The 72,089-nt window shown below is 35.6% G+C and overlaps 1 protein-coding gene and 1 long non-coding RNA gene across 2 annotated transcripts; one reads left to right on the top strand and one right to left on the bottom strand.

The window, feature by feature from the left end:
* Window positions 1-27,635: 27,635 nt before the first annotated feature.
* Window positions 27,636-31,452, bottom strand: LOC124979240 (uncharacterized). Its single transcript, XR_007107642.1, has 2 exons — window positions 31,318-31,452; window positions 27,636-27,868 (listed from the first exon to the last, which is right to left on the bottom strand). It is a non-coding gene; the product is annotated as an uncharacterized LOC124979240 (long non-coding RNA).
* Window positions 31,453-31,717: 265 nt separating this feature from the next.
* On the top strand, window positions 31,718-71,111 carry Galnt3 (polypeptide N-acetylgalactosaminyltransferase 3). Its single transcript, XM_047546992.1, is given in 15 exon segments — window positions 31,718-32,364; window positions 41,396-41,490; window positions 47,029-47,156; window positions 47,159-47,213; window positions 47,215-47,396; window positions 47,399-47,648; window positions 51,677-51,849; window positions 55,972-56,121; window positions 58,075-58,309; window positions 58,757-58,874; window positions 60,392-60,592; window positions 62,466-62,597; window positions 62,932-63,033; window positions 67,140-67,292; window positions 68,138-71,111. Coding segments are annotated over 13 exon segments (1,893 nt in total). The 5' UTR covers window positions 31,718-32,364; window positions 41,396-41,490; window positions 47,029-47,137; the 3' UTR covers window positions 68,261-71,111.
* The last annotated feature ends 978 nt before the right edge of the window (window positions 71,112-72,089 follow it).

Below are 72,089 nucleotides of genomic sequence, written 5' to 3'. Positions count from 1 at the left end.
AAGAGTTGATTACAAATGAGAAAGGACAGGAATACACAGGATACAGGCCAAAGAAATTTCCTGACCCATAGTAATGCAGCAGGCCCAAACAGCTGGACAGCCTCAGAAAGACTGTCTCTGTGAATAAGGTCTCACCAAATGTGCCTGGTTTTACTGAGAATTTAACAACAGTGTCAGTAAATTTGAAGGTGCTTGAAAGATAGGTACATAATAAACTAAGGAAACAGTGCAGAGCTAAAGTCCAGGAAAAACAATTAATGCAAGAGAACAAATGTAAATTATAAAACACGGACTGGCTTAAGTGTGAGTGATATGCAATTATAGCAATTGTAAACATTAATATTGATTTAACTCCCAAGTGTGCTATAAATAGGATGTATTTGTGGTGTGTGGTGGGAAGGGGAGTTAGACCCCTTAATCAACATTTTCCATAAAGGGAAATCATTCAATAATGATATCTAAAATTGGAAAATCAGAACGTTAAATAGGTAGCTTAGAAATTTGGAGATACATACCAACAAACCAAGGGCTAAAAGTCCTGCTTTGAAGTAGGGCACTGGAGAAGGGAAACTATTTTTTTAAAAATCCTTTGATACCTATTTTAATTTTTTAAAGTACCTAAATGTGTATGACTCAGATAAAGTTAAAGATTAAGTCAAACTGAAGCTCCATTAAAATAATATTTTTCAGTGTCTATTAGTATCTACAATTATGAATGGAAACCAAGAGTTATTGCCCCACTTGTGATTGTGGGTTTAACTGAAAACATCTTGTCCTAAGAAGCCTGGATCCCTTTTAGTGAGCAGACTTCTTCCCTTGGCTGTAGAGAAGGAGCTATATCTGGTCCTTGGGTCCTACCTGGAAGTTCTGTCTACAGGGGCAGAGCTAGACTGGAGAAGTTGACCTGCAAAGCTCACAGGTATCAGGGAGGTCGAGAATGTGAGAAAGCATGAAAGATCTGAAAATAGTGTGCATCCAGGTGGATACATTTCCCACCCGCCATGGGTTTATTAAGGACTCATTTACAAAAACACATGACCTCTGTGGTTTTAGCCATTGAACAAACTTCTGCATTTGAATATCTGTAGAAGTACAAGAATTACCTATATACACTTTGGAAATATTTGAAAACAGTAAGTTCTATTTCTGAATGTATTTTGTTCCAGAGGATGTTCATTAACCAGATCTAACCTAGCAGCTCATAGTCTACAAAAAGATGTTTGAGGGAAGAAGAGAGAAGACAAACAGTTTTTTGTTTTGTTTGTTTTGTTTTTTTAACTGTAGTAGGAAAAGGAGGACTTATCATTTTTCAGGCCATTGAAAAATTAGTAACATTGGAAAAAGTTGTAAGCAGGATCTTTTGTTATCTTGTCCAATTTCCTGAGCAAAACAGTTTCACTGAAGTTCACTCATAAAACCCTACAGGGTTTTCTCCTGCAGGTGACTCACACTGATGTGACTTGGCAAGGTCTTAGAATTGGTGTCTGACTTCGTGTCACATGTACCTTTTTCATTATTGATGTTTTTTACAATCCATGAGCTTTACTATATTTCTACATTCTCACTGATCCTTTTCTTAAGAAATATATCTAGTATCATCTTCTCTTTATCCTTCATCTTCACTTCTTCCTTCACTCAAAAGATATTTACAAGTAACTTTTTTTTTCTTTTCTTTTCTTTTTTTTTTTGGTACTGAGGATTGAATTCAAGGGTTCTTTACTGTGAGTTACATCCCCAACTCTTTTTAATTTTTATTTTGAGACAGGTTCTCACTAAGTTACTTAGGGCCTCACTAAATTGCTGAGGCTGGCCTCAAACTTTTAATCCTCCTGCCTCAGCCTCCAGAGTTCCTAGGATTATGGGCATGCACCACTGTGCCTGGCTTCCAAGTACTTTTGTAGATATATAACCATTCTTCAACAGCATTAAAACTGTGCTATGATTTTAGCGTTTGTGGCTAGCAGATTGAGAATACATTTCTAACATTTTAAATATGTATAGTAAGTAACTTTTAGGAAAGAAACCTAAAGGAAGAATGAGACAAATGCACATGGTTGTTTGCTATAGTGTTATTTAAAATTGAATTAAGATTACTTAAATGTTTATCCTTAGTAAATTGCTGAAATTCATACAATAGAATTATGGTACCATGCAGCATTATCATTGATGAGGGGGAGATCAATTGATCAAGAGATTAATCTATCTATCTATCTTTAATTCTCTTAGGGAGCTCAAGGATTTAACCTTAACTGGAAAAGAGTATGGTGTTGTAGGGTAGGAAAAACGTTCTAAATGGTAGGGGAGTGACTAAGAGATATATTGGGGGAAATTAATGGACCATAGGGTCATTTTAGTAAATGCACATAGAATGATTTCAGTGTTGATTTCCAACCTCTGGTCATCAGGATTTTTTTCTTTTTGGTAGAGGAAGTGCAGTTTTCTCATCAGAAATTTTACAGTTTGTTTTTAGATAAAAAAAACAAGTGGTCAAAAAACCCTTCCTGTACCTGCTCTTTCTCAAGCGCCCTCAGTTCAAAATAACCAATATATAAAAGGACATATTTTGGGTTGTCTTGTCTTGAATGCCTCAGTCTTAAAATGTGTGTGGTTATGTTTTCCTAATGTCTACCCATGTGAATGTCTGAAGGAGTATATGTGAAATTTTTCATAATGTTTTTCATTTAGGAATATAGGTGGGTTTTATTTTCTTTAATTTTAATGAATTGTCTTCTTTTGTTTTTCCACAAGTCAAATTATTTATTGATCAGAAAGAAGGAATAAACTAGTTTCATTTAAAAACGTATTTTATGGGAAATTACTCCTTGAATTGAACCCTTTATAAATTCTTCCAAAGAAAGAGTTTTTTCCAGTATCACTGTATTTGAAATAACTATTAGGGAAAATAACTAAACCATTTTTGAATCATAAACAATAGTCCCAGAGGCAACTCCAAGCAATTATCCGTATCTTTGAGCCTGATAATAATTAGGTTAAATACTTTTATATATTTTCCATGAGAATAAACTTAGGGGTGGTATTGGGAGGATGCTAAAAAGGCCAACAATGAATCTTAAATGTGAACAGCGAAGTCCTTTGGTCATAGGAGCCTCTGCCCTCCTCAGTTGAGGAAGGAAAGACCACTGACGAGAACATTTTATTACCCAATAGAAGTCAAAAATCTCCTTGCCCATGAACAATGTGTGAAACAAAGCACACAACCTGTCAGGAACCCTGGGAGTACAAATGTGAGTTTTTAAAGTTTCTTAAGTAACACAGAGGTCTGTGCAAAAGTTGTGACTGTACCACTCAGATGCTTTCTGCTCATCAGCAGGAGGCAGCATAGCTTGATTAGGATTGTTGACCAGGGTGAAATGGGAGCATCTAGAACATGAAGAAAGAGTCCACTGATCTGCAGGGCTCAGACTCCTTGACACAGACACGTGGAAGATCTTCTCATAACTTGCAAAGCCCTCAATGTCAGCAACTAGTTTTAACCACATTTCCTTTCCTGGCAGCAAATACGCCTTACCTTTGTAGAAAATGTTTACTTCTATACTTTGGGTTAATCGTTATTGCTCTTATTATTAGCGAGGACAAGGAGCTTGGTGTAGGTCCAATTTAAGGACTGTGGAAATTAGTTTGGTTTCCTTCCAGAATAAGCCAATGAAAATAACTGGTTCCATTCATTTATTAGTCCAGATGAACAAAGCCAGTTTTATTCTGGGTATAATGCTTATCTGTGTGACTGACCTGCACTGAAGCAGAGGGGAAGATAGAAACCCAGCAAAGGCAGAAACTGAGAAGTCAGCCACATTCCCCAAGGGCTGACCGTGTTCCAGAGCAAAGAGAAATATTACCCCAATGAGCTGAAATCAAGAGTCAGAGGTTCTCTGGTGTTTTTGACCTTTGAATATAGGGAAATTAAAGCAATTTTACAGTGTACTTTATAAGAAAAGCTTTTCTATTTTCTATTAAGCTTAAGGATACACAGAAATGCAAATGCAATTGTTCATCAGGGCACAGCTTGCTTTCTGAAAACACCTCTCTTTTTCCCAAAGTACTTAAAACACGATTCCTTTTAAACTAAATCACCTTTGAATTTTATTTAGAAATCTTTAGATATTCTTAAGGTATTAAAAAATGTCCTTGTAATAAAGCCAGACTGGAAAACAGGCTTATTAATATAGGAATCGAAACAAAAAATGTGTGTTACTGAGTCTCCCATTGGCCACTGTGGAGTTAACCAAAATGACTTTACTCCTTTGGCTATTTTCTATCTTGAATTAAATAATTTTTAATAAAAGTATACAAACATGGCAAAACCTACAGAAAATAAAGGATTATGCAAAGAAACGTGTCTACTGCCTTGCCTACATGCCATCCAGAAGTCATCATTATTTGTACTTTTTTGCTTATCTTTTCAGAAATTTTCTGTGCATACACAATAAATGGATGTATAAAACAAAAAAAAATTTATACATCTCACAAATGAGAATTTTCTCCCTGATGCTCTTTCTTCTTTTGTGCATAATTTTAAGTTAAGAACCTGTCCTAAAGTTCATTTCAAACAAACCTATGTAGTTCTACATCATTCTTCTGAGTGACTGTGTAGTATTTGGTTATATGGATATACCATCTTATTAATTCAATTTTTTATTGAAGGATAGTTGGATTGTTACCATCTTCTTTTTCTATAGTAGTGAATAATCAGTAAACATTATGAAATATGCGTGCATGGATGTGCAAATAAGTGTAAATAGGATAAAGTTCTAGAAGTGAGATTACTTGGTTGAAGTCTCTATTACATTTTTAAAGTACCCTGGTTGATAGATTTGACAAAAAAAAATTTTGGGGGGGGTGCTGGGGATTGTACCCAGGGCCTTGTGCTTGTGATTCTACCGACTGAGCTATCTCCCCAGCCCCAAAATTTTGTTTTTTAACTTGAACAACTTCACAATAAAAATATGAAAAATTAATGAGTACACTATGAAATAGTAACAATGATGGGTATTGATTCAGGGCTAAAAGAACACATCTCAGTACTTGAAAGAAAATTCTCATTGTTTAATGTTGGGTACATTAAAAAAACAACAAAAACAAACAAACAACAACAACAACAAAACAGCACATAGATTCAATTAAGCCAAAGAAATGATCTCTGCAAGCTTATGCTCCTCTAGAAAACATTCTACTTTCAGTTTCTGAAGGAATTTGCCATCAAGTTGTAAAATTTTGCCACCAAGTTGTGACACCTTCTAGGCATTTAAAATCTCACAGCAATTCAGGCCAGTGCTGCAAGTGTCTGTTGTCTGATTACCATTTACCAAACCCACTTGACCTAAAAGGAAGAATTCTCCACTGTCCAGGGACATGGGAGGGATGGCAACCACACTAACAGTGTTTAATGAAAACCCCCATTTGGAGCCTCATTGCATCTTGAAAAAAATATTCATCATATTTCTTCTCATATGACAAAGTTATATCATGTGAGACATGATATGAAGGAATTTCTATTTTATCACTTCCCTGGTGGCAAAGCTCTGCCATGTAAGAAATGACAAAAGAGAAAGCACATTTCTCTGGGTCATTGTAGCTAACAATACATATATTTTACAGGAAGAAAGGAAGGAGGCAGACAAGGAAAAATGCACATAAAAAATAAAAACCAGTGTCCATCATGCACCATTCAAAAAGGCTTCTTTCATGTTTTATTCATCTTTGTATCACTATCTCTCATGTGATGGTCCCAAGTACACATCTTGTGATCCATCTATCTTGAATGATTCCCTTTTCTCTGCAACACACACACACACACACACACACACACACACACGCACATGCACATGGCCTTCTCATGCTTCAGTGACTTCCAACCCATTATTGGTTTTGTCAGGAATGCCTTTCCTGTCTTAGTCCACCCAGCTCTAGCCCTGCATTGCTGACTCAAGGATCATTACCTCTCCTTCCCTCCAAGGCACAACCAATCCTCCAGTAGAATCCCATACTCCTTTGGCATATCTCCACTATAATTTTTTTTCCTTTTTTTCCTCTGATCTCTTATTTTTCTGAACTGTTGCTAGGACCTTATCTGTTCTTTCTTGCATATTTATTACATACCATCTTATTATGGTTGCTGGTGAATACTATGTACAACTAGACTACATTTTTTCATTATCTTCCCTAAAAATACAGTGTTTCGCATAGTTTACCACAGTTAAAAAAATTTGCTGGAAATATATTACCCAGGCAATTTACTAATTTAATGGCACATATTGCATTATTAAGTACTTAAGTGATACTTGCAAATGGCTAGAGAACTTACTATGAGTAGACACTCTTTTAAGTATTGTAGGAAGTCATTTAATTCTCACAGCCAAAGGAGGTCAGTTAGTTATTATTATAATTTTCATTTTCAGATGTGGAAACTAAGGCACTGAATAGTCCAGTAACTTGCCAAACTTTAATAGCTAAGTGTTGGCACCATACTCCAAACTCAGGCAGTCTGTCTTCAGAGTCCATGCTCTGGGTCACTATGGGACATACAGCAACACTTCAAGATAAGTATTCCTATTCTTGTTGTACAGATGAGGCTCAAGGAGGCAAAATAACCTGTTCAAGGTCTCACAACTCATTGGAAAAGATTGGTTCAAAATTATATTTAACTCCAAAATCCATATATTTTCTATTGCCTAAGCTTCAATTAAAAAAAAATCCTATTTCTTCTTAGGGCATGATTATAGTCTCAGTTTGCATTTTTCAGCATTAGTTTTGCCTTCCAAAATCTATTTCTCCCTAGCACACTGTTATTCCTGCAGATATCTACTTAACTCAACCTTAGTCTTAGTGCAACATGAGAAATGTATTAGTTTTATTTTTCTCTGTCTTCTCCCCAAAACACTTGAAGCTCCTGAGAACAGAAATTCTCCTCCTCCTTCTTCTTTTCCCCCTAGTTAAATCTCTTATGCATGATGAATAGTGGAGTTTGAGACTATTCATTGAGTGAATCCCTTACACATGGTACTTGTTTGGTCAATATTTGTGCAATGAACTGTTTGTGGAATTGCATAGCAAATAAAATAGGACCTCGACAAAGTTTTAGAATGCCTGTAGATGGAGAAAGGTCAAGTACATGCCCCAAGAACACACTTCCTGGTACCATTCAAAGACAAAAGTATTTGAGCCACTGTATGTGTCTAAGGTACTTTATGCTAGGATCCACATAGAATATCTGAGCATAATCTGACCTGTTAGTCATAAAAGAGTGATGATACTGAAAAATAACACTTCCTAATATGGGGGATATCAGTTTTCTCTAAATAGAGGATAAAACGTTTATGATATCTCTCTCAATGGCAAAAGTCAAGTAATCCTATGGAGTATTGGACTACATTTGATTGAAACATTTAGAGCTTCTAAAAAGTGAGGGATTACAATGTCTACCCATCCTTCCAAATATAGTTCAAACAGACAAACAAACGAACTCTAAGCCAGAAATAAATGTAACAAAGTCCTGTGAAAATTTCAATTTTTCCACTTATGAAAACTTTTTTTAAAAAATCAAATAAGTAGTTCCACAAAAAATGTTTGTAGGCTCTTACTTTGTGTTGTCCTAAGAATATCCTTAGTGCTTCTTTTGTGTATTTGTGTGCTGCTCTTAAGAAAAAAGGCAACAGTGATGCAAAAGTTGACACAGTCATGAAACAAGAACCTCTGTTTGTATTTCCTCTGGCACTGCACATTGACCTCAACTTGAGACGTACTGGTCCAGATAGCTTCTATTGTTCTCATTCAGTACTTTGACATTCTTTTGTGTCTGTATGTGTGTGTGCAAAAACCACCATTTATTTCCCATTACTCATAGAAACATTGTCCTGAGGGTTCTCTGAAGAAAATATTCCAGCTAGACCCAATACAAAAATGTGCTTTTATGTTGCTCATGCACAGGCCACTGTACCTAATCCATTGGAAATATCATAACACACTGCCCATTATCATATAAAAACCATAATGAAAAGATGATGAATATAGTGGCAATATTATAGTCCCAGACAGTTGGCACTGGGATGCCATAATTACCATAGTACCAAGGAAAAATGAAGAAGGATAGTATAAATGGGGAAGTTAGACAAGATGCGAATAATTACCACCTTTCTTAGTAGTACACTCCAGTTCTTGCTTTTAACAAAGATGCTAATATTTCAATGAGTTAATCTCAAGACTGCTGAGTCTTTTTTTTTTTTTTTTGGATAAATGTATTCTTCACTATGCATGGAAATAACATTGCAAGAGTGAGGACCAAGAGTTCAGGGATGTGGGCAGTAAGATAAAGGAAGTATTTGCCAAGAGAAAATGCACAGAGATCTGCACTACCTCACTGCACAGCCATTGATACTTCTTCCTTTGCTGGTTTTGATTTAAATTTCCCCACTTTTTGTACCTACTGATTAGAAAATAACATGAGGGGAATTGAACCTTAAAAAGAACTAGCCCAAATGGTAGTTAATTTAATAATGGCTAATATTTTCTGAGTACTCACAGAGTTGGAATTAGGGTGCAAAGACTTAGATTATCTCATTAAATTGAGTGCACCATAAATGTAGATAACATTGTTAAACTAATTTTACAAATGGGAAATAGAGGTATAAATTGGTTTCAAAAACACTTGATGAGGGAAATGATTGAAGTCAAATTCTTTGCATGCATTATTTTGTCAAAACAAACCCAAATACTATGTGTAATTATAATGCTCTAATAAAAAATAAAACAACTCTTGCCCAAGGTCACACACCTGTGGCATAATTAGTACTCTAAAATGACAAATGAACAATGTGAATGTAATAACCTGAAAGGAGGGAAATGGCTGAATGAAAAGGGTGTTCATCTAGGAATAAAATTCTCTAGACTGAAATCTCAGCTTCCATTAAAACGTATGAACCTCAGTTTTTCATCTGGCCTAGATATGGAGTTATTGTGAATATTAACTAAAATACAAACCACATGAACCCAATGTATTCTTTTACTACTGATAAAGAAGGGGCTGAGATCTGGAAGTTCCCATCAGAGAATGGCAGTTGAGGAATCCAGATAGAATATTGGGGGAAGAGAGGTTATGTGATGAGGCATTCTGGTATTTGTGAACTTAGGGCAGACAGAGGAGGATGGATCCACGATTCTTCTAGGAAAGCAAGAGAAGAAATATCAAATGAAAGAAAAGCAGGTAATAGTGGGCATGGCATGGGGATGTTGAGACCAAAAGAGAGGAGGCTGGGAGAAAGGGGGAAGAGGAGGAAGAACAGAAGACAGTTAAAGCCCAACCCAAAACTGGAGTACTATGTGGAAAATAAGGAAGAGGATTTTTCTCTGCTTGATTGTCAATTTTTGTTGTTGTGACTGCTGGAAACAAAAGCTTACCTATTCTGAAGAGAGGAAAACTGCACCCTTGCTTTGTGGAATATTTCTTTTGAAGACTCAGGGGATATCTAAGTTATTTCCATGCACTTTCCTTGCTTGCTTTTTATCTTGTTTTCTTTCTTTCCCTTTTTGTTTTCTCTCTTGAGAGGAAGATCATGAAGTTGAATTTGAGGCTTTATTAAATATTTAGACCAGTGGTTTTTAAATTTAGTAAGCATCAGAATCCTGGGATGGGTTTATCAGATTTAGCAATTAAATATACAGGATACTCAGTTCAATTTAAATTTCAGATAAACAATGCATAAAGTTTTGGTATAAGTATGTTCCAAATATTGCATGGAACATACTAAAAATATTTTTTGTTTATTGAAATTTAGATTTATCTGAATGCCCTTGATTTTATCTGCAAGTACTATCTAGGGAGCTTGTTAAAATCCAGAGTTACCAGTTCCATATTTGAATTCTGTCTATTAGTCTAAAATGGAACTCATGATCCTCCAAGTGATTTCAGCAGATATTGTTTTTAGGCAACATATGGAGAGATACTAGTCAAGTTTGGTAATTTTTACTTGAGAATAAAAGATTTCAGGAGGACAGGAAGGCACTTGCAGGAAAGGTGGGAGGTATACATATTGTGGTGAGCCTAAGAGATGCTAGAGAACTTAATCCTGGACTGGCAAGGGATAACTGAGTGCTGGACCCCTTTGTGTTAACAAGGAAAGACGTTCATTGAGTCCAATTGTTATGTCATTTAGTCCTCTCAACCACCAAATGAGGAAGATAACTCTTAACAATTCCATCTTGTTAGGTAAGAAAATACAAGCTCAGAATTAATCAACTTACTTAAGGTCATGCAGGCAATAATTCAGGGAATTAAAGGTTGATCCCAGACTAATTTTTCCAAAGTCCGCATTCTGAACCAATCCTGTACAATATTGGGTTTGAAAAATTTTGCCATTTCAGTTTTTCTTCCATTCAATGTCTTCTTCAAATTGCTAAGTTAACTAAGAGATCTGACATATGCTCTCTGGAATATTCAAAGAACTCCACATACTGATGTATATATAATGGGCAAAGGGCCTGGGAGTTTTTGAAAAACTATTGATCTGATTGGCTAAAAAATTGGGTGACCTAATAGATAAGGTATTGTTTTAGGAAAACTTTTTTGTCAAGAAGACTTGACCTTGGCCAAAACCATTGTCCTAAAGGGGAGTATGTCAAGAGAATCCACTTTTGAAGAACAGACTAACAATTTTATCAGCAGCTGACCCAAGACAACTGAATATTCTCAACTAAGACCTCTAAATAGAGAGAACAGGTCAACATAGGAAATGGGGTCTATTAGACTCAGAAGAAGAAAGCTCAAAGAAAACATGGACATTGAGATTTTATAATATTTGAAGAGCTGGTATAAAGAAAAAATAATGAGTAAGAACAATAGTTTGAATATCAGTCAGGCAAGTATTTTGACTCAATTAATATGTGGTAGAGTGTGTTGCCATTCAAAATAATCCCATGCCTTTCTGTAGATTGTCCTGCTCCCTACCTTGTCCTCCTCTGTAGGAGGATTCTGTGTAACTTGTGTTGGTCAATCAAAGGTGGAAACTCAAATAGCCAGCATGTGATGCCCTAGGATTTCTTTCCCTCTTCCCTGAGACTAGGAATGTCCCAGAGAGAGTCTTTTTTACTCAGACAGGGTACAGAAATGAATGTACAACAGAGCCAAGCTGGTCTGTGATAAGCACAGAATGTAAGCAATTCAGTAAACTTCTATTATTCTAAGTCGCCAATGTCTTAGGACCTTTTGTCACTAGAAAATGCCTTGGCTATCCTGACTGGTAAATAAGAAAACACTCTATAAATATCAGAGTTGTCCAAGGATGGAGAGAAATACCTGCAAAAGTGGCGAGTCCCTGTACTGGGAGATTATAAGAGCTATGAGACTACTTGGACTATGTTTAAAAAATAAAAATATGTGGAGGAGAGGTGGATTGAAATCTTGACTAAGTGGTTGGACCTTAATCTCTTTTGTATATCTTAGATTCTATTCTATATTAATAGGAGGTAGAAGTATGTATAAAATGAACAAGGCCAATTTTGTACATCGGTGCTTTCAACTCTTTAGAAGAAGACGAACATAATGATATTAGGGTAGATTAATATCAATTTTTGATTACTGAAACTATTAACTTACTCTTGTTTGAAAACAGGCTTCTGGAATGTAACTAAAAGCAGAGTTAAGTTTTTACATAGTGTGAGACTAACCACCAAAGCCTTTAGAAGATTACAACACAAGAATAACTGAGGGAAATCACTATAATAAGCCTCTCCCCAGATCACCACTAACTGTTAAAGAGACAGTGCCAAGCTCTGTGCTTGACCCCCAGGTCAGAGATGCAGAGATCAGGGTCACAGAGTGGGATGCTAGCTCGCCATCAGATCCACCATGCCCAGAGAAATACCCAGTCAGTGTTCACTCCCTTCTTTTCTCTCCCCTTTCTGGTTCATTCATTTCATAATCCTGAACTTCCCAACCCCCTTCTATTCTCCTACCCTTTTGTTTATCTCCCACTCTTTTTTTTTATTTTTTATTTTTTATTTTTTTTATTGTAAACAAATGGGATACATGTTGTTTCTCTGTACTTGGCGTAAAGGCATACCATTTGTGTAATCATAAATTTACATAGGGTAATGATGTTTGATTCATTCTGTTATTTTTTCCCTCCCCCCCACCCCTCTTTTCCCTCTATACAGTCCTTCCTTCCTCCATTCTTGCCTCCCTCCCTAACCCTAACTCTAACCCTAACACTAACCCCTCCCACCCCCCATTATGTGTCATCATCCACTTATTAGTGATATCATTCAATCCTTTGGTTTTTTTGAGATTGGCTTATCTCACTTAGCATGATATTCTCCAATTTCATCCATTTGCCTGCAAATGCCATAATTTTATCATTCTTTATGGCTGAGTAATATTCCATTGTATATATATACCACAGTTTCTTTATCCATTCATCAATTGAAGGACATCTAGGTTGGTTCCACAATCTGGTTATTGTGAACTGAGCAGCTATGAACATTGATGTGGCTGTATCTCTGTAATATGCTGATTTTAAGTCCTTTGGGTATAGGCCAAGGAGTGGGATAACTGGGTCAAATGGTGGTTCCATTCCAAGTTTTCTAAGGAGTCTCCACACTGCTTTCCAGAGTGGCTGCACCAATTTGCAGCCCCACCAGCAATGTATGAGTGTACCTTTCTCCCCACATCCTCACCAACATATCTCCCACTCTTAACTTTATCTCTCTTCATAATCTGATCTGAGCTGGAGGTATAGCTCAGTGGTAGAGTGTGTGCTCAGTGTGTGTGAGGCCCTGGGTTCAATCCCAAGCATAGAAGAAAGAAAAAGAGAGAGAGAGAGAGAGAGAGAGAGAGAGAGAGAGAGAGAGAGAGAGAGAGAGAGAGAGAGAGAAAGAAAGGAAGAAAGAAAGAAAAAGAGAAGAACCGAACAAAACTGTTCTCTCATCATTTTATCATCTCTTAGTAATCAGATCTTGTTTCCATCTGTTTACCAAAGTCAACAACAAAAAAACTAAAAATGAAAAAGGATAAAAGTAAAGCAGAATTTTAAAATAAGTGGAGCTTTTTCCTCTCACAAAATAAATTAATCAACATGTAGTAGTGCAAGCATGGCTTGTGAAAAATGAGAACTAGCCCAAACTTTGGTCACCTTGGTGACCTTTAACAAGTTACTTAATCTCTTAGTATTCTCAGTTCCTAATTCTATTTTTCCACATTTTTTATTGATGTATTATAGTGGTACGTAATGAAGGGATTTGTTGTTGCAAATTTGTACATGCATGCAATATAATAATTGGTCCAATGTCACTCCTTAGCAGCTCCCCTCACCCCTTGGTCCCTTTCCTCTACTGAACTCCCTTTTATTTCCATGAGATCTGCCCTCACCTTTCTTTTTCTCTTTCCTCTCTAGCTTCTGAATATGGGAGAAAACATATAGCCCTTGACCTTCTGAGTTGGACTTATTTCACTTAACATGATGTTCTCTAGTTTCATCAATTTTCTTGTAAATGACATAATTTCATTTTTCTTTATGACTGAATAGAACTCCATTGTGTATGTATACCACATTTTTTATTCATTCTTCTGTTGATGGACACCTAGATTGGTACCATAGTTTGGCTATTGTGAATTGTGTTGCTATAAACATGGATATGCATGTATCACTGTAGTATGATGACTTTAATTCTTCAGGATTAATACTGAGGAGTAGTATAGCTGAATCCTATGGTGATTCCATACCTAGTCTTTTGAGGAAATTCCTTACTGATTTCCATAGTAGTTGTACTCATTTACAATCACACTAGCAGTGTAAAAATAGTTGTTTTCTCCACATCCTCTCCAGCATTTATTATTATTTGTATTCTTGGTGACTGCTATTCTGACTGGTATGAGATGATATCTCAGTGTAGTTTTGATTTTCCTAATTACTAATGATGTTGAAAATTTTTTTCATTTATTTGTTGGCCATTTGTATTTCTTCTTTTAAGAAATGTCTGTTTAATTCATTTTCCTATTTATTGAGTAATTTGATTTTTGGTATAAAGTTTTTTAAGTTTTTATATATTCTAGGTATTAACCCTCTGTCGGAAGAGTAACCAGCAAAAATTTTCCTCCATTCCATATGTTCTTTCTTTCCTGACTTTAAAACAAAGCTAATAACAACCTTGCAGGTTTATTGTAAAGATTAAATAAATTAAAATAGGTTATGTTGCTAATACATACTAAGTACTAGGTAAAGAGAAATATTACAGATTTTATATAACATTTTAATTTGGCTTGGATTTGTGTTTACAAATTCTTCATTTTGGCATAAAATGTGTTAAAAGCTAGGACTCTTTTCTGTTGAGAGTTTTCAATATCTAAAATACAGGGAGGTATAATAAGTACAAAACCTACTCCCAGATATATTCTATTCTATTTTATTTATTTTATTTAATTTCTGTAATTGTAAATAGACAGCATGCCTTTATTTTATTTGCTTCTTTTTGTATGCAGTGCTAAAGATTGAACCCAGTGCTTCACATGTGCTAGGCAAGCACTCTGCCACTGAGCCACAGCCCCTTTATTTTATTTTTAAGATATACTATATATTTAAAATTAAATGTGTGTGTTCCTCCAAAGTTCATGTTGACTCTCTGAGCCCCAATATGGTGCTATTTTGATGTGGGGGCTTTGAGAGATGATTAGGTCTAGATTAGGCCATAAGGACAGGGTCCCTATCATGGGATTAGTGTCTTTATAAGAAGGGAAAAGAGACCAGCACATGCTCTTTCCATGAGAGAACACAACAAGAAGGCCATTGCAAGTAAAGAAGAGAGCTATTACCAGAAACTGAATCTATTGCCACCTTGATCTTGGAATTCACAGTCCCCAGAACTGTGAAAAAATAATTTTTGTTGTTCAAGCCACCTGGTCAATGATATTTTGTTATAGGATCCTGAGATGACTGAGAATATGTATGTTTATGGTAATTCTCTGGTTTTGTATAGCCCTTCTCATATTAGTACAGCTGAGTGAATTTGGGGGATACTGTCATGGTATGGATTTGTAGTGTTAATATTTTTTCTGACCCGAGTCCTATAAACAAGGAAGAAAATAGACAAAAATTTCAGTCTTTAAAAATTTTGCATTCCAAATAAACTAAGGAATTTGGACAGATTTTTTTCTTTTCCCTACCAAATAGTCATTCCTCTATCTTTGCTAACAGAATTTGAGTTTGTTTGAACTGTCAATGTACCCAGTCCTAGGCAGTGTTACATGATAATCTAAGTCAATCTCAAGAATTTTGTGTTTTGCTTTTCCAGTCTCCTTTGAAGTTTGTGGGGGCCTTGGGAGTGAGAAGTTGCTAAGGAAGCTCCTGGGAAAACTTTTGCATTTTTGACAAAAATAGACAGCTATTTGACAATAACTGGCAGCTCCTCCCTCCATCCTTTCCTTGTTTGAGCATGCAAGCCTTATCTGCATTTCTGATTCTAAATATGTCGGCCATGAGGTAGGAAAACTAACACACTAAAGACAATGAAGCAGAAATATGGAAAGAACAGTAAGTTATTGGTCACGTTGCTGACAAACTGAACCAGAGGTAGGAACCACCTACTTCCGGACTTGTTATAAGAGAAAAATAAGCCTCTATTTAAGTCACTATTAGTCTTTTTTTAAATATAAATTTCAGCCAAATACATTCTTAACAAATACCAAATAAAAGGATAATGCATAGCAGAATTGCTACTCCTCTGAAATTTTATGGTAAGTAAACAGGAGACGAAATATCATGGGCATAGAAACAATGGAAAAGGTGAAGTTTTTCCTGAAAAGATCTTTATCTTGTAAGAACAAAATTTAGTTTAGCAAATAAAATCCTTACATAAGAAATGATAAGCATAAACAGCTGACAGTGGTATTTTATAGGAAATCCTTTTGAATTTCAATATTTGGAATATTCTTAAAGTAGACATATTAGGGAACATTTAATTTCAAAAGGGCAAGGAAAATATAATAGATACACTTAAAAACATAAACAGAACTCTGTGTACATATGGCTATCTGATGAAAGTTATTTGGGGAAAATTTATATAGTAAATATTGGTTATGTGATGTTGGCAGTTAAAAAGACATTTACCAACTGCCTCCACATTTGTCAATATCATGTGTTAAAAGGCTTTAAACAAAAAGTAAGAATCAGTATATCCCATTTTAATTTTGAAAATATTTGACTGAAGTCTGATTTCAGATTTCTTATTTCTAGCTAATCATCCCCCGTCTCCCTTTGTGAACTTGTGTACCCATGCTAATTTGATTGTTTTGGAGTGCTTTCCTTACTATTAATTTCTACTGAGACATTATTTTTCAGAATTAGTTCAGTAATCTTTACTTTTTAAATTTTACAAAACTCTAAGTTTTGCATTAACAACCTTTGAAAAAGCTTCAAATCTTACAGTTTTTTTTTTTTTCCATGTAGGTATTTGATCATAGCTGGGCAGTTTATATACATTTCCTGTTGACTGCTTTTGAAACAAGCCTTCCTATATTTTAATAATTGTATGGTCATTGATTTCCAATTAATTTTCCAATTCAAATAAGATTTTGTGATCTGCTGTATTCAGAGGATTTAGAGCTACTTTCAGATATACCAAAGACATCCTTTATATACTTAGTAAACAGTTTGGATTGTGCAACTAATTAATATGCAGAAGTGTTTGTCTATATGAAATTTGTTAGACAGAATTCTGACTTGTCTTAAATAAACAGACAACAATTTTATGTATTTATTTTTATTGGTGGTGAGGTTTCAACCTAAGGCTGCATGCATGCAAAGCACACACTCTAGAAATGAGCTCCATATTCAGACCCCAAATAGCAATTTTAATATTGACATAGATATATTTTCTGAACCACCTTTATCAGAAATCTGTCAAGAAAATGTTTTGCACATCTGTGAAAATACCCTACTAAGTATAGAGAATATAAATTCTGTTTTAAAAAACAAATATTATATATAACACTAAAGTAAGTTTAAAATGGTAATAAAATCTAAAATTATCCTTAAATAAAAAATATTCTAAATTTATTCTAAAATTATTCCATAATAAAATGCTTATTTTAAAGAAATAAGCTGGATATGCTTTTGCATGCCTGTAATTCCTACTACTCAGGAAGCTGAGGCAGGAGGATTGCAAGTTCAAGGCTAGCCTGAGCAACTTAGCAAGAATCAGGAGCAAGACAAAAATGTCCACTCTCACCACTACTATGCAATATAGTTCTTGAAACTCTAGCCATAGCAGTCAGGAGAGAGAAGGAAATGAAAGAGATATAGAGGCTATGGTTGTGGCTCAGTGGTAGAGTGCTTGCCTAGCACATGTGAAGCACAGGGTTTGGTTCTCAGAACCACATAAAAAATTAAACAAATAAAATAAGGGTATTGTGTTCATCTATAACTAAAAATATTTTTTAAAGAAAGAGATACAAATAGGAAAAGAAAAAGTCAAATTATCTCTGGTGATGACATGATCCTATATATAGAAAACCATAAAACTCCACCAGAAGACTTTTAGAACGGATAAATTCAGTAAATCAAGATACAAGATCAACATACAAAATCAGTAGCTTTCCTGTACTCCAGTAATGAATCTGCTGAAAAGAAATGAGGAAAACTATACCATTCACAATAACCTCAGAAAAAAAAAAATTGGGGAATCAATTTAATAAGGAAGTGAAAGACCTTTGCAAAGAAAATTATGGAAAACTTAGGAAAGAAATTGAAGAAGACCCTAGAAAATGAAAAGACCTCCATGTTTTTGGATATTCAGAATTAATACTGTCAAAATGAATATATTACCAAGAACATTGTACAAACTAAATGCAATTCCTATCAAAATACCAATGCCATTTTTCACAGAAGTAGAAAATAAATCAATCTTAAAATTCATTTGGAATAATAAGACCCAGAATTACCAAAGCAATATTGAGCAAGAAGAGTGATGCAGGAGGCATCATAATATTTGATCTCAAATTATTTTACAGAGCTATTGAAACAAAAATATCATGGTATTGGCATAAAAAAGGTGAAGATCAGTAGAAAAGAAGACACAGGGTCAAACCCACTTAGATAGAGTCTTCTGATACTTGACAAAGGTGCCAAAAACGTATGTTGGAGAAAAGGTAGACTTTTTAACAAACAGTGCTGGGAAAACTGGATATCTATATTTAGAAGAATGAAACTAGATCCTTATCTCACAATCTGCAGAAAGTCAAATCACAGTGGACCAAAGACATAGGAATTAGACTAGAAGCTCTGCAACTACTAGAAGGAAACATAGGATCAACACTTTAATATATGGTTGCAGAAACCATCTTCCTTAACAAGACCACTAAAACTCAAAATATTAAACCAAGAATCAATAAGTCAGATGGCATCAAGTTAAAAGTCTTCTGCACAGCAAAGGAAATAATTAAGAGTGTGAAGAGAGAACCTTCAGAATGAAAGAAAATCTTTGCCAGCTGCCCAATGACAGGGGATGAATATCCAGAATGTACAAAGAATTTTAAAAATTAACACCAAAAAACAATAAATGGGCAAAAGAACTAAGCAAACATTTCTAAAAAGAAATACAAACGACCAACAATTACATGAAAAAATTGTCAACATCTCTAGCAATCAGGGAAACGTAAATTAGAGCAACATTGAGATTTCATCCCACTCCATTCAGAATGGCAATAATCAAGAATACAAATAATAACCGATGCTGGCCAGAATGTGGGGAAAAAGGTATACTCATACATTATTGGAGTGATTACAAGGTAGTACAACCACTTTGGAAAGCAGTATGGAAATTCCTCAAAAGACCACAAATGGAACCATCCTCTAACCCAGCTATCCTAGTCCTTAGTATTTATCAAAAAGAACTGAAATCTGCATACTATAGCGATACAGCCACATCAGTATTTATAGAGGTGCAATTCACAACAGCCAAGTGTGGAACAAGTCCTGGTTGAATGGATAAAGAAAATGTGGTACACAGACACAATGGAGTTTTACTCCTCCATAAAAAAGAACAAAAGTATGACATTTTCTGGTAAATAGATGGAACTGGAGACCATCATGCCAAGTGAAATAAGCCTGACTCAGAAAGTCAAAGGTCAAATGATTACTCTCATATGTGGAAGCAAGAGCAAAGTAAGAGTGAAAAAAGGGGGTGGGGGATTCCATGAAAGTAGAGGAAGTAGCAGAGTAGAGGAAGGGGATAGAAAGGGATAGAACAGGGATGGGAAAAGGGAAGATCTGCAGAATGGAATGAACCAAATTATGCTATTTATATATATGAATATACTACGTGAATTTCACATTTATATATATATTTATAAGTACCAACTTAAGAAGCAATAAATAAATGAAAAATCAGTAGAGTGGAGTAAAGGAAACATGGAGTGGGAAGAAAGGAGGGAAAGAAGAAGTGCTTGGACTGAAGTGGAATGAGTTATAGTCCATGCATGTATGATTATGTCAAAATGAACCCCATTGTAAAGTATAACTGTAATGTGATAATAAAAATATTTAAAAATTTTAAAAAAATGAAAAGAGTTGGGGCTGTAGCTCAGTGGTAGAGTGCTTACCTAGCATGTGTGAGGCCCTTGTTCACAATCCCTGTGATACACACACTCAAAAAGTAATAGAGGAAATATAAACTAAAGCACTGAAATTCCTTTCTACCCAGTTTTTGCTCTTGCTTCATATATAACCATGACTTTCTCATTCATATAGAAAATTAACTTCCTTTCCCCCCATCAGTTGGTAAGAGAAATGAGGAAAGGAAATACACTACTGTTCACTTAAATATTTCTAGCATCTATCACATTTCTGGGCACACACTGATACCCCAAAAATATTTGTTAAATAAATGATACCACTCCCTACTTCCAAACCTATGGTGGTTCCCCACTGTCTAATGAAATGGCAGGATTCTTGTCTCCAGCATCTAGGTTTTCATTATTCAAACCCTGTCCCAACCCAACTAGAACAAAACAGGTCATGCCTGCAATATTTTATGTTTTCTGGCTGCAGATCATGGCCTCTGCAACATCCTGACCTTCCACTTTGCCTTTTCTCCAAAGATTTATATCACGTTCTTTACAAAGATTCTTCTTGTTTCTCTAGACAACAGGACTTCTTTCCTTGGTACAGTGATACAGTATGTCTCTGATGGCACTTGCCACATTTTGCTTTTAATTCTATGTGTTTGTGTTCATGTATTATTCCCCACTCCACATTGTAAGTTCTGTGGGACAAAGGATAGAGACCAACTCCTGATATTACTTCCTATAGTACAGTGCACAGAGTAGACATTTTATTTAAAGTAATAGGTATATATATCTGATGCTTAGTGCTTGGACTACCAAACTTCATAGATGTGAGAAGGAAAGTACTAATGGAAGACACATTCCATTATAGTTGCAATGTGTGGTTAAGGACACAATCTTTTACATCAGTCTGCAGGGATTGACTCTGCTGTTCAATAGTTTTGCAAACTTGAGTAACTCACATAATTCTCTAAGTCTCAATCTCCTCATTTGTAACATGTTAGTAAGATTACCTAACTCAAAGAACTTTTGTGCACATTAAATAAGATGAGGATATAAAATACTTAGGACTCATTAAAAGTGTTCATTAGTATTCACTCAACATCATTATTATTTGAGCTTAAGATGTTTGATTTTGTTTTTAATGGCTGATATATTTGCTTTGCAATACTGGGTTGTAGATTAGAAAGTATCTCTGTTCTGAGTAGTTCTCCAACAGCAAAGTGAAAACAGTAACCAAATAATTTAAGGCCCAATATACTTGGCTTGGAAAACTGAGAAAATTTCTGTGATTCTCCATTTAATTTGCAGCAGAGTCTGCAATACGTTCTTATCATATTATTTAATATCCAATAGATATATTACTATATACTTAGAATACAGTAATAAGTACCTCTGGTTACATAGTACTTATAAAGTATATTAGTAAAAGCACTGTCCACTGAAATGAACATCTGAAGAAACAGCTAAGCCACCGTATCTTAAGTGCAAGATAGGATTTTGCAGTTTTCTGTTCTTAGTGCAGTAAAACATCAGGGCACACACATCAATTAGCACAGCACAAGATCTGAGGGCACCACTCAAGAAATTTTCAAGATAATATTAACATTTGCCTGATTCTAATTTAAGTAATTTGGAGTTCTTATAACATTGAGAAGCTTTGAAAAGTAGCATGTTTACACAAAGGGAGTATAATAAAATTCTTTTTTTAGTTTGCCTTATGCAAAATGTTCCTTTAAAAGAATGACACATTCTTATATACCTGCACTGATTTAAAACACTTTATTATATAAAAATGAGAAACATGAGAGTCTGGTGGTATTGTACTCAGAGGATTTCAGTTAAGTCTAAACCTTTAGAGAATTTAAAATATGCTCAGTTGGGTAGTTAAGAGGTCTCCCTCAACTTAAAATGTGTAATTTTTACAAGAAAAAATTGAACCAAAAAAGTTATGGAGGAGATAAAAATATATTAAACTTTTCCAGTGTTCCCATTCTGATGATTTTTAGAAGTTATAGCTGACAAAATAGCTGAAATTGGATTCTTGTACAACATATTATTTTGAATGTCACCCATCAACCCTTGGACGTCTTTAGAAGCCCAACAACCAGTATTGAAACTGGAGTGAATGCCAATTTCAGGCCCTAGAATAAAGACACCAGACATGTAATAGAAGGCAAGTGAAAGATAAATACATTTGTTTTTCCGTCTGTTAAGACACATCTAAAACATTCTTCCCATTTTTTCCTTATTATTTTGTTTCTTGGCAACAAATGACATAAATTCCCAATCAACCACAACTCCCACAATCCTTGGATCTTTGAAAAAGTAGCACTAATAATGTTATTTAGATTTCTGGTATACTAAATTCTTTTCAGAAAAGGAAATATCTCTCTCTCTCTCTCTCTCTCTCTCTCTCTCTCTCTCTCTCTCCTTCACACACACACACACACACACACACACACACACACACACACAAAATCTCCCTTACTAATTGGTATATGCAATCGACTAGTAAAGAAATATGCCATAAAGATCATGAGAAAGTGTTATATAACCACACTGGAAACCAACTGGGCATTATCTGGTAAATTTGCTATCTCTCTTCAATTTCATACCTAGGAAGTCACCCAAGAAAACTCTTTTCATGTACACTTTCATCAGAAGACAAGTTTAAGACATTTATTTATTTATTTATTTATTGATTGATTGATTGATTGATTGATTTTTGTGGTACTGGGATTAAGCCAGGGCTGCTTCCCCATTAAGCTGCATCCCTGTTCTTTCTGTTTCTTATTTTGAGATAGGGCCTCACTAAGTTGCTGAGGCTGGCCTTGAACTTGCTATCTTCCTGCCTCAGCCTCCCAAGCCGCTGGAATTGTAGGCATGTACAACTAACTATACCAGGATGAAGTATGAAAAGGTTCTTAACAGCACTGTTGGTAATCTCTCTCTCACACATTGCACTTTGAAATTTTAAAGGCTCATGAAGAACAGAATGGATAAGTCCAGTGTGCAAATTAATTAACACAGCTACATGTAACAAGATGTGTAAATCATATGTACAAAATGTTGAGCAAAATATCAAATAGCAAAATATTACATATATGATATATTTATTATATCATATATATATTCAAAATTTTACAAAATTATCTGGTATTTTCTTTAGACATATAAATGTATATGGCAAAATTCTAAAGAAAAGCAAGGTAATGATTAACACAAGATTCAGAATTTGGAGTTTGGTAGGGCTGAGAGTGTCTCACACTAGATAACAAAGTAATATTCTTTTCTTTAAGTAAGTTGTAGGTTCTTAGTGTTTCATTGCATTATGATTCCTTGTATATTGCATTTATTTAACAAATATTTGAAACTGTTGGATATTTCATCAAAAACAATTTTAAAAGAGTTCTAAACAATCACTGTCACTATTATGTCTAAGCAAAATATTTTAAAAGTACTATAACCTTTTAATAACCTGCGAGGTCATTTCCTGATTATGAGATTATGGCAGTATTTACTTACTGTTAAGAAAAAAAAAATGAGAAGATGGCAAAACTGGTAAGTCCAGTTTATCCTGGTGTATGAAGCTGCAAAAGATCAAGTTCCATAAAACAAATTGACAGGTTGTCCCAAGTCTCTTGTTTTTGAAATTTTTAGAAATGAAATATTATTTTTAAATATCTCTCTCAAAAATATTGCAAAATATATTTATGAGGATACTTTTCTTAATTTTGTCAAGGGATAATTTTCATATTATATACTTCAAGAATCATTCCTTGAATGCAATCTAGTCTCTGAAATTATACATATTTATAATTATATATACACAGTGTTTTTTTATGTGCTCCAATGTGATTAAATTATAAACCTCAAAATTCCATTTTTATGTAATATACTTTACAGTTTATTCTTTCACATTTTTGTTCCTGTCAAGAAATTAGTTAAGAATAATTAGTCCCAAAGTCATTCACTCTCAATTATAGTTTATGTATTATTTAAAAGCAAACCCTTATTTTTACATCAAAATATCAATTTGAAGGTATTTTATTTATATTTTTCTAATTATAACTAAGTGTACAAAACCATACCTTTAAATATTCTAAAGTTTACTATGAAGAATTTTGATATTTGAAAATAGTATTATAAAACTATATCAAAGTTGAAGCAATCCATTTTTAAATCCTTTTAATACTTAAGTTATATTTACTTTATTTTATTTTATTTTATTTTTCAGTGCTGGGAATCAAACCCAGGGTCTTGCACATGATAGGCAAGTATTCCTTCACTGAGCTACATCTTCAGCCCTAAATTATATTTAAAGTAACCAAATGAACAAACATGTTTTTATTGTTAAATGGAGCATGGAATTGATAGTTTTGTACTCCCTTTTATCTCCTTAAGTTTTCTGTACATCTCTGTATTGTTCCATGTTTTTATTGAGAAATAGGTGCACTTACTGTTTTGATATGACATTGTTTTATAGCATCCTATACTTAAAGGAAGCTATAGGAAACAAAATTAGCTATTTTGGTTTAATACATTTAAATGCATTGTAAAATTTATGTGTGAAAACACAACCTTATATTGCTTAACTTTTCCACATATTATCATTACATGAATGAAATTGTCAGTAAATGCCTAAGGACAAACTAAAGATGACAAATCATCCACCCTGGGACTAGAGGTAAAATCACTTTACAAGTGTTAGCATACAGTTTACAGAGCATGAATTTTTGGATCTGACGGAGCTGCTTTCATGTTCCTGCTCTATTAGCTGTGCATATATATGAACTTCTCACTGAGTCTCCTTTCCACAAGAATATTGTGGGGACTAAATGAGATAATGTAGGGATAATTTCTGACAGAGAGTTAATACTCAGTAAGTACTCTTCCTGTTTCCACACCCAAGTAGGAAGTAGGAAGTAAATTTTTCTCAGAACATGAGGTCTTGGCAAAGGGTTACAGGCCACTTCCTTCTTATCCGAAGCACTTACCAGTGTTTTGAGAGATAAACCATAGACCTCAGGACCACTCCCCTGCTGCTTCCTCCCACACACTTCTAAAAGTCTTTCTATCCACCAATCTCTTTTATATGTGGAGTTTGGGACAAGAGAGGGAAATAGTCATCCCAGGACACAGAACAACTTACAGTGGAGGGAAGAGTTGGAGGAAACAGCAACAAGCGCTGCCATTACCATGGGCGATGTGAGTTGCCAATAGTATGCTTCCTCCAAGAAATGGCAATGCCATCCTGCAGTCTAAGATACCACGGAAGAACTTTGAGGCAGAACTTTCAGCGATCATTTCTTTTGCATTGATTTTGCATTCATCACTATGGAAGCCTTGAGGTAGCTGCTAGTTATTGAATAAGAAGCTTAATGTAACAGTATTTTTCTCTATCTAAACCCAAGGCTAATTTCCCCTCTCAAATCCTATTACACTATATGATAATAACCAATTTTAGTAAAATCAGAGACTTTGCTGTTTCACTAAGGATATATTTACATTCCATAAATTCTCCCTAGTGCAAGGGAGGGGCTGAAAGGGATGGAACAAGTTTGTGTAAGAATCAGTGTCAGGCCATGACAGATGTCCAGGCTGTCATGCTCTGACACTCCGTCCTGGTCCCAGTGTGCCTTTGGATCATGGTCTACATATTTTATTTTTGTTTTGTGTTTTCACACAATGTTTAAGTTTTCCAGTTTTCTGTAATTCATCTAAACAAAGTTGTTGTCGTTGTTGTTGTTGTGTATGTTTCTACAAAGGGCCACATAGTAAATATCTTAACTTTTGCAGACATCATGTCTCTGTCACAACTACTCAACACTGGCATTGTAGTGTCAAAGTAGCCATGGGTCAATGCATAGGCATGTCTCACTTCCACTAAAACTTAATTTATAAAACCATGTAGAACTAAACTCTTCCATCTGCACTGGAATACATTTTGGGGACTGAAGTATATGAAGATGATTGCATTATCTAAGACTGTCGGCCTCAAGATCCCATTTAGAAATGTATTCTGTTCTTAAACCAATAGGGTACGAAGTCATGCAGAGATCTTATTTCTATGTAGTATAGGACTTATGAGACTAGCTTTGAATCTCAGAGTCACTTCAACAGTGTAATTTCAAGGATTAAGTCACTTCACTTCACATCTTGTTCTATGTGAATGGTGGCCCATATAGTTGTGCTTTACAACATTCAAAAACGATGAAAGGGATGTGAGGGCGATCTGGTTGTGACATATGTGACCCCATTGATTGCCAGGGTTGATTCAGCTGATCTGACTGGCTAGGCAGGTGTCCCCTTTCTCCCTCACCTCTCCATGTGCATTCTTCCTGAAGCTGCACACTGGGCCGAAGAGAAAACCTTCCCTGATAGAGGAGGACCGTTTTTTGGACAAGGGTATACAAGTACCTTGGGATCCTTCAAACAAGTTCTCAAAAAAGGTGAGAGGTTACAGGGGACTATCTTAGACATGCTGCCAGTGCTTACCCCCTCCTCTATTCTATCCCCAATTCTCTTTTCTTTCTCCATTCTGCACAAATTTTATCTAGATTTGAGGTGGGAACACTACACTGACTCAGACCAAAAAGTATTCCTCCAGATAAATGGAATACAGCATATGTTTTGTGCAGAGTCCTTCAAGGCTTAGACTTCTAAAATTCCAACAAATCCAAGCATCTGCATCTCAAAAGTTTTCTCTGTGAATAGGGAGAGTATACAGGCTAACAAAATGTAACAAGTGTTGGTTCGTGTTGTGATACCAAACTTAACTGAAATAGTTTAAAAGATCCCCTACACTTAGTTGTTTAAAACACTAACACATTCATATTTATCATGATTTTGTGGGTTGAACAGGCAATTCTTTTGCAGGTGTTTACCAAGACTTTTTCACAAGATTACATTTGTCTGGGAGTTGACTGGGATCTGAACATCAGGAGAGCAGATCTCTCCACATGTTCTTTCACCTGAGGCTTCTTCATGGCATGACCATCTCAGGGCAACATCCTAAGAGAGAGAAAGCAAAAGGTGAAAAATCTAAGTCCAAGTTTTGGAAGTCACACAGTGTCACTTCCACCATAGTTTATTGTTGAAAGCAAAAGCATGGCCACTGTAGAGTCAAAAAGGGAACAAACTCCACCTCTTACTGGGAGGAGCAGTGAAGTCACACTGCCAAAGAAGGTGCTCACTGGAGTGAGAGGAATTTATAGCCATTGTTCTGCAATCTGTCTCTTACTCAAGAGCAAAGTTTTAGGTGGGGGCAATGTTTTCATTTTTTATCATGGTGGTCATCTGAAGATAGCTGGCTATCAGAGGATGGATTGTCCTATTTGGACATCAGGTTGTATAGGTGCCCTAAAGAAAAGCATTTTATGAAAGGGAAAGGAGGACTGAAATGCAGTCCAGGTTCCATTCAGACAGCTGGATGACCTGGAGTCAGTGTGCTTCTGGTAAGGGGAAGGGGTCTTCTATTTGCCAAGCCCTGTGCCTGCAGGCTGTCTTTGCCAAGTGATGACATTTTCTAATTTACATAAAGCTCTGTTTAGGCACAGAGGTCCTGTTGGACACCATCTTTCTATGAATCAAATACATGCTGTGATGAAGACCATGATCTTTACTACAATGCTTAGGTAATGATGTCTCTATGGAGTTTGCAGAAGTTGGGTGTTGCTCCTAGGTTCAGCTCTTCTGCTCCATGTATGCTCCCTGGAATGAAGCCACATTGCTCAGATCTTTACACATGGCAAGGGATGTGGTCCAAAAATTCTACACAGGCCTTCAGAGGACATCCCACATGGATGATTCCTTTGTGGTCAACTCTTGTCCTTCTTTAAAATTTTTGAAGTCCTTTACCTCCTTTCCTAGTATAATATCTCCATCCTCATTTCCCCCTTTTCCATAACCCACTAACTCTGTCAATAAAGATAAAATCATTATGAGTGTTTCAAGAGATAAAGTTGTGATCCTCACAGAACTATGTGCAATAGCAAAGTTTGGAAACGATCTTCATTATTCAGTAATTAAATGTATCCATACAAAGGGATACCATGCAACCATCAAAAACAATGCAATAAATGTTTATTGACAACAAAAAATGTTAACTCTGGATACAGAACAGTTCTTCCTGATCATCTTTTATTCTACAAACATGTCTTCATTTCTCTCTGTATTCACCATTCTACTTCCCCAACTTCTTCAATAAGAAAGTATCTGGAAAGATACCCAGTAGAAAATATCTGAAGGGTGTGGACATGGCTCAGTGGTAGATTGCTTGCCTGGACTTGATCTCCAGAACTGAAAAAAAAAAAAAAAGTTTTGAGGCTTGGTCTTGTTGCTCCATGGTAGAGCACATGGATAAGCCTATGGGTTGAATCCCCAGCACTCTCCTCATCCCCAAACATAACACACTCTCACACAGAGAGAGATTTGTTTAAGAAGTGTCTGGTAGTATTATTCATCTTGATATGAGCAATTTTGATTACTTTAAAACTAGTTTCTTTTATCTTTTTAAAAATCTGTAATAAGCATGAATTTCTTTGAAATTAAAAAAAAATCATTTTACAGAAAGAGGGAGGTCAATCTAGGAAAAATGTGATTCAGGAATACCCAGAGCACACCTCAGAGGTCAATATCATGCAAGACTATTACATATTTTCTCACAAAATATCCTATGGTGCCACTGTCAGAATTTAGAGCTAGCTAGATCTACTATTAGCCTGACTCAGCATGGTATTTCTTTTTGCTTTTATGCGAATGCTTAAAAGCTTGAAACTCTGCACTCTATTCAATATATTTCATCAAATATTTATTGAGTACCTACTATGTGCCAAGCATTAAGGATACAAATAACAAGACACAGTTCTGTTGCATTTTAAGTCAATAAGTAACCTCATAGAAAAATCTCCCTCTTTGAAACTCTAAGATGGTTGTTCTGATATTTTTCAAAAACATTCACACAAAACAGTGTCCCAAAATGTCCAAACTTGAATAGTCTATATTTATGTTTTCACTGCTTTAACTAACACAATGTAGGATTATACTAGGTTGTTTTTATTAAAAACCCACATATTTGTGACTTCACCTATGACACCACTACTGCTCTCTCCTTTTGAATCAATAGCATTTCAATTCTTTCATTTCTTTTGGTAAAAATTATTTCAATCTGCTGGTCTTTGAGCCAAATCTTTCAGTCTGACTTTGAGATCCTCATAAGAAAATCTGTTTTTAAAGTCTAAATCAGGTCATAAGTTTCAAACTAAAGTTGCTGAACCCTGGGTAATTGACAATTATCAATTAACAAACTGAAATATTTAAAGTTTGGGTTAGTGAATTTGCATGATTTTACTCATTGTCTATTATGATTATTTTTTATGAATTAGAATTTGATCTCAGTTAAGTATTTGTACTTTCTTCATCTTTGTTGTCTACTAATTATTATTGCTATATGTAGGAGTGTTTTTGTTATTGTCATTATTTTGCACAACAATTCTCTTGGTAAAATAGAATTAGAGTGTTAAACAACTTGGAAATCATCTTGTACTGGAATTTTATTTTGTGGAAGTGAAAATTTAAGCCCAGGAGTAAAGTAACTAGTAAGATATAAACTACTCTGCATAGTGACTTATGAAACATAGGTATGTAAGAACTGGTAGATACTAAAAGACTGATCTTCAGATTCCTAATCCATTATTTTATTTGCAATTTCTTTCAATTATCTATATTGTTGTGTTAAACTATTCTTTAGAACCTGTAATTTGCTCAGGACACTATGCATATTGAGTTTTTCATGGTATTTGATGGATCATTTTATTCATTTGTCATATATTTGTTGTGCACCTGTTAAGTACTGGCCAGTACAATTAAGTACAAGGCTAGGTACTGGCTTAGACCCTAGTTTAAAAGTTAGCTGGAATGATTAAATAGTGGAGATTGTGCTGGGCGTGCTGGCACATGCCTATAATCTCAGCAGCACCAGAGGCTGAGGCATGAGGATCTCGAGTTCAAAACCAGCCTCAGCAACAGAGAGGTGCTAAGTCACTCAGTAAGACCCTGTCTCTAAATAAAAAATACAAAATAGGTCTGGGGATGTTGCTCAGTGGTTGAGTGCCTCTGAATTTAATACCTGCTAACCTCCCCAAAATAGTGAACATTGTTTTAAATACATATAAACAAGCATTTGGGGTTAGTTGTGTGTGTTTGTATACCCATGTATATATGTAGGGGGGAGATGTTTGTCTTCTTTTTCTAACTTAATTGTCATATATGCCAAACATGTACTATTAAAATAAGCTTGTTTCTGAGAAGCATATATACACTAAGGCTCCTGGATTTTATGATCAAATGCTTATTTTACTTTTTATAAAAAGAATGCTTCATTTCATAATTTTGAATAGAATGGCACTTTCAAATTCTTTGCATCTGACTCTTAAGGCATTAAATATTTCAGTATAATGATATTTTTGAGCACCTGCAGCATTTTAATTTATTGTGAAATAGAAAAACATCCATTAATTTTAAGACTTTGCTTCCAGAAAGATATGACATGATAATATAAGTAATGTCTGAAATAGTACAAGTAATGCCAAATTCAGAAATATTGCTTTCCTGGTTAAATTACCTGTCTCCATTGTAAAGCCGACAGTCTTTTTTTTTTAGTAATTCCTGATCATTTTTATATTTTTTCTGTTCACTCCTCATGCAGCAGTTTGATCCTATTTGTTTGCTCTTTCTTTTTGTAGATCTGCCCTAGCTTCTCTTTTCAATTGTTATTTGATGTTATTAGTCTTGCTGTCGCTGCATCTCAGCCCTTTGATTCCAGATTGCTATTCTATATCCATCTGCTCTGTCCTGATTATCAGTGAAAATTGTTGCTCTTCCCCTGATTGGACATCAAAACTCTGACAATCTTTGGCTTCTGCTTTATTCTGAGATGGGTGGTATAGGACAAGAGATTCCAATTTCCTAGTCATTCACTTAGGAATTCTCACAGATTCCCCAAAGATTAACATTAACATTCATTTAACAGCAAACAGCAAAGAAATTTACAGAACTGAAAAAAAAAAAAAAAAAAGAGGTGAGAGAATTTAGGAAGTTAATGTTCTCAGCTGTATACCTAAGGACAAACACTACTGACTTAGTTTTGCAAATATCTCCTGAATGTTTTCTTTGGGGGGGGGATGCTTAAAAATTGCTATTAAAAGGTTCCTTGATGCTTGCAAAATAACTATAACATACAAAACAAAGAATTCCCTAAAGTGTTAAGTCCAACTCAGTGCTGTTATGGCATATGATAGTACTCTGGATGCTACAACCAATGTCATTAGCCAGTCAAATTACCATACCCCTGCTGATTCTGTACTAATCAGTGTTTTAAACCTTATTTTTAGGTCATACATAACACGAATAAGTCAGTCAATAAGCAGCAAAAGAATAAGTGTCCAAACGTAGGAGGAAAGCCACCGGTAACCTTTAGAGAAAAACCCGTCACCATGTGATTATGTTACCCCCAAAGTTTCTTCCCATTTTTCCATTTACATCCCTATATATTTTGAAATAAAGCCAAATAAATGAGTTGGTAGAAATGTAATTTTAAGACCTGGTTTTGGGTGTGTAATTGTTACAGCAGCGTAAGGTTGAAACAGAAAGTTGTCAATGTCATAAAAGGGAAAACTAAGTTAAAAAATAAACTTTTGTCTTAAAAACAAGAGCAACACCTAGACTCTTTCTAGAGTCTGCATTCTTACCTTCCAGAATAGATGTCGAACTTTTAAACAAACCTACAGTAAAAGCAAGCCCTCTCCAGGAAACCACAGTCTCTTTCCAAACAAGGAAACAAGGATTTCCAAACAAGGATTCTCCATTGTCGCTGCTTTCCCTCTCATCTGGCAATTGGTTTGTCTTTGGATAGTAACCCAGGAAGGGGAGGTGCGCCCCAAATTGGCGAGGCTCTGCCAAATAGCAGAGGTTCTTCTTTGGAAGAGGCAGGAGGCTCCTCCTTTGGACGTGAGGAGCCCCTACCAGAGCGCCCGCTTACAAAACGGAAACCACTAGCTGCGCTGAAGTGAGTCAAGTGATGAAATCTAGACTACATGGGAAAGGAAGCTCATCAGCCTAACTGGTGACAGAAGCTGCTAAACCCTGCCCGAGGAAACCACATGAGCCACCAGTTGGAGCCCTCATGAAGGGCTCCAACCTGGGGGTACCGCACCCCTTTATTTTGGCGAGCCAAAGTAAGGAAGTGCTGAGGGACTCTAGATTCGGTTTCCCTAGGACCCAGACTGTGTTCTGGTTATAAGGTGACCACTGCCACCAGGTCAGTACTGAATTTCTCAATTGTAGACCGCCTGGTAGGTAAGACTTTCAGAGAACCAGCCTCGTGGACTGCAGAGAGAGAGAGAGAAGCCGCGCGGTTGCGGCGTTTGACTGGGACGACGCTCTCGCCCCGCGCGCCGGGTCCTCGGTCCTCACCTGGAGCGCTCAGGTAGGGCTTGGGCGGGGCAGAAGGCTGGCGCGCAGGCGCGGGACAGGGGCCTCGCCCCTGCAGACGTCGCAGACTGGAGCTCACCTGGGAGACTCCTAGAGGAAGCAGAGCCTCGGTTCGGCCTCTCCTGGCAACGCGGGAGGCCCAGCGGGAAGGCAGGAGGCGGTGGCGGAGGAGGAGCTGGACTGAGCGGCAACTGTAGCGACAGCAACCGGAGTCGCCGCCGCCACCACCTGCACCTGGCTCCCGGCCCACGTCTAGCACCCGCCTGGCCGCCGCTTCCCGCCGCCCTGCCCTGCCTACTCGCCAGGTAAGCCGACCGGCCAGCGCAGAGGCCAGAGCGGGGGACCGGTGGTCCCTGGGCAGCGACGGGGGATGGTGGGACGTCCGTGGAGCTTCACTTGGTGGGTAGAGGGCTACGGGTCCCGGCGGCCGGTTGGAGAAGGTCTCGAGAGCAGGGTTTCGGTTGCCCCGCGGAAGAGGCCGAAAGGGGAGCCTGAGGCCGAGGGGAGGTGGCATTATGGGGGAAGACAGGTCACCTCTCTTGCTCTAGGTGCCCCCTGTCTATCCCCTTAGGGAGTCTCCAGCCGGAGCTCGACCGGGGCCAAAGTCCTGTGGCCCCGGGCTTGTGCGTGGAAGGGTCTCGGAGTAGGGGACAGCAGCGGGTGTGCCAGGCGCGAAACAGGCTTTACGCTGGGGTTTGCAGGTTGCCTGTCTCCTCCCTCCCTTGTGCCCCAGAGGGCCAAATCCGCGACAGGGAAGGGCACCGCTTTGCTAGGCAACTTTCCCAGCCGGACCCTAGACAGTCCTAGGCTGAAAACCGCGGCCGCCCCAGCCATTTAAATGGTTTCCGACTGGTTTGGAAAGCGCTCTGTGGTCGGGACACGGACATCCCTCTCACTGTGTGTCGGCTCTACACTTTTCCGGGTGCACTCTCCGAGCCAGAGTTGCGCCCACTTTCCTGTTTGATCGGGAAGACTTCAGTCCTTTTCTTCGTGGCAGGAGGAAATCCAGCTGCCACACACCAACCGTACACCATCTCGTTGGAGGACCTGTTGACTTAAGGACCTGTATATCGCGGATATGATTTGCCTGTGGCATATGACTCAAAGGTTCAAAAAAAACTTTGTTTCAGGATTCTGCCACGTCTCAACCTGGGTGTGCCAGGCCCAAATTCCTGCCCTGCCTAATTAGGCTTTTCTGAAGCCTAAGAATTAAGGGTGAAACACGCTTACCTTAGACTTTTATTTCCTTCTCTCACAAACTCATCAAGTAACTATTTCTGCTTTTGGAACCCCATCAAGTTACCCATTTTTCTGATTTTTACATGTTATTAAGTTAATATAGCTTGTTATGGGAGACAAATCCAAATTCTATTGTTAAAAATCAGAAGGTTACTACATTTGAATTTGAGAATGGCTGGTTGTGGGAAAATCTGTTTCTTTTTTCAGTGAATTAGTTTTTCTTTGCGATTTTGACTAAAATATATGAGGTTAAAGTCACACCCTGAAATTAGATGTTATTAAATTTATATTTTACTATTAATATCTGAAATCTAGCTTACATGTTAATTTAAAAATCCAAGTAGTTTATTTGTACCAAGCATCTTTCTTTCAATATTATTTTAACCATCATTTTTACATAGAAATTTCTAATAACAAATGTCACTTCCACTCCCTTGGTCTTTAGTTCTATCCTTGCTAGTTTTTAAAATATATTTAATTGCACATTTAACTTAAAGTGCCTTGGGCAATACATATGGTTTTTAAAAGAAGGTCAATTAAAAACTAAAAAAAAAAAAAAAAAAAAAAAAAAAAAAAAAAAAAAATCACAGCATAACAATTACTAATTCAACCAGGACTTTCCTACTTTTCTCAAAAGATCCTTACCTGCCTTCTTGATCTTGTTTTCTTACAGAGAAATAAATGTGTTAAATACTATTTAAATATTAGAGCAGGAATTAAAATTTGAATATTGACCTAATCTTCATTGTTTATAGGGCAGGTGTTGTCAGATTGTCTTTATTCTTATTTCTAAGGAGTAACATAATATGTTCTTGTGAGCTAGAGTAACAGTGTGCCTCTGTTTAAGTCTTTAAAATGGAGTGGGGAAGGGGGAGGGATGCCTTTCTACATTAAGATAATGCCTTAAAAAAACGTAGAATGTCCTCTAGCCCTACATTCTCAGGCTCCTCATCTTGCTTTGGATATCCAGTCCACCCATCCAGTGTGTGATAATCTGAAGCTGAAAGAGGCATTCTCACTTCAGTTCACCCTGAAAATGTGTGCTGGAGATAACATTATTATTCCAGTTGCTTGATTCAGGGCTCCTGGATCATTACATTTCACCACCCACATGGTCACTTATCATAAGATGTTTATCTTTTTTCCTTTCATGTAGTTTATAAGGTCTTTGTAATTATAGAATAGTCAATTGTTCTTGGTCCAGCTCTGATTTACCCTAATTTTTACTTCTCCAAGTGATGCCTGGCTCCATGGAGGCTCAGCAAGGCCATCATGCTCTTTCTCATCATAGATCACATGTATATTGAAGATGCCATGTGGATTGAGATTTTTAATCCTTTCTTGGTATTTCAGAGCCACAGTTAATTTTTTGAGCCAACTTGAACAACATTATTTAGTCTTCTGATCTTTTATTATATTGGCTTGAAACATATTTTATGAGGCAGTGACCCAGTATCTTCCATCCATTTGTACTACTCTAGATTTTTGGCTTTAAGCATACCTGCTTAATACCAGTGTTTTTAAAACATGTTTTAAAGCTACAGGGTCCAGCTTAAAAAAATGCATTTTATGCTTCAGCTGAATACACTCTTTAGTGTATGCATATATAAGTGGAACAAGTTTCATAAAACAATACTTAACTTTATAACATGAATGTTCCCTGTTATTTTATTTAAAAAAATTGGTCTCAACACACTAGATTGGTTTTATGACAATTAGTAGGCTGAATCACATAATGTGAAAATGGTGCTATCTGGTTTAATTGACATTTTTAAGGCTCATTTTTCTATCAGTGTTTCCCTACACACACACACACACACACACACACACACACACACACACACATACTCACACTCTCTCTCTCTCTCTCTCTCATGAAAATCAAGCTGTTTATCATAAAATCAAACTGTAATTCTAATAATCCTAATTAAACATTTCTTGGAGGACTTGAGACTCTAGGATCTTGATGCTAGATTAAATCTCTCAAATATTAGGAACTGCATGAAATCTCATTGAACATTATTGTATTTTAAATGGGTTCTCAGCATGCAGTATTGTATTTGGGAACAGAAAAAAAAACTAGAAATGTTTTTCTGAGAGAATATTGATGGTAACAATTAGCAAGTGAAAGTTTTAGACAGAAAAATAATTCTGCCCAGCTTTATTCTAAGTTTTATGGTTGATTTAGAGTTCTGGGTGGAATCTGAAAAAACAGAGCCCAGTATATTAGTTTGTTTAAATTCTGTTAGTATTTTACATCTTTATCTCTTATTATGAAATAGGTATAAGAAGCAAATGATAGGAATCCCATCCCTCCCCAAAAAATGCTAGATTGAAAGATTAGATCCCTAAGAGATTTGCCATGATATAGTCTTAGAAGCGCCGACTGGATAATTAGCCTTTTATAAATGATTTCAATTTTAATCTCCCCTCACATTCTTGGTGGAAAGAATTTTTCTACTAAAGAAAATGTTACTATATTAATATTTTGGAAGTGGTTGGTCATCTTCAGATACTTACAGTTCTCTGGTCCATAAAGCATAAAAATACATTTGGAATGACAGATCTTTTATGGGGCTAAAAGTGACTGAGAATAAAGGTGTTTTCAATTACCTGTCCAATTATGTATCAGTCATTTTCAGAATAATTAATATTATACAATTTAGGTCATTTTATCATAATTAATGTACTGTCAGTGGCAACATTGAATTCAAATCAATTCCAGTAATGGCAAGAGACCAAAGTGCATTGACTTATGGCAATGCAAAGACAAGTAGGACCCTGAATTGTAGGTCATTAGTGATTGTGGACAATTAGATTAAATCTCCTTAAGTCATTCTCAGAATTGGGCTCATATTTCTAGTACTAAATAAACTGTTTCACCAGGTATACCTTTTCCCTATACTTGTTTCAATTTCAAAATGTCTAATTTGCTCATCTATATGATAGCTTGCTAGATACCTTTAATAATAATTGGAGATTGTATACTTGTAAACCAGGACCTCATACCAGTTTCAGTTCATGATTTCTATCCACAAATGTTAGTTTATTTACCATGTCCTGTCCACAATCCCAATCAGCCTCCAAAATTCAAAATATTTAATGTGACTTATTTGATAGCAGAGCTTCAGCTCATTTGGAGCAAACCAAGAGTGAACTATCAGGAGATTATCTATCCCACATGGTACTGTAGTACGAGTTTGATTGCATTATACTGCCCCAGGTCTTTCTGAAGCACACTGTTACATTGCGTACATGAATGGTGTCACCTTTCTAGCATCTAAAACATTCTGGAATTTGAAACACATTTGGCTCGAGGGATTTGGTGGAATAGATTATGGATCTGTACTACTCTCCAGGTGTTGTGCCAGAAATTCAGCAGTCATGTTAATGCTCTTTTATTAACTAACACAATGGTTATGGTCTGAATATTTGTGTCCCTCCAAAATTCGTATGTTGAAATTTTCCCCCCAGTGTGTTGGTGTTCAGAGGCAAGAGCCTTTGGTAGGTGGTAGGTTGTGAGAATTCTGCCCTGGAAATGGGATTAGTATATTTTTAAGAGGTTTCAGGGAGTTTGTTAGCTTTACCATGTGAGCTCAATGAGAGGTGCCATCGAAGAGGAATGTGTCCTCACCAGACATTGAGTCTGCTAGTACCTTGGTTTTGGACTCCCCCTGCTTAAGATTGTGATCAGGAACTTTCTATCTATGAATTAGAATGTACAGTATTTTGTTTTAGTCAGCCTGAACAGATTAAGATAGCAAACATCAGCTCACTGAATCCCTTTCAATTTTACACCTTCCCACTCCATCACAAACTCCTGTAATACTTCTCCCCAATTCAGAGTCTTCCCAACTCAGAACTAGGGTTAGGACACCATAATGTAAACTAGAACTGTTCTCTCCTCAGTGTAGTCATTCAGCAACTTTCCATAACTCACCAGACAGAACCTGTGGCTCTCAAGTGGTCCCATAGGATCTGACCTTTATTTATTTATGGATTTATACTTCGTAAAACAAAATTTTATGTCACAGCAAATGTTCATTGTTCTTCCTGTGCTTTTCTTTCGTACTCTCCCCTGATGAGAGCACCTTCCCTTTTTTCTTTACCTCTATAACTCTTAATGGTCCTTAAGACTCAACTGAAGTCTTGCCTCCTTTAGGAAATTGCACAACCCACCTACACCTCTGTGTACACTTGAGCTGGCAATGTGTCCTGTGTATACTTCCACATGCATTTTGCATATGGTGTATATATATATGGGGGGGTAGAGAAAGTCTTCATACAAACACACATACACACACACATCACATCTTTCGGATTATTTGCAAAGCATGCAAGTTTTCTTCAAGCCTAATGTGGAGCAAGAAATAGAGTAAAATTGACGGCATGAACAAGGCCTGGGTTTTATCCTCAGCAATGAAAAAAAAAATGTCACAGGAGAGAGGCATCTGGAAACTTGTTTTTCTGTACTTAGTCTATTTAATTTGTATTGCTCTTATTCACATCTCATTCCTCTGAATTCCATGTTATTTTGGAGTGTTTTGGTTAAATTCCAAGACCTAGTTTTTATCAGTCAGAAGTGAAATGTCAACTCTGTGATCGGAGTAGCTTGCAGGTTTTGTTTATATGTGTATATTCCACAATTGAGAATATTACTCATAGTGAGGATCTAAAAGAAAGCAACTTAAAGAATTTGATTAGACTAAATCAAAAGAAAACAACAATAACCAAAACAAACTCCCCAAAATAAAACAGGGCAAAAGATTCCTTAAAGTCAGCTGTCTTTCAAATCCCTGACTAGTCCCTCGCCATTCTCTGCCAATTTTACCTTCTAAATAAATGTTTCTCAAATTTGTCCACTTTGCTCCTCCATTCCTAGCACTACCATCATCTCTTACATAGACTATTGCAGTAGCAATATTTGTCTATCAGAACTCCTTCTGACTTCTTCTAGGTGATTCCTTCCACTGACATCCAGAGTGACATTTTTCAAAATATATGATCATGAGAATAAAGTTGGGCATGGTTCAACTGCTGCCCAGCCCACGTGGTTCTCCCCATTACTGTGCTCTGCCTCCAACAGTTTGGGTTTTATTGCTGTGTTCCTCTTGCCTCCAGGTCTTTGCGGTATCCTTCTCCCAGCCTATAATACATTCTTCCCTCCCCCTTTGGCCTATCCAGCTCATACTCACCCTTCATGTTCCCATTTGATCTCCCTCTGTTTTAGCACTAATTATAACTGGAATTTTTCCACAGTCTCTCCCTGCTGCCTCCAATCCCAACCATGGAGTAGAGTGTAGACTATAGCATAAAGAAATAAAGTGCTGCTTTTTAACCTTTAAAAATTAAAATTTCTTCACAATGGGGGTAGACTTTAATATATAGCCCATATTTTCAAAAATTATATTTTTATTATTAATGCCTATTTTTATCAAGTGTTTATCGCCATAATAAGTATTGTTTCTTGTTTACTACTTACTGTGTGCACTTTTATGCCAGGCATATTTTAAGCAAATTAAACGAGTTAATGCACCTGATCTTTAAAGCAACTCTACAAAGTGTGTACTATTTTTCTCCCTATTTTAGAGATAGGAAATTGAGAGAATAAATAATTTGCTTCCATCTAGGAGGTAAGTGAAATCTCAGAGCCACGATTCAAATCCAAGCAAATCTGATTCAAAATCCTGTACTTCTATCCTACTTGTAAATAAAGTAATGTAAATAAAGTTTAATAGGATTATTGAAAGATTTACAACAGCAACAATTCAGTTCCTTCTCTTCCATCTCCCCAGTAACATTGCCTAAAAGCAATCACTCTCACCCTTTTAGATGTTTCTTCCAGTATTTACCTTTTGAAATAATGTGCTTATATTGCTGTTTCTCAATGCATCAATATTTGGCATTGACTTCACATTCTAGTAGATAAATATTTATATCTTTTACACTCTTTTGTCCTCTCTTTCTCAATCAATATAATTCTTACATTCTTTGGTTTGCATATTAGTATTTATTTATTATGATTGCATAAATATTGTTTGCCACAGAGCCAAATAAGTATATTGTGAGTATGATCATTTACTTGAAGCATTTTGTTTGTTTGTCTTTATGGAGATTTGGTTTCACTATGTTGCCCAGGCTCAAAGTCAGGGGCTCAAATGATCCTCCTGCCTTAGCCTCTCTGGTAGTTGGCACTATGGTATATGGTACATACGACCATAAGTTAATAATTAACTCATTTAAGAAAAATAAATTGCCTAATTTTTCCACGAATTTATTGACATATATATTTCTATATAGTCTAACATCTCAGTTTCACTTCCCACATAGTCTAACCTTTCAGATTTGTTAGTCCCATCCTGAAGCTCTCCATTCTCTTGTTCCAATTTGAACTGCTGCTCTCTAGGCCTGTTCCATAGCTTCTATTTGGTATTTCCCTTTGCTGACATCTCTGATGAACTCTCATTCCATAGATACTATGACTTCTTATTTAATCATTCCTTCATCTAGATGTAGTGCATCTTCTACTGACTTCCTGAGAAATGGTTTATGGAATTAAGAAATTCAAAATATTGAACGTATGAAAATCTTTTTCCTACCTTCACACATTTTTCTTTCTAATTTATTTTAGTGGATCCTCTATTCATAGAGTTCAGATTTTTCAGAACAACTTAAGTCTTTCTTTCACTGTTGCCCTCTGACACTCTTCCAGAACAGAGAGCACTGCATTAGTAAGTCCTTTTCAACAAGTCAAGAACACTTCCTGTACATACATCATAACCTAGCAACCTCCCTAGCCTCCACATTAATTGATTTTCTGAGTTCAACTAATTCTACCTTCCAAATCCCTTTTCTAAACCTCCATATCCCTTCTACCCATCTCTTTCCCAGGTTACTTTTAATACTCTTTTAATTGCCTCCAGTCCCCTATCTGCATCCCACACCCAAATCCATATTCAATACAGCTTCAAGGATAATCATTCTAAATTTCCCTTTGGGTCTTCACCTTCCTTAAAATCTATCAGGGCCCCTCCCCTTTGCCTAAAGAAGTATAAATCCTGTGGAATTAGGTACCCCTTCCTTACTGTTTAGAACTTGGCATTCAGCATATTTGCAATAGGCCTCCCTGTTTATGGTATTTGACTCTGCATGGTTCTAAGGAAAATTACTCTACTTGAGGTTAACTGTTGAAAGAAGAATTAAATTTTAGACAGAGACTGTTTTTTTCCAACTGGCTTTTATACATTAACCATGAAGAATGGGCAATGCAGGAATTTCAGGGGTGGTTGGAAAAGTAGAGGGGTAGTTTATATTTCAAATTAGGCACATTGATAGCCTAAGCTTAAAGGTAGGCAACTGTTTTATGTTTAATAAAAATAGTTTGATGTTGTAGATGATTTGTGCAGTATTTACTTTTATTGTTTTACATCTAGGGAGGTAGCAGTAATAGGGAAATGGTATTGGAATTTTAGAAGTGTTAAAGTTTAAGTTTTAGAATTTCTAGAGCAGTGATTGGGAAACTTACAGCCCTTGGGCCAAATTCAAAAGCCCTATTTTAGTAAGTAAAGTTTATTTAGAACACAGCTATGACCATTCATTTATATATTGTCTTTTTTGCCCTACAACTACAGAATTGAGAAGTTGCAATAGACACACATGGCCTGCAAGCAAAAAATATTTGCTGACTGACTCTTTATAGAATGTTTATTGACACTTTTTCTATAAGATATTGGAAGTTGAGAGGTACAGGATGTGTACCTACTAAATGAGTGGTGGGTAAAACTGTATAGAAAGCGCATGATTGAGCAAGCAATCTTACTCCTTTGCTCCTCCACTTTCTCATATTTTAATATTCTTGGGGCTTCAAAGGGTGACTGGGTAGACAGAAATTGTCTTCTACTTCTGAGTTTTTTATTTCTTCAAAAAGGAATGTTTGATTGGATTTATTTAGTGTATCCCAAATGCCCACCCTCAAACTACATTCCATAAAAAAGGACCAGTAGACATACCTTTCACTAAGATTTTGAGAAATGCATTAGTGAGGGAGTCTTTGCATCCGTTAAAAAAAAAAAAAATTGTGGTTGCTTTCCTTTGCAGGTTGTTGAGATTGCCTTCCTGATTTCAGTGGAGATAATGGGATCCCATAGTAGCAGAAGACAAGTGGCAGCAAGCACTTAACCATCAATGATAAAGTAGGTACATCTTTTATAATGTAAAGCAAGAACATAGAACTATCAGAGGGCACTGCCTGCAGGTGTTTCTGGTAGCTGATAATGTCTTTGGCAGAATCCCAGTGGCAGCTAATGGATAAAATAAGCAGCTAGTACTACAGTATCACTTGTCTATATACCAGCAAAAAAACTCTACTATCCCTGGCTGCAGAGAGAGAGAGAGAGAGAGAGAGAGAGAGAGAGAAAGAGAGAGAGAGAGAATATAAAAGAAAGAAAATTCTTGTTCAAAGAAAATTGAAGTTATAGCTAAGAGTCAGTCTCACCTAGTTCCAGATCTATGACAATTCATAGACCCAGAGCTCTTCTCCTAATGGACCAACAGCAACACTAGCAACTATGCTTTGGAGAAAAGGAAATACTCAGACCTTTAATATCAATTCCTAGGGAACCAAAATACCAAAGTGGAAACCTACAGCAGTCAACTAATAGATGGATTTGGATTCACAGTGGGCCCGGGTAGTCAGCAAATCCACCCTATGCTTATTTCCTTAGTTCCTCAATGGAACTTACTAGATAACTGGCAACATCTCTATATAATTGAAATGAGGACCTTAGAGCCTGCTCTCATTTTTAAAATAATAAATTAGAAGTAATACCATAACCCTAAGGAAATTGTTTAGATTGATGCTACCATCAGTCATATGAAATCTGCTTTGTGATATCTATTACATTTCCATTTGGCTGGCACAGAAGTTTGGTGGCTCTTAGAAAATGTAAACTATCATAAAGTGACTCCAAATGTGTCTGCCAACCTAAATGTAGTGCCTTTATCAAATCACACAACCCCTGGCATTGGTATGTAACAATAGATTTGAGTAATAACCTTTTTCTCTATGCCAACTTATAAGGACCACCAAAAGCAATTTGTACACCTTCACAGGCTTGCCTGAGGTCTAGGTCAGTTCTCTAGTTCTCAAAATCATAATCACCCTAATATCCCACCAATTTTCACACTGGTTAACTATGTGAATGATATCATATTGAATGGATCTGATGAGCAGAGTCTATCAGATAAAGCAACTGAGAACTAGAGGATGACAGATTATCTCCACAAAAATTCAGAGGCATAGCATGTCACCAAATTTCTAGGCATTCAGTGGTCACTATACTTGACAGGTCTTTTATGGATTTTGGAAAGAGCATAGATCACATTTGAATATGTTACTTCCACCCATACCTACAGAGAAACTTATGAGGTTGCCAGTTTTAAATGATGATCAGAGCAAAAGAAAGCTATGCAGAAAATTCAGGACACAGTGCAAGCTATACTACCACTTTAGCTTTTGAGGCTAACAAATTAAATGATTCTCTTAGTGTCTGCTGCAGATAGTCGTGTTGGGTGGAATGGAGGCTCTGGAAAGCACTAAGACCAGCATCATAATACACATCTCTAGGATTTTGAAATAAATATATTTCATCTCCAGATAAACGTTTACCCTTTGACAAACAGCTTCTGGCTTACTACTAGGTATAATAAATGTTTAACTATGTTAACTGGGTGTTGTCTGACCTACTTAGATGTAGGTTATCCATGGACAGCAGCTATATATCAACAGGTGGAAATGGTATATGAGATAGAGCCTGGGAAGATCTGGAAAATGTATGTCAAGTGAATGTCCAAGTGACTCCAGATCCTTCAATAACAACTTCCTGTTGTATTGCTGTGTGTGTTAGTCAGCAAATGCCCACTATGCTATGACAAATACCTAAGATAATTATCTTAGGTTAGTATGACAAATACCTAAGATAATTATCTTGAAAAGAGAAAAGGTTTAGTTTACCCACAGTTTGGGAGATTTCAGTCCATGTTTGGTTGGCTCCATTGCTTTTGGGTCTGTGTCAAGGCAGCACTTCATGGGGCATGTATGGTGAAACTGTTCTACTCGTGACTGGGCATGAGAGAGAAAGAGGAAGAAGCTGAGGTCCCTCAAGGTCATGCCCCCAGTGTCCAGAGACTTCCCTCTAAGTCATACCTCTTAAATGTTCTACCTCCTCTGAATAGTGCAATCATATGTGGACTGTCTTTAACAAACAGGACCTTTGGGGGATATCTATCCAAACTTTAGGACCTTGTTTCCTTTGACTCATGTACATGGCTTCTTGGGTATTTACTTAAACTCCTTGATAGAGGGAAAAAAAACTCAAGCCTGATTTACAGATGAGTCTACATAATATTTTGATATTGCCCAGGAGTGGAGAGCTGCAGAACTGTATATTTATAGTCCTATGCGTGGGCAATTGTGAAGGGCAGTAGAGAAAGAAAATTCCTTCAATAGACAGAAATTTGAATAGTACATATATTTGTCCACTTGTCTGAAATGAGAGATGACCCAAAGTATCAATCAGTATTGGTTGATTGGCAGTTGCTACTGGTTTATATGGTCTGTTCCTTGACCAGAAGATGAGTAACAAGGAAGTTTGAGGTTAGGCGGTTTGGTCATTCAAAATGTGAAGACCCTGAAAAAATTTGTCCCTAGCTCAATGTCCACCAAAGGATTTCTATTGCAGAGAATGCTCTTAATCAAGTAGACAAAATGGTACACTCTATGGATGTTGGTCAGTGTCCTGTCCCCGCTACCTGAATGTGTGTTCATTGGGTCTATGCACAGTGGCCTTGGTGGCAGGAATGAGGCTTTGTGTGCATGTGCTCAGCAACATTTGACTTCTCTAATGTGTCCTGACTGGTACTACTCCTGGGTTCCTAATCCAAAACAAACAACATTGAACTCCTTGGTGGATCAAAGAAGCTGAGTAGTTAAAAGGGTAGATTATGCTGCTTATCAATCTGTTGTTTCTGTCTTCAAGTTGCTGGACCTTGTAAATATTTTTCCTATTATAACTGGCACAATGTTAAATTCTGTCAGCAGAGGATACTGTAGGTACACTGAAGGCAAAAGGGGATTTTCTTCCTAATTTCAGGGATACTCACTTGTCAGGCTCTTTCTGGGCATAGTTTTCCTCCCTTGTTCAGGTCTTCACATGGTGTTCTCCAGTGCTGAGTACCTATAGGACACAGCTCTTTCTGAAGTTGGCAAGCCTCACCCCTGGACTTTCCCCACAGCTGGACTTGGGCAGTGGTAGTGTGTTCTGAAGCCACTGACATTATGGACCTGCTCTGCAGCCCATGTCACTGTTTGCCAAACACTCTTCCCAGACCTACACATGTGCACACTGGCAGTTCCACTAGATTGGGTGTCCAGGGAGCTGGCTGCCTAACCTTCATTCCAGAAAGTCAGAGCCATCTTATTCCCATCTGCACAAGAAAAGTGCTCTTAACTCAAGCGAAGGACAGTCTATCGATGCCAGCAGCTAGCAGTTTTGCTCAACACCTAGCTAGTTCCAGAGTTCTCTGCCCTCTCCATAAATGTCTTCTCCTGGGACTCCTGAGGGCAGATTTTGAGCAAGTCCTGCATTTGTTAATTTTGTCACTTTACCCATCCATCTCCTCTTCTTCCCTTTCTCTTACCAAGTCCCATGATTTAATTTCATTTCCTGTTCTTTCTTGAATCATTCCTTTCCACCTTCTTCTGGTGCTCATTATCTCTCCAATATCACCTTTACTAAGACTGAAAATTTTTATAATTTTTCTAAAGTATAAATTTTATTATGGTCTTTTCTTCAAATCATTCAATTATTTTTATTCCATCCATTTAAAAAAAAAAAAAAACATGGCACATTCCAGATTCACTGGAAGATGTTCAAGGGTCTTCATGAACTGGTCTTTAACTGACCTCTGAACCTCATCTCCTGCCATCCCCCACCTCTGATTTCCACCACTGCTAAATTAAAGGCTGTCCACGTCTTTTCTCATTTCTGTGACTTTACGTCTTCCATTCCTTCTTGCTTCTTCTTTCTGTTCACTTGCCTAAAATTCATTTACCTTTCAAAAGTCTATTCAACATTATCATTCCTGGGAAATTTTCCATAACATTTCTCAACCCTCTGTGTTACTTTCAGTGTCTCTGTTTACAGCATGTATACCCCTGCTTTGTGATTGCCCATTGACTTGCTGTATATTTCATACTAGTCTCTGCTTCTTGAAGGTATTGCCTATCTTTACTTTTGTAGCTACACCCTAGAACAATATTTGACTCTTAAGAAGTTACACAAATGTAATTGTGTGGTTCTGCAACTCCTTATATGAAGTTTTCAAATATAGGGGGAAAAAAACTTTACAGGTCACTTTATTCTTCAAATAAAGTTATTAAAAGCAATCAAAGCTCAGAAACATTGACATATAACTTTTACAAGCAAAATACATCAAAATTCAGGTATCTTTATAAACCAAAGTTTTAATTCCATACTGAAAAGAACATAGAGCAGTTCAATTAGAACTTAGTTCTGCCTGTTTTGTTTATTCAGCTTAAAATTTCTTGCACAAGGACAGAGAATTCATCATAGAACTTGGTTTTCTTATTTTAAATTTAGTTATAACTTTAGGAAAGAAACCAAATAGTGTCAAAGGTAGTTTTCACTGCTATAAAGGGCATTTCCTTTGAAGTATATTTAGATTTTAGGGACAACAGATATTTTCCCTCCCCTTTCTTCTGAAAATAACCTTATTGGCTATAATGGTGCATATAGTATGCAAGTGATTGAAATTCCTTCATATTACATATTTTTTCACTATCATGAGGAAAATCGACCTTCACTATGATTCCAGGCTGTCATCAGTGTCCTTTTCTTCCTCTTTCTTTTGCTTGTGGTGGTTCACACTAGAGTTTAGGAAACTTGACTTGATGTTTTTATGGTCAACTGCAGGTACATTCCATCAATTCATATTCTACCTTTTGAATCCTGGAGACCTTCAAGTAAAGTTAATGCATTTTCTTTTTGCTATTAATTTTGTATTTGTATGAGGTATTGAAAATAGCTGTTATGTAACAATGAAATTAAATGCTCTTGATTTTCTTATCTTTATGGGGTATGTCAAGATTCACAAGTATTATCAGGTGAACAAATCTGGAGAATGCCAGAGTACTTATTGGCGAAGCTGCTGTATTACCTTGGCTAGCTGGGGTAGTGGTTCACAAGTTAAGGGCAAGCTGTATAAAATGAAACCATTAGAGGTAGATGCCTCTTAAGAGCTGTCAGTATTACCTTGCTTTTCTGTGGATTCTCCCCTTGTTAGAATTCCTTTAATGAAGTTCTTTGATGTCTTGGTTATCAACTTAATACATTCTTTTAAAATAAAACTCAAAATATATTTGTAAGAATAATTTTATGCAAATAATATGGTAAATATTACCAGAGTTAACAAAAATATGATTTTTTCAAGAGAAATTCACTTTTTAAAATATTTTGCAACTCCAATTGTAGCTGATTACAACAATCTTTTTTCCAAAGTATAATTTTCTTGAGGGCAGAATATCTTTGTCTCTTTGTTAACCAGAGTGTACTTTGTTTGTAGCTTCTGTTCAGTTGTTGTTTGAATGAATAAATTATACTATGCCTATAGGAATGAATAGCTACTAATACATTTATCATTTCTATTTATAGGTTTTACCATTTAAAGAGACCTTCTTGCCAGCAAATCTATGATAAAAAATAGAAGTAACAGAGGAAACAATAACTATTATTTGTCAAGTAACAAGCATTTAATGTCAGAATGGCTCACCTAAAACGATTAGTAAATTACATATTAAAAGACATTACCATAAAAAGTTCTGGAAGCTTGGTGTAGTAATTTTTTCTTATAATAGTTTTGATTTTAATGCAAAGAGAAGTAAGTGTTCAATATTCCAAAGAAGAATCAAGGATGGAAAGAAATATGAAAAACAAAAACAAGATGTTTGATTTAATGCTAGAAGCTGTAAACAATATTAAAGATGCAATGCCAAAAATGCAAATAGGAGCACCTGTCAGGCAAGCATTGATGTTGGTGAAAGACCCTGTTTGCAAGGATATTATACAGCAGCAGAATTGAAACCCATTCTTGACCGCCCACCACAGGATTCTAATGCACCTGGTGCTTCTGGCAGAGCATTCAAGACAACCAATTTAAGTATTGAAGAGCAAAAGGAAAAAGAACGTGGGGAAGTAAAACACTGTTTTAATGCTTTTGCAAGTGACAGGATTTCTTTACACCGAGATCTTGGACCCGACACTCGACCTCCTGAGTATGTTGAAGACTATTTATTATTTATTGGTTATTACCAGGGTTTGAAGGGGAGAGGCATTAGCTAAGGCAGTTGCTTATTCTTAGCCACTCTGAGGCAGAATATCAGCAAATATTGTTGTTTTAATCTTTTATTTTTTGCTTATAATGATTAAGGTTACTACCCATACATCAGCCTGGTGATACAGACGTGAAAAGTTATTAGCTTTTAAATTTAGAAAGCAGAATTCTAGATCTGACTTCTATACACAAGGAGATCTTTTATTCTTAAATGCTGTGATTTCCCTATCTATTTAGAAGGAAATATTGGACAGTTTTTATAGAAAATGTAGGAGGTTGAGAAGGTTTGTTCACTTCTCTGTGTGTTGCTATACAAAAGAAATGTTTTAAAATGTGCCAAGATTTTATAGCTACTAGATAATGTTTTATGGATTTTTAACTAAATCTTAGACTTTGTGCTGCTTTGAGTGAGTAACCATGTTTTCGAATGCCCTATTTTTTGTAAGCTTTCTCTTAATGAAGCTATTGTAACAATTATTAGTAAGATTCTTTTGTCCATAATTCTGTTAATTTCCCATATCTATAGGGTTGTTTCCCTTTAGATACCAAATGGGCAACACTCATTCGGGTCACTTTGTTTATATGTTTGCCTCAAATGTAGGCTATTTTAATTAAAATTTCTCTCTGGGACCTAGTGTGCTTTCTCTGTGTCCTTAGTTTTGTTATCAGTGAGGTAATCTTCAAATGGGATTTTGAATTGCAAAGGCTAAAATGAATTTTTGAAGTACATAATCAACAAATAGCAAGCAAGCAACACCCACCTATTTTGCTTTCCTATTATAACAGATTATTTTTGGTTGTGAACCTGAAGAAAAAGGACTTTTGTGGTCAGCTGGTTTATTATTACTTCACTCAGGTTTTTCTAGATTTGTAATTTTGATTACGTGCTTCGACTATGTGAGTCCCTTAATATTGAGTTTGTACAGATTAGATTTCTATCACTCTGCTGTAATCTGTGTGATCTAAAGTTAAATGGTTCATTTTAGATGAATGTGTAAAGAAACAAATGTTTATGAAATATTAAGTTATGACATACACAGTTCCTTTCTTAATAGACTCAAATGCAGTATTTACTGATTTGGGGAGTGTTCTTGACTGAAAAAGCAGTCCACAACAAAAATCAATAAACATGATTTTTGTTCTTTGAAATGACAATATCATCTCAAGATGAGCTTTTTTATTATAGTCTTAAGAGGCTACAATGTTTGGCAATGTTAATGGTTAAGTAAATAAAAAACAACTAAGCACATTAACAGCATTTATTTTTTGTTTATATGTAAAGACTTGTTTATTACATTGGACAAGATTTTGTGGTCGCAGTGGAGATTTGTTTCTTTTTTCTAATGCTGGGGATTGAATTCAGGAGTACTCAACCACTGAGCCACATCTCCAGCCTTATTTTGTGTTTTTATTTAAACACAGGATCTCACTGAGTTGCTTAGTGCCTGCCCTTGATGAGGCTGGCTTTGAACTAGTGATCCTACTGCCTCATTCTCTTGAGCCTCTTGGATTGTTCCTTAATTTGAAGGTCACCTATATCAACAAGGAAGATATTTTCCATGCTCATTAGACATATACTTGTAATCTACTTAATGCAGATGATCATGTGACTAATTTAAGCAAGTTTCTATGTGCTCAATTTTTCTAATGGTTGACTGGAAATATGTAGTCACTTTGACAAATTATCTTAATTGCACCATTTTAAATAATGTGAAATGACTTTAAAGGATGGATCTAACATTAATTATTTCAAACTTCATAGAGTTGGTAAAATCCCACTGTGGAATTTTATCATTTGCATTAATGGTAAAACATGATACTTTACTGTGGTAGCCCTGCCTTATCATTTTTTAACTTCTAATATTAGTAGTTATCAATTAAGCAAATAAATCCTATCTTAAACTGAAGGAAATCCTTTGTAAGATTAAGTAATAACATTGTGTTAGTGTGAATGTTTGTGCACTTTTATACTCTATACCTTCAGTACTTGATAAATATTGTATTAACTAACTACATGGCAAATAAAGGTAGGAAAAAAATGTAATCCCCAATTCCACTCTCTCTCTAAAGTGCTTATAAGACAATAAATCCTGAAGTGCTTCTTTTCCTTATACCTCCTTAAGAAAGAAAATACTACTCCATGGAGTTTTTCAGCATTTTTGCTTATTGTTTATGTTGGTTTATAAACCTTTATGTGTTAAAATATGAGCTTATATTTAGTAGTTTATTTTGTGTAATTATTGTTCAAGTGAATATATAGTTTGCATTTGAACTTTATTTTCAATTGGTAGTTTATTTAAATCCAATTAAGAATAAATAGCTTGCTTTTATTCTATCAAATGAGGAAGAATGGGGTGCTTCTGACCACATTCATTCTGACCAGGCGCTTGTGTGGTGCTCTGAAATCATGGTGACTCTAAAGAGCAGAATCACTTTCATTCCACAACACTCTCTCCTTTTCCTCCTCAGTGCTATTGACACCTTCTCTCCATATTTCACTCCCAATCTAATTCCATCCTTATCACTATAAATATTCCACTCTACAGACCTGCTCTTTGAAAAGGATCCTAAAGACATTCCCTCTGAGGTATAACAGTTATAAAGTCATGAAGGAAAGAATTTGTGCATCCTTTTAGGGTGGCCTCCACTATCAGGTTGGGTGCTACAGTGTCTCCCATGCCCCACTGGGCCCTGGAAAGCAATGAAGTGTGTTGGGCTCTTATCTCCAAGAGTGAATGATTTACTTCCTTATCTTTGGGTTCGAGAAGCACTATATTTATAGCGCGGGAGGACTGACTGGGTAGGAGGATTTTATAGTCTGTTGTCCAAAATTGTACCACCACATTTGGTATTTAAGTGACCTTAAAGATGTGGTTGCTTTGTATATCTTTTCCACAGTCCACACATGGTTTGTTTTATGTGCCTGTGTTTCGAAGTCCTCCTCCTGTATGTCATTCACTTTAATCTCACCTCACTTCAGTGAGCCAGGCACTTCGATCATCCCCACTCCCACCTAGAGGCAGGTGGCCTTGATTTAAATCCCTGTTTTGGTTCTAACCTGCTATGTAATTTGAGCAAGTTACTTCATCTCTTTGCCTCAGTTTCTTTATTGGTAAAACATAGCTACCAACACCCAGTGACTTAAATAAAGATTATTTTTTCTGAGGAAAACATTGTTATTAAAATGAATTCAAAAGCCATATGTAACTGATGTCGTTAGCTAGTGGATAGCACCACTAATTGGTCAATAGTACTTAGGATTTCTCTTCCTATGCCAATTAACATTGTAGACAGTGACAGAAGCACTAGACTTTACTTTAAACTTCTAAATATGTCCTGTGAAAAGAAATTTTTAAATTGCAAAAGTAGAGTACATTATTGGAGCAAAATCTCTAAAACGTGAGAAAGAAGCATATGTCTGATGATGATTTACTTAAGATGTTAAGTTTGTGGTAGGCTGTTTTCCCCCTCTGATTTAATATATTGATTAAATTAAATTGATTAAATAAACTTGATAAATAGGAAACACACATTACATATTTATCGTAGTATCTAATAACTTCTACAAAGATGAGCATTCAATTGAGTTGCAAATAAGAAAAATGAATGATTTCTGCAAGAAAAGAGAAATTTGTTTTCCACTCAGCAGTTACCAGGATTTTCCATTTTGCATGTTGTTTCTTTTATAGATTATTTTTTATATAAAATGCTATTTGTTTTTAAAAATTATACTATCAAGAAAACACATGATAACAAGTTGTAGTTTATATCAGTGGACATGATCTCTGGGTGAATAATCTGCTTGTAAATTTTGTATTTATCCATTACACTTATATAGCATTAAGATTATCTTCCATAGAGAATATTTACTCTCATTTTTTATGGTGAAGATTAAATAATGATAAACTTAGCAGTGAAATAAACTAATACAAGTCTTCTTTGCTCCTCTACTTTTTTGGCTTCTTCTAGATGTATTGAACAAAAGTTTAAGCGCTGCCCTCCTCTGCCTACCACCAGTGTCATAATAGTTTTTCATAATGAAGCATGGTCCACGCTGCTTCGAACTGTCCACAGTGTGCTCTATTCTTCACCTGCAATTCTGCTGAAGGAAATCATTTTGGTGGATGATGCTAGTGTAGATGGTAAGCAAGTACATGCAAATTAGATTGTTTTCCTAAGTAAATCCACGTGTTGGTATACAAAGTCTACTTGGTTATATTGCGCTTTCTCCATGCCATCCAGGAACTTGAATATAATAGTTTGGATGGTGTGTATAATGAATGAAAGTATAATCCAAGCATGTCCATATTCCAATATTTTGGAGTGCAGAAATGTATGAAATGATATTATTCATAACTTTCTAGTTCTCAATGTGTTGCTTTTATTTTAAGGCATAGTGGTTAGGAGCACAGATGTGAACCTGGAGGCAGGTGGCCTTGATTTAAATCCCTGTTTTGGTTCTAACCAGTTATGTAATTTGGGCAAGTTACTTCATCTCTTTGCCTCAGTTTCTATTGGTAGAATGGGGATAATACTATACTCATCAAATTTATTATAACACATGTCATTATTATAACATGTATTCAATCACTAAAAAAAAAAAAACAAAAAAAACAACAAAACCCACAGTCAATTAAACTAACATGCCATTGATTTTAAGAAGTATCTAACTGTGTTGCTTAGAACTGGGGAAGTACAGAACTAGCATATAACTACTACGGTTGTTTTGAAGAATCAATGAGTTAATATAAGTACATATCAGTTGACAAAAAATGGTAAATCAGTAGTTAAATCACAAAATAGTCAATACATCCTATCATCCTATATTATTTTTCTCAGTATCAATATTTAACTGAAGGCCTCATGAACACTAGACAAACATTTTACCACCAAGCTATATCTTCATCCATTGCCTTTTAAAAATGTTCTGATATTATTTTTAAAATTAACACAATTCTTTAATGCATTTCCACTTGAAATTTTAAGTCGGGTACTAAATTGCCCATTTTAAATTGGAATCACAAGGGTAATCTAACAAATACCCTAATTTGCTAAATTTTCAAAATAAAAAGTATTTTAAGTATCAAACAGATTATCTCAGTGACTACAGAATTTACCTCTGAATGAGCCCAGGTTTGGAGCCAAAATTTTGAAGGTCTAATGCCAGCTCATGCACTAATTAGTTGTTTTCTTATCTCTAAAATGGGAATAATACTCTTCTATAAAATCCAAAGCACTATCATTATATATACCGATACTTTTTATGTATGAGAAAAGAAAAAAATCCTTATTTACATTCCATCAGTTGTAAAATATATCTAGATTTCAGACATTTTCAGACATGGCAATGAGTGAAATAAAAATAAAATTATTTACTTGGTTTATTTTACCATTTCTACACACAATTCTAAATGTTTTCATATTTTCAAAATTAAATATTTTGAGTAAATTGGCATTGTATTCTCAAGATACATGAATATTTAGGCAGAAAAGTTATTTAACACCAGAGATTTTTGACTGGATGTGAAATCTATACCCCAAATGTTGGAGTTTTATAATTCAAGTCCCCAGGATCAGAATATATGTTAGAGAGCTCTGATTTTCATCTCTAATACCCTTGCCTAGGTTAGTTTGAGACTTAATCTTGATCCACTGGTTTATTTAGGGCTGGTTCTGTTCTGGTTTCTTCCTTATTTTGTCTAGTTGGACTACAGTCCCTGGGTTTCAAGAGATGACTGATTAAGTTCTACTCACCTGCATATGTTTTACCTTTAGAACAAGAACAACAACAAACTTGATCCTAGAAATCTTATCCTTTGGTTTCTTGAATGTTTTCTCTCAAATGACTTTTATTTGGGTTGATTTTCCAAGTAGTAAGAAAAATAGGGACATGGTAAGTTTACTTTTAGTAAGCCTTCAGTTGAAGGTACTATTTTTGTTTAACCACACAAACAAATTTTAAAAATTAAAGGAAATAAGAATGAAAAACATATAATCTGTTTGAATCGTTTTAACCTTTTCATTTCTTCTGTAATGATGTCTAAATAAATGTATAATGTTTATCTTATCCATGTCATAAATCTGATTTTAAAAGCTGACATTTTCATATAACTTTATTATTAGAAATTTATTTTACCTTCAAAACTTTTTTTTCCATGACAGTGATGGACAGATGTTACTAAACATTTGTCTTTTCTTCACACCGTAGCATTACTGTATATTACACTACAGTGAGTAATATCCTCAAGCTTATATCACGTTTTTTCTTTTGCATTATACCATTAGATAGTAAGTTGGGAGAAATAGGAATGCTTAGTCAAAGGATCTGAGTATTTTATAATTCTTCATGACACTTGACAGAAGATATGGGACAGTTTTCTTAGTGAAACTTATCTTTGCTTTCTAGTGTAATTTGTCATTGAATCAAAGAACTATCCAATGAATACCTACTATGGAAAATATGTCCCTCTTTGCTGTAAAGGAGCCTGTGAAGTAGAAACTAGCCCTTGATTTCAGTTTACTTAGAGAAAAGAGCATACATATGTAAATTGTCAGATAATAATAAAATAGTTAAATTCCAGGAATAGCAACCAAAGAGCTTTTCAGAGTGTAGGCCATATGTTAGGCCCTATATTAATGTGGGGTATTTGTGCAGTAATCTCTCATTTTATCCTCCCAGCAGTCTCCTGTGTTGATGAGTCCTATTATCCCCATCTTATCGATAAGAAAGTGAGGTACAGAAAAGGTACAACAGCTTGTCCAAATTCACACAACTAAAAGTAATGGTGCCTATAAATTAAACCCAGGGCATCTGGTCCCCTATATCTTTGTGTGCTAAATCTCCAACATGAGGATTATGGGACTAAATTTAGGGGACATATAAGAATTTACATGAAGTTCAGAATAAATTTTAAAAGTTTTTGATAAATTCAAACAATGAGAGTCCATACTGAAGGGAATTGTAGTAAACCCTTTTTAAAATATCAATTCCAATTAAGACCTTTGAAATTTTATAACTCCTTTAAAGTAGAATATATTTATGATTACATATATTTTTTAAAAATTCCGAATGTCTTTAAGAGATTTATTTCTGAAGGTGTTAAAAAGTTAAGAGTACTACTCTGAGATAATAGTGTTTAGATGGATTACATTTTCTATAAGGATTGTTCATAGAGTCTCACCTCCCTTATGAATGCTTAAACTTTAAATTAGCAACTCTCTATTCTGTATCACCAGAGAACTGAAAAATCATATATAATGCCACAGAAAGTCAATGTTGTCTGTATTTGCTTCTGAAATATGGCTGAAGCAAATATCTACCCCAGGATATTATTGACTTTTTTTTGTACTTCCAAATCTTTTGAGGCTGTGATCTGGGCCCAAGAAGACCACTTGAAGAACTGCATTAAGTACTTAATGAGAAATCAAGAATTTAATGGCAAAAAGTAGGCTGGAGGTGTTGTTTTAAAATATGAATAGCACTTGATTGACTTGATTAATGGATTTTTCTTTCACCTACCGTCTCAGCTTTTGCTTATTATGTATTTCCTCCAAATTGGAATATTGAGTACCTCAAATTATATACCCATCATTACAGTTCTGCCTGTTTTTCATTTCCTGATTTACATGCTCCTTCTTTTCTCTCTATTTTTGCTGGAGAAAAATCTGTCAGGAGACTCCAAAACTTTCAAAATTTTTCTGCTGAGTCTTCATAGAAATGTTCCCAAAATGCTGTGGCTCTGGACTTTACTTCTTGTCTTTTTCTCAACATTTTGTTCTAAAATTGTTTTGATCGCTGCCTAAATATCAGAGAATCAATCCTTTTGACGCTAGTGACTTTGCATTAAGATTTCCAGACTTAAATACCAATTTGAAAAAGCACTGAATATCTTTTTGACCCAAGTCCATTTATTTTACTCCTATAGTCAGTCTGCTTTGAACTCTCTTTTTTTCCACCCGCCTGGGGTCCACTCCATTTAAGTCTCTCACTTTCTCCCAAACACACTGTATTTATTTTTTTGAAGTATACAAAATAAGCATGTGTAATAATTTTATGTTACCTTAGTTATGATCTGCGTATAGAGCCCCCCTTTTTCCCTGTAAAGAGTTGAAATAAGACTTTTTCACTTTACCAGAAGAAGACATGCAACTATTAACATTATGAATTTGGAGGAGTCATTGTCTGTGGTTTCTTTAGTTTTAACGTAGTATGCAGAAAAAATAAATATAGAAAGCATTAATCTTGATTTTATTTTTCCCTACAGAGTACTTACATGAAAAACTGGAAGAATATATAAAACAATTTTCTATAGTAAAAATAGTCAGACAAAGAGAAAGGAAAGGCCTGATCACAGCTCGGTTGCTAGGAGCAGCAGTAGCAACAGCTGAGACGCTCACATTTTTAGATGCTCACTGTAAGTATGTTTGTAGATAGAACACCTTCCTTTCTCTTCCTTCCCTTCCCTCAATTTAGAGGTTAATTTTCATTAGATGCCTAATTGCATTATCTTGAACAGCATTTTTAACTGGTCATAACAAAGATAAGGACTCTGCCTAGGAACTTCACTTTATATAGCTCTCAGCTCTTCTGTGTTCAGGTCTCCTCAACTTAAATGCTCTCCATGACCAGCTTTCCCAATGAGGTATCCTTACCTAGAATTTTTTCCCCTCAGATATTCATTTCTACACTTTAAAATGAAAATTTATTTAAAGACTTAAATCAATCCTGATATTAAACTTTGTCTCAGCTAACCATTTTTAAACGTTTATATTTCAGTTCTTTTTTCATGCCAAATTATGGCTATCCTTTCCCAAGTTATTTTTCTCACTCTTTCATGGATATTGTTAATTTTTCTCTGTTTTTGTTGCTATTAGTTTTTTTTTTGTATTGTAATATTTTTCAGTATTAAAGTTTTGTTTATATATTTGCTTTATGTTTTGGTGGTACTGGTGAACCCAGGGCCTTGCTCCTGCTAGGCAAGCACTCTATCATTGACCTACTTCCCCAGTCCATAGTGTCAACATTTTAATAATATTTAGAAAGTATGCTTGGACCCAAATGTGCAATTGGCATGGTAAATATTAATAAATGTTACTTAGTACCTGGAGCTATAGATTTAGTGGGTTTTACTTATTATATGAGTGTTAAACTTTGACCTGGTCCACCTGTAGTTTATGTTTGACCCAATAACTGGTTTTGAGTATACATTAATTTTTACAGAAGGACTTTTGAATTTGCTTGAATTATTTAGAGCCATTGCATCCTATATTCTCTTAATACTGGGCATTAAAAAGACAAAGAAAGATCTAGAGAAGCTGTTACAAAGGAAAACACCATTCTCTAGCATTTCTTCTTCTGTCCAAAAATATAATATTCAACTGGGCATTCTTACTCTTCTGGGGCATGTGTCCAATGGTCCTTCTGGACAATGACTGCCAAATGTTCCTCAGTGGGGAGCCCAGAATAGAACTGCATATGTACTGTTTGACCTTGGTCAGTTTATGAGACAGCCTGCCCCGTGACCAGGATCTACACCTTTCATGGGTTTCCATGGCCCCTACTCTCTTGGGCTGGGGCAGATTTGAATGACTCTTCTTCAACTGCTAAAGTTAGAATATTGTGACTCTTACTTATTTTTCCTTATGCCCTAGGGAGAAAAATGAAGTTTTCCATTACTTTACCTTTCTTGGGGCAAGGGACATGTTAAAATTAGAGTACTTTGGGGACTAGATGGAAAGGTTACCTTTGATTCATAGCCTCTTTTAAAGGGACACACATCACTGAAACTTAAACACATTAGTATCATTTTGCTTCTTCTAGGAGAAAAAGGCCATCTGAAGGAAGATTTTCCTAGCCTTGCTCCATCTTCCTTTACGTTTTTTTTTTTTTTTTTTTTTTTTTTTTTGCTGGGGATCGTCTACCAACTGAGCTATCTCCCCAACCCTTCCTTTACTCTTTTCATCCTTCTCCTCACAAGACACATTTAGGAAATGCTCTCTTTGGGAGATCTATCATACAACATTGTGACTATAGTAATGAATATATTGTATACTCAAAGTTGCCAAGATTATATCTTAAATGTTCTCACCAAACATGCACATATGAGATCATAGATATGTTAATTAGTTTGATTGTGGTAATTATTTCACAAGAATAAATATATCAAAACATGTCACTGGACATCATAAATACATAAAGTTTTTATTTGTCTATTTTAACTCATTAAAGCTGGAAAAAAGAAATCACTACTACATACATGCTCAAAACACAGAATCTTATTCTCATTTCTCTATAAATTTTCACCCTAATGACTAAAGAAAAAAAATCAATGTTCTCACTGAATTAACAAAAATTCTGTCTTCTTCAGGTGAGTGTTTCTATGGTTGGTTAGAACCTTTGCTGGCCAGAATAGCTGAGAACTACACTGCAGTGGTGAGTCCAGATATTGCCTCCATAGATATGAACACATTTGAATTCAACAAACCTTCTCCATATGGAGGTAACCATAATCGTGGGAATTTTGACTGGAGTCTTTCATTTGGCTGGGAATCACTTCCTGATCATGAGAAGCAAAGAAGGCAAGATGAAACCTACCCAATAAAGTAAGAGAATTGCTCTCAAAGTCTTATATTCACACTGTAATATCTTTTACTGAATATGTATGGACTCTGTTTTTGCAGCAGTAGTCTCTGAGTAATTCATACTAAACAAAGCGAAGAATACAATTCCGTATATAGAAAATAATTATGTAATTTATTTAGGCACACATGCATGATATTACTGAGTAGTAAGCTGGAGGTAGAATTAATCTCTTCCTCATAAATCATTACTTAAGAATCTTAAAGAATGGTTGGGAGAAGACACTTACTAACCTTGGAGAGGACACTGAGCAGTTATTTTTTCCCAAAAAAACTTGACTTTTAAGACAGTGTCTGTAGGAGAAATTTGAAGTTGTGATATATACCTTGTAAAGTTGATTAAGTTCTTAAATATGCTACTTAATTTTGTTTAGTTTTTATAACAAAGTTTGACAATGGATTGTTTTTCAGAACACCCACATTTGCGGGAGGCCTTTTTTCCATATCAAAAGAATATTTTGAGTATATCGGACGTTATGATGAAGAAATGGAAATTTGGGGAGGTGAAAATATAGAAATGTCTTTCAGAGTAAGTTTAGGAGATTGAATACAGCACACACGTTAAACAATGAAATGTGTTATGTTCTGCTTGGCTGGTATAGATTGTTATGGACGTATGCAGTCTTTACTTCTTATGCTTTCTAAATTTTAATTGCTGGAAATTTTGAAATAAGAATATTTCCTTTTAAATTGTAACTTGATATATTTATTCATGGTTGCCAGTGTAACAGGAGGAATCAGTTAAACTCCCATGTCCGGGCAATAACACCAATTAATGCACTTGTAGCTACTGAATTCCAGCCAAGACAAATATAATTAAATCTAGTGCTTCAGGAAATGAGTTGATTATCAAGGGAGTCAGTGTGGAAAAACATTTATGTATACTTTTAAAGTATATTGGAGTTAACTCTTCGGAATTAATGAGCTAGTTTTTTAAAATATGTATGGTAAAAGTTAATAAAAGCAAAATGAAGACTTTGAATAATCTCCACATGTACCTCATGTATTCAGTTTCATGAGGTTTTGTTTTGGTTTTTTGCTATAACTTCATCATTCCTCTATTATCCCTTAGGCTGGAATGTACTGGAAAAAGAAATGAACTAGTTTTAAGTTTGGGCTGTGGGTTCGTCACATACTGATGAATCTTAGCCAAGTTTGGACTGCTTAAGGCCAGGGGTCTTATTTTATTCCTTTCAGTATTTTCAGCCCCTAGCACTTTTCAAGCATACTTTGTTGAATGGAACGTATCATTGAGTTTTCTTATTTGTTTAAGGAAGAAAAAAAGTGTATGTGATCACTTGCCCTAGTACTAGCTTTTACTTTTAAACTTGACTTCTTCTCAAATATTTTGCTTGCAATTATTTATGGCAGAAGCAATTATTAAGACATTTGAGTGAGACATTCATTTCATGATTTTCCATTTTATTTGGAATTAATGCAAATAAGTTTTTGAACACTAACTAAGTATAAACTTTTTATAATGACCAAGTACTTTGCAAATTCTATACATTGTATTTCAGTAATAATGACTATCTGGAATTGTTTTGTTCTTATATTATCAAATTTAATATATAAAAGGTAAACAGAATCAGGGTCCATTTATACCTGACTGCAGGGTCCACTTATACCTGTGCCTTAAAAGAGAGCACTGTGGTTTTAAGTGAAGTGACCATGTAAGTTGTGTAAGATGGAAACCAGTGCACAAGAGCCTTTGTTCTTCTGTGCACACTAGAGAAATCTGCAAAATTGTTTGCAAAAACTAATTTGGGAATTAATTTTTATGAAAGACCCAAAACTCATTATTTTGTTAACCTATTTCTGAAGATACACTTTTGTTGTCTTTAGGGTTTATACTGTTTAATAAAATTGTTCTTTACATTTACAGAACTTAAGTTGAAACTGGCAGGGAACAGAGACTGTTTGAAATTGGAGTAAATATCTTCTCTGTTTTGTTTTTATGAATATCTTAAAGGTGAATTTAAAAGCAACACTTTGATTTTTTTCCCCAAAATACTGTAAATTTAAACAAATATCATTAATTATCAGGTATGGCAATGTGGTGGGCAGTTGGAGATTATGCCTTGCTCTGTTGTTGGACATGTTTTTCGCAGCAAAAGTCCTCATAGCTTTCCAAAAGGCACTCAGGTGATTGCTCGCAACCAAGTTCGCCTTGCAGAAGTCTGGATGGATGAATATAAGGAGATATTTTATAGGAGAAACACAGATGCAGCAAAAATTGTTAAACAAGTAAGTTAAAGCAAAATCATTATATTATGATAAAAACTATACCAATGTCTCACATTCTTTTGCATGATTGCCTCAAGTACAAAACATTTTGAAAGCTATTTTGAAAGCTAGAATTTTAATTTTAACTCTTAAAATGTATAACTGCAGGATGACAATTTTTTCTCAACGGAAAATATTAAGTAAATGGCTTTTCAAAAATTCAGGCATTCTGCTTGATGTTTTCCATTAATTTGAAGATATTTTTTGATAACCTTGTTTCAATATTTTGCTTTTAAAAAATAAGATTAAGTAAAAGTGCTTTTTACTGGTTTTAGGGGATCTGATTGACACCAAAATATTGGTTTTAAGTGCTTTTTCAAACTGGAGGTAGAGACGATGTCTCAGTGTGAGAACCGACCAGGAGTATTAAAGCGTTTTCCCCCCCAAGTTTCAGTTTTGCTACTCCCTGGAGGTGTACCTTGGCAGAGCACCTTTGGGAACATAGAGTGGGGATGGCATTTCACGAGTGGTGTCCAGGAGACTGGAGGTAGAGTGTGTGACAGGTTTTTTTTTTTCTTTCTCCTTCCCTGACTTAAGAGATGGAATACATGACCTGGCTCTCCCCCAGAGTACCTGTGAAATAAGATGATAAGTGCTAACAAACATTCAGTGTTCCTGTCACTAACCTGTCAGAGATCACCTAGTCTGCAGAAACAATGCTTAGCACATTAGAACTGTGCTAAGCATGAACATCTGTATGAAAACACTGGATGTGGTAAATTAACCAGACAGTTTCAGAACACGCTTCAGTGAATGGCACCCAAGCCTTTCTTTGTAAGAAACAGTGCTAATTTGAGGTGGTGGTGGTGTTTATTGGGAGTCAAGGAATCAACATTTTGAGTGGTAGTAAAGAAAGAGCTACTTCACTGTGTGCTCATTGCTCTATGATGTCTCCCTGTAACATGCCAGTGAGATGCAAATCAGAGCACTACCGGGTTAGACTGCAATCTTTTTACTCAAGACCACTAAGACAAAGTAGGTAGATTAGGAACTGGACAAGATTACTTGGCTAAGGAGGCAAGTGGATGCGAAATGAAGCTCTGCTTGTCATTCAAAGGTAGTGGGTGGAGTGGGTCAGTAGGCACCCATTCTTGCCATGAAGCACGTAAATCTACCTGAGTGAGGCAGAATTCTTAAGAGGCATACTTTTTGGTCAAAACCTGAATTCGACATCAATTGGCATAACAAAATATTTTCCTGTGTTCAAATGATAAGTTGAATATTTACCTTCTTTTCAAACTTAAATATCAAACACAATTTATCTGTGAAAATTAGCCAAATACCTTTTCAGTTTATTGGTGTTTTCAAAAGAACATTTTCTTTTTCTACTAAAAGTCTAGTTGGAAATATTAAGAATAAGACTCTTAAACTAGAAAAAAAAATATTCCCAATTATGCTATTTTTTAGTGGTTGTTTTCGTGTTCTTGACAATAGGATAGAAGTTGTACTGTGCTTACTGTTTGTGTACTCCTACTTTCTCATACTTTGCTCTACAGACCACTGAGTATAAAGTTGGAATCTCCCACTGCCAAACCTGTGCCCACAGCATTTTGGTAAAGATCTTTGTACTGTAGAAAGAAGTTTGTGGCACAAATGAAGAAAGAAATAGTGTCTGCTCAGCACTACAGTGGCACATGATTCTCCCTGAAGCCAGGAAGGAGCCAGCAGGCATGTTTGTTGCCTGAATGAATGGCAAATTCTGTTAAGATGTGTCTTGCATTTCGGACCACAATTTTATTTTTTAATTCCTAAATATAAACACAAATAGGAACTTTGAAGTCCTTTATCAAAGCTGTTTTGATGAAGCATTCCTTCACTTCTCATCCTTCTCTAGAAATCATTCGGTGATCTTTCAAAAAGATTTGAAATTAAAAACCGCCTTCAGTGCAAGAACTTTACATGGTATCTGAAAACTGTTTATCCAGAAGTGTATGTGCCAGACCTTAATCCTGTTATATCTGGATATGTGAGTATTTTCCTGTTCCTTTGCTCCTTGCCAATAATATTTATGTGGTTCAGGGAAAAATTTTGGAATACTTCTGGTTTATTTTTCTTTTGAGATTTTACATTATTGTCATCAACATTACTCACTAGGAATTAATTGAAAAATGTAAACTACATTGATTAATTTTTTAAAATTTGCTTTGTAGTTGTAGATGGACACCATGCCTTTATTTTGTTGTTTTTTGTAATGTGGTGCTAGGGATAGAACCCAGTGCCTCACGAATGGTAGGCAAGTGCTCTGCCATGGAGTCCCAGCCCCAGATTAATTTTTTTATGATTTGAAATTTTTCCTTTAGATTAAAAGTGTTAGTCAGCCTCTGTGCCTGGATGTTGGAGAAAATAATCAAGGAGGTAAACCGTTGATTCTGTATACATGTCACGGACTTGGGGGAAACCAGGTGAGTGTCAGAAATCCTACCTTTTCACTAGCACTTACAAACACAAGTAAATGTTGCTTAATTTTCAGAAGTCCTAACTCGCCTTTTTACTCTGGTAAGTTGGTGTGTGACATAGTTTTAGACTTAGACAGATGACTGATACTGAAGTATTTTGCTTTGGTTTTCAATCTGGCTTTGAAAATAATTTGAAGTTGCTTACCCATTCAGAAAAAAAGAAAAGGAAAGTAGCAGAATATATGCCTTTAGAAATTTTGAGAACAGACTCTTTTATGTATACTTTTAACATTTGTATGACTTGACATGGTGATTTTATAAGATTATAGGAAAATCATGTTTAACTGGATTTAATAGCAAATTATATCCAATGTTAATACCAACACAGCTACATTTTAAGTTCCTTTTGTGGGCCATGATATCATTTCATTAACAACCTCTGCTCTCCCAAAATGCATGTTCTTGATTCACTTTAGCGACATCCCTGCTTGTTACCACTTGATTTTACCAGTTAAGACTCAAATACTAAACGTTACTCTCTAGCTGTATGGGTAGGGAACATATTAAATATTAAGTTTCTGTATTTTATCTTCTTTTCCTTACCTTTTTCAAATTAACTCCCAGAAGGATTAAATTCTCTCTCCCTTGTTTATCATTCATCAGATTCACTGAGTGATCCCTGCATGCCAGATACTATGATGGGCTTAAAACCATTTAGATTCTAACTTCTTCTGGAAATCTCTGTTTCAAAACTGGCTGCTATAGTCAGTATGAAGGGTTTGAGATTTAGCATTCAGAGTTGCTGTAGGGTTTGAATTAGATTGGATACCCATACATTTTCCTAGGAAAGATGACATTGGAAACATGCTTTTGAAATAAGTCAAGATAGGTGGCTGGTGGAAATGAGAACAAAATGAAAAGAGTGTAAAGAAAGGTGTACTAAGAAGTGAAACCTGGAATGTGTATTTTCTGGGAACACCAGATATTTTGATGTAGAGTCCAGGATATGTGGTTAGGAGTTTTACAGTATTAAGTTCTCATAATATCTTGTTTTAACAAGATGTAACTTTACAGTTTTTAGTTTTAGGAAGAAAGAGTCAATTTATCTCCTGTTCTATTTTATTCCATACATCTTTCTATTCTTTGGGCATCGCTTAATCCAGTTCTGATCTTTGTTCACTGAAAGCAGTCAATCCAGGGTAGATTATACAGATGCCAGAAGCAGAGTCAATGAACTAAATCTATCACTGCATGGTCAGGGGGTAATTCTGAAATGAGATGGAAATGCATATAGACATACATACATATATCTACATCTGTGTGCAAATGTATCTGTATGTGTGTATATAAATATACATATATCTTTTAAAAATTTTTACATGAATAATGACATTCTTTTGGAAATGACACTAGAGTATGCAAATTAAAAATAAGGTGTTAAAGGAAGTATTTCCTTATCTGTCAAAATATATCACTAAATATAATTACTTAATAAATTTCTCTAAAGCTTCCTCTAGCATTACTTTTATCTTCTCTTAAAAGTTGAAGATATTAGCCAGGTGCAGGTGTCACAAGCCTGTATTCCCAGTGACTCAGGAGGCTGAGGCAAGAGGATTGAAAGGCCAGCCTCAGCAGCTTAATGAGCCCTATGCAACCTGGCAAGACCCTGTCTCAAACAAAAAAAGGCGAGGAATGTGGCTCAGTGGCTAAGGACCCTTGAATTCAATCCCTGGTACAAAAAAAAAAAGTTGAAGAGATTTTTGTATATTTTATATATATTGTTTTGTCTGTTTTCCTATTATCCTTGCCACAAAGATATTTTTATAGTGTTATCTAAAATGATTTTTAAATTTTTCAGTAGAATATAACTGCCTTTTAGAAATTTTGGGTAGGGGAAATAAATAACACATTCTTTCAACTAATACATATTTAGAGTCTATAATGTAACTTGCAGTGTTATAATAATGAAAAGGACAAAGTCCCTAACCTTGTGAAGCTTATGTTTCAGAGGAACATGTTTTTTCCCACAATAAGACAGAAAATAAATATTCAACTCTGGCTATAAAGAAAAACAAAGCAGATCAGGGAATAAGTGTGTGGTAGATGGGGGTGGTGGTTATTTTCAGGAAAGAGAGGACCTTTCTGAGAAGGTGACCTTGGAGCAAAGGCCTGCATGAGTTGAGAGAATAATCACATCTAGGAGAAGAGCATCCTGGAGAAGGAATGGGTAAGGGTAGAGACCCAGTGGCAGGTTCTCAGAGATAGCAGAAAGCTAGTATGCCGGAGCAAAGTGGTTCAGACAAGGAGTGGTAGAAAATGAGGTCAGAGATGTCAGTAAGGAAGCTGTCATGTAGAACTTTGCAGGCCCCATTGAGGAACTTGGATTTCATTCTGAGTTCAACAGATATTATGAGAGATTTTCAAGCAGGAAAACAATGTTGTCTACTTCATATTTTAAAATGGCTCTAAGTTACAGGTCTCTACAAGTTTCTCAGCTAGCTAGTTACATACTGTTTTTTTGTTGCCATGGTACTTTCAACGAGTTTCCATTTTTTATAAGAATCATTTTAATGATTTTTTAATAGTGAGGCAGAATACTAGATAACCTTTCTTACCAAACTGAGATCCTAAGGTTTATCTTTCTTGTTTTAGTTAGAGTGCTGTTTCGTATCAACATCTAAACCCGTTTTATTCCAGTGTTTCTATCTGAAGAACTACCAGTTACAAACATGGTTGATGTTTTATTTGTAGGAAAAGGAGAATGAAGCATGAGATCAAGACCAAGGGCACTCATTCTGCTCATGTTTATAGAGTGCCTGCTCAAATACATAAAAAGACTTAACGTAGTGCTGGCCTTACTCATCATAAGGACTCAATATTGGTGCTAATGATTTATCTCATTATTGAAAATCAATTGTGCTAACTCATTTTACCTTTAGAATGTCCACATTATTATTTGCTCAATAATGGGTATTGTTAGTAGATACATCAGCTAGCTACACACACAATTCCAATAGTGTACTCTAAAAAGTTATCTCTAATGTGGAAGGCTTGAAAAGGTGAAATTTTGTGCAATAGGACGTATTCAGGGAATGCCAAAGAGGGGAAGTAATATTCTAGTTGGTTGCTGAAGGATGAGAAGTCAGGCAGAAAAGGGTCAGAAGGGCTTTTCGGGCATCAGCACAGACAGGAAAGCAAAGCTGCGTATTGTGGATGCGTGTATTCTGCACTGGTAGAATTCTGTGAATTCTGTGAATTCAGGGCAATGATTGACGTAAGATTGAAAATTGACCATTTCAGGCACCAATTAAGGAGTATGGAGTGTATCTTAGCAACAACAGTGATGTACTTAAGCAGGGACAGTAGGGGATCAGACCACTGCCATGAAAGACCAACTGGCAGCAGACAGGATTGCTGCATTACAGGATGAGAAGTTGGAGGTGGCTGGAGGCATAGCAGTATAAATTGTGATGGTCTAAGAAAAAAAAAAAAAGTAAGGATAGAAAAGTAAGAATGGACAGGACGGTAACATCTGAGGAAAATTCAGTAGAACAGAGACTAATTAATTGGGTGCATCAATAATAGTAACAACAGCTAAAGTGTATTAACTGCTTCCACTGTGTAGTCTTTGTTGAGTTCTCTCCACATTATTAATCCATTTATCTTCATAAACCTGTGAGAGGGACTCTTAAGTTACCCATTTTACAGGTGAGGAAACAGACATAGAGTACCTGTAGTTTCTAGTTTAGTGCAAATGCCTTTGATTGAGATGAATGAGTGGAGGAAAATTTTGAGGAGAGAAGGCCAGTCAAGTACTTGCTGGAGCTTCACAGGTCCTGTTCTGCAGTGTGCCTGTGCTAGTCCAGCTCTACATGATAACTTAGTTTTTGGTGTGGAGAGAAATACCTTGTTAATTAAGTAACCACTGTTGGTGATAGACTGAAGGAAGACTATAGTATCTCCTATCATAAACACTCAGCTTATGTTTCTGATAACTATTTAAGGTGATATTTTGTTGAGGGGCATCACTTGATTATCCTTGAGTGGTTGCTTTTATTTTGCAACCCAGCACACTGGGTACTTTCGTCAGTAACAGCACTCTTTTCCCACAGTACTTTGAATACTCTGTGCAACGTGAAATCCGGCATAACATCCAGAAGGAACTATGTCTTCATGCCACCCAAGGCATCGTTCAGCTACAGGCATGTGCCTATAAAGGTCACAAGACAGTTGCTGCTGGAGAACAGATATGGGAGATCCGGAAGGTACCTCAGTGCAGCTAATTTACCCACAAATTTAATGATTTCAATCAGTTTTAATTGCTTAACTAGGAAAATGCATGAAATATGATTCATTGTTATCCATTGGGATTTTCTTATATGTGTCTACCCGTGTGATAAGTGAATTATATCTATGAATTAAGTACTCCTAGGAACAAAATAATCATGAAGTGGCTTGGTTAAACCTAGTTTATGTAACTCAAGATCTTCTGCAAATTACTAAAAATCATTACTCTGTTTTTCTTTTTTAGGGTTTCTTACAATGCTTTTAGTAACAATCACTTTTTTTCTTGGCAGGCACAGTGAAAAATGTTCATATTTTCATGTGAAGTGATTTAATTTTTCTTCTCTATTTTAGCACATTTTTATGAATCTAGAATTGAGAGGTTACATGACAGATCTCTTATTTTAAAACATAGCTTAAGGTTTGGCTAGACCATAGCACTACTTAACTAAAAACTATTTGAGGCAATACCAGAATACCTTAAGACTGGCTTTAATGACATGATTTTTAAGAGTTTCTCACATGAACATATCATTGAAATGCTTTTTGCTTGAAAACTTAATTTAGACTTTATTCTGTGTACCTATCTGTTCATGTAATGCCTTATGTTAGTTGAACAGCAGGGATATAAAGTGTTGTTTACATCAGAAACTCACAAAATTTTATCAGACATAATTCACCTTAGGCAGATTTAAGGCAAAGAAAGGTGTACCTTTGGTATACAAGTCTCCCTTTAGCTTTGATAAGACCATAAAATCATGTTGGTATTTATCACTTAGCTATGAGTCTTGAAACTTAACGTCTGTTGTGTTTTCTTTTATTCCAGGATCAACTTCTATATAATCCATTCTTAAAAATGTGCCTTTCAGCAAATGGAGAACATCCAAGTTTAGTGTTATGCAATCCATCAGATCTACTCCAAAAATGGATTTTTAACCAAAATGATTAAGTGTTCCTTAAAATTAAGGAGTTGAAAAGGAGATATTTTTTCTCATAAAACTGTGACTAGGCATACACTGTAGTTTTTGAAAATTATGCAAAAGCAGCTAATTGTAACTTATTTCCAAGTGCATTTTTCTTATTTATATCCTAAAATGTCTATGTAGCACTGCTACAGAAATCCCATAAGTTTCTGTTTCAAAACACAATAGCTAGTGATACCAAAGATTATTGTCCAGATATAGAAGAAATGTTTACAGTGTGATGAAAATAATCTTCCTAGGAGAGTGATGTTTGTGTTCTGCACACTTGAGGGTATGCATAACTACATTCACACACTCAAGACTTAAAATATTTCCCCTAGTTTTGTGGGGTGATGGAGAAAGATTTGATACTGTATTTTTTTAACTACATAGAAATGGATCAATGAAGGCCAAACATTGGCCTTTGTATACAAACCAGGAACTTTTGTAGATCTAGAATTTATTATTTTAAAATGCAGGTAATTTTTTTCTCTTTGGTTTACTTGTCTGTCAAAAAAAGTACATGAATTTGAATAAGGAGAGAAATATTTTTAACACTTAAATTTCTTGACAAATTTAAAACTATTTTGTAATCTGACATCTACTTCACCAGATGCACTTAAGTCTTCCCTAAATGGCTTTTCCTAAGTAACTATACTGTGTGTTTTCCCAATGAAATTTTTGAAAACTTTACAAATTTTTATCTGTGGATAAGGTGTCCTTTTCCTTCCTACTAGTCTTTTTTTAATCTTACCAAAATATGCTAATCTTGAAGGTTCATGATATTGAATTTCAAATGCAGAATACTTGACTCACTTAATGCTAAATTTTATGTAGTGATTCATTATAGATTGTCTTTGTAATGGATTTTTTTTTGTAAAAAGAGCCTTATTTTTATCTATGTGGAAAACACAATAAAATATCCAAAACACTATTGTAATCACTTGTTTAAGTTTTCTTCCTTTTTCAGATAAAATATGTAATTGACAGTAAGTAGGAAAACAAGAAGTTTTGTATAGTGCATTTCTAAGCACCTCTTGTTTGTAGAGCTATCGGGTTTTCTTGAGGAAAATGTAAATCTTCAATAGTAATGGCATAAAAATTGGAGAATGGAGAAAATGCTAAGTTAGATATTTTAGAAAATTTTGCATGAATTTCTGATACTTTTTTTGAGCATCCAATAGAGTGATGTTTTTAGAAGATTTCATGCTCCCTCAGACATTAAATACTTTTTTCTTTTTCATCACTTTATATATAGATATAGTATATTCCTATTCCACAAGTAGAATTTGACTGGCTTCATATTTTAAACCTGGCAGAGTCTCAACTGTGCAAAAGAAAACATTTCTTGATTATTGGTCCCATCTTCTCATTCATAACTTTAAACTGGCATGAAAGTTCTATACTCTCTATAGGACTCTTGATTACAATGCCAATTTTTATTTCAGTTCAGCTAGCACTTACTGTGTGTCTAACTTGAATCAGGAGTAAACACAGCAAGTCTTGTCATTGCCTTTGAGCTGTTCCTCCTGGGGCAGAAAGAAAGAAAAACAGTTCTGAAGTAGTGAGTGCCAATATGAAGTTGCATTTTATGATGCAGCTCTCTATTCTTATTTGATATTTATTAATAAGTAAATATATTTCTCTATTATAGCTAATAATAATCTATGTTATTAAATGAACACTAATGCCCTTACATGTACAATTTCTGTTTCTCTAATTGGTTATACTAGACATAAACATGTCCTGGAAAATGCTTCTTGTAAAGCTTGTTATGTCTCTCAAAATAATACAAACAAAACAATTTTTCAAAGATATCTTATAAATGAACTTAAGTGTGTTTAAAACAACAAAACAAACCTGAGGTCCTTCCATGTATCAGTCATATGCTGTCATATTATGATCCAACTGAAACCAATTTAGTTTAGGTTGGTTTTATTACTGCTGAGTTAAATGCATCCACAGGGAAAGTTCTTAACCTGATATGGGAGCCTCAGGCTGTTGTTCAAGTGTCATACCAGTAATTTCATTAAAGATTGGCCCTTTGGAGTGGGTAGTGTCTTTTTTAAAGTCTGAGTTTTGGAACAGTGCTAACAGGGAGTTATTTATAGAGCCTGGCTGCCATCCACCTGAACAATTTGAATGTACTCAAGTGTGAAATTGTGGAACTCTTGCTCAATTTGAAGCTGCCATGGCAAATGGTCTAGTTGCTACAGAAGACCTGGCATGTTGCCTTCATTCCAGATCACCAAGTCCTCGGATCTCTAGGTGGATAAGATGCACTGCCAAACCTGCTAGGGTCAACCTGATGGGCAGTCTCACTGAAAGCTGAGATGTGACTATACAAATAGCCATAGGAGAAAATAAGGTGTATGATAAAATTGGCTATTACTATAATCAGTGATGATGGATTTTAAGTCCCTGTATTACTGGAGAATGGTCTTAATAGTTGAATAATTAAATACTATGTAAACCATCAAAACCTAAGTACAGCCAGGCACCATAGGCTGAGGCGGGAACATTGCAAGTTTCCTAGCAAAACTCTCAGCAACTTAGACCCTGTCTCAAAGTGAAAAATAAAAATAGAAATGTCTGAGGATTTAGCTCAGTGGTAACATACCCTGATTCAACCCCTAGTACCCTCCCCCCAACCCCCAAAATGAATGCAAAAAGGAAGGGAGCTGCTATTTCTGGTAAAAATAAGTTTGAATTTAGCTTTTTAATTTGAAATAAAAAACCTAGGGAGGTTCTGCACTGAATTTCTTTCACAGCTCACTTTAAAGAAAACAAAAATAAATGCATCCTTAGTGTGGTTTGTGCAGGAAAGATGTAAATTATAAATGATTAAAGAAATGATTCTTAAACTTTATTGTACACACCTGGGGAGTTTATTAAAATGCAAATTCTAATGTACTAAGTCTGAGTGGAACTGATAATTCTGTATTTCTAACATGCTCCAAAGCGACATCAGGGCTTTGACCTTGGAACCACACTTTGCTACCCTCTGAATCAGTGCCTTGGTTCCTTGAGACTACAGTGACTCCTACCATGCTTTGTATTCCTTATTACTTTAGGTGTCACCATAAGTTAATACCTGTCATTCTTTATTGTCATTATGGTTTTCTAGCAGTTCCTACATCCTTTGTATATACTTAATTTGATCAATGCACTACTACAAACAACAAAAATAAATATGATAAAACGTCATATGACGTTTACATTCCAGTGTACCCTTACATTTAATAGAAAGTGTAGGAAGTATAGATTTCTTGGTTGGAAATAAATATGTTGAAGGTTTAACTCCATCATTTTCTAAATCCCAGTATAGAAAACTACAGTTCACTGATGATTCTTGATTCTTTGTTACTGATCGTGTTTTTTTTTCTCTCTCTGAATACTCACAGGTCTTCTGTTTGACCAAATATTTTGAAATTTCATAGGAAATCTCACAGTGGTACCCACATTACTGTGCTCTTTAGATACCCATGTCTTTACATTCTGAAAAAAATTTCAAATAGTTCTTAATTCTGTCTCTTTTGTGTTCTCAGTTATCTATATCAATCACCAAATATATTGACTTCTGTTTGGGTGGGTAACTTTTTTTTACCAATCTTCCACATCTGTGTCTTCTATTCCTATTTTCTAGGAAGAAAATAATGTGTTTTACATTTTTTCCCTCTAAGCCTTCTACCAAGTCTTATATTTATATAATTTATGATTTCTAAGAGCTCATTCTCATTTTCTTAGTGCTTATTGTATATTACTCTGTTATTTTATGGACACATTTTTCTAAGGATATTGAAGGTGGTTTTCTTT

The sequence above is a fragment of the Sciurus carolinensis genome, chromosome 3 (assembly GCF_902686445.1).
Source record: "Sciurus carolinensis chromosome 3, mSciCar1.2, whole genome shotgun sequence".
In the NCBI taxonomy this organism is placed as follows: Eukaryota; Metazoa; Chordata; class Mammalia; order Rodentia; family Sciuridae; genus Sciurus; species Sciurus carolinensis.
This window is presented reverse-complemented; position numbering and strand designations above follow the sequence as displayed.